The 72089-nt window shown below is 32.9% G+C and overlaps 1 long non-coding RNA gene across 1 annotated transcript; it reads right to left on the bottom strand.

Moving 5' to 3' along the window:
* Positions 1-23820: 23820 nt before the first annotated feature.
* On the bottom strand, positions 23821-62903 carry LOC143054182 (uncharacterized). Its single transcript, XR_012971588.1, has 8 exons — positions 62772-62903; positions 61038-61131; positions 46381-46719; positions 39637-39703; positions 36594-36697; positions 35844-35891; positions 35104-35151; positions 23821-25802 (listed from the first exon to the last, which is right to left on the bottom strand). It is a non-coding gene; the product is annotated as an uncharacterized LOC143054182 (long non-coding RNA).
* Positions 62904-72089: the final 9186 nt, after the last annotated feature.

The following is a 72089-nucleotide window of genomic DNA, read 5'->3' as shown; positions in this document are numbered from 1 at the left end:
CCTGACTAGGAACAGGCACATACAGAATGTGGTTGGTTAAAACTTTTTCGAAGGCGCCAACCCTCCTTTACACAAGTATTCCACATTCTAAACTAAGAGACAAATTGAAAGAGTTGGTATTGCTTTGTTTCATAACTAAGAATGGCCAACGTAGATACAAGTATCTTGTCTTAGGAAGGGATAAATCCTACTTTGTTACTTTGGATCACTCTGATTCAAACAAAAAATTCTCTGAAACTGATATTATCAAGATGCTTGATTTCTTGATTGACAACATAATTGTTACGTTCGGAGGACGTGTTTTTCAACAGACTGTCCGCATTCCAAAATGGGAGCATACTGTGCCCCTCTACTTGCCGACTTGTTTCTTTATTATTATGAGGCTGACTTCATACAGGAACTTCTTAGGAAGAAAGATAAGAAGTAAGTAATATCCTTTAACTTTACTTTCCGCTTTATAGATGATGTTATTTCACTAAATAATTCAAAATTTGGTGACTATGTGGAACGCATCTACCCCATTGAGCTAGAGATAAAGGATACTACAGATACAGTTAAGTCGGCCTCATATCTTGACTTTAGAAATTGACAATCAGGGTCAGCCTTCCAATTGTGAACTTTCCATTTCTAAGTAGCAACATTCCAGTAGCACCTGCATACGGGGTATATATCTCCCAATTAATACGATATTCCCGTGCTTGCATTTTCTATCATGATTTTCTTGATAGAGGGTTGCTGCTTACAGGGAAGCTATTAAACCAAGAGTTCCAAATGCTGAAGTTGAAATCATATTTTCGTAAATTTTATGGACGCCATCACGAGTTGGTTAACCGTTATGGAATAACCGTTTCACAAATGATATCGGATATGTTCCTGACGTCGTAACTACAATCCCCTTCCCTTTCATGAATGTGACCTACTGAATTAGACTATTTACCGGATTTGGTATCACATAAGCAACACGACGGGTGCCATGTGGAGCAGGATCTGCCTACCCTTCCAGAGAGCACCTGAGATCGTCCCTAGTTTTTTGGTGGGGTTCGTGTTGTTTATTCTTTCGTTTTCTATGTGTTGTGTCATGTGTGCTGGTTTGTTTGTCTTTTTCATTTTTAGTCATGGCGTTGTCAGTTTGTGTTAGATTTATGAGTTTGACTGTCCCTTTATTATCTTTCGTAACTCTTTTATCTAGAGTAATTTCCCCAAAAATTATATATCTAAAATTTCTTAATACTTCACGCTACAGTTATTGATTTTTTTAATCATACTTTTCAGACTTGAAAGTGATAATTGAAAATTCAAAAAATCACTTTCCAGAAATTCTACTAATTTTCGAATTTTCGAATGTCAAAAGCAAACTTAAGTATTACATCTGACGCTAAAACCAAAGACGTTCGAATGCCAATTTTGTGCCTTACAAATGGGCCAATTATGCATCAAGTATTTTGAATCTTATTATCTTAACAATTTCTTAATACACCAACGAAGAAGTCTTGCAAAACAAATATGTTATACAGCAGACCACTGACTCCTGCAAGTATGATACTATTGGGGACTAGCGGTCGACCTGCCTTGATTTTGTTATTGAATATACCACTAAATAGAAAAAAGGTCATTTTTTAAATAAAACAAACAGCCATTTTAAATACGTTGGTGCTCAATAACAATTAATGAGGAGTGGAGCATTGAGATCGCACAAATCGTTTTAAAACTTTGCCTTTTCTGCACCTGTCCGAAGTCAATCTTGTGTGCGTGGTTGTTTTTTTATTGGTTCATATTAGTGTTGTCAACGGTTAACCGGTTTTTTTAACAGTAACTTTAAATCAGTAATGAGATTTAATTTAACTAATTACTTCATTATTTCGTTTTAGATCTAATATTGTGTAAATCTACATTTAAATGTGCAACCTCCGTAGTGCCAGGGTTAGTCTTACTTTAAATTCAAAAATTGCGAAATGCAAACCACTGTGAATGTACTCAATGTATACGTGAAAGTACGAGTAACATGCTGAAAGAAAAAAGCAAACACAGTGAAGAAACAGGTCACACAGCATGTACAATGACCTATAGTTGTTAATTTCTGTGTCATTTTTGTCTCATTGGCAATCATACCGCATATTCTTTTTTATCGGTTTAATCATTTCAAATTGAAACACATCCCATTATTTTCGAAGACAACAAGACAAAAGGAAAGAATAACCGGTTTCAGACATGTGACATATTCAATTCTACGAGATTAAAATTTTTTTGGATTTTTTAATCTGAAGTTGGTACAAACGCTATAGTTGATACGGTGTATTTGATTATTAAAAGTCAAACTTCGCCAGGAAACCTCACAGACAAGCCTTAAAGGAAACACTTCAATTCTTAAAGCGTATTTATGACTTTGATGAAAGGTTGTCAAATGGACACCCATACCACATCTTATATCTATGTGTAGGGTTCTATTGATAAGGCTTTCAAACACCAACTTCAATTACCGGTTAGCCGGTTAATCGGTCGAACGATTATCCGAGTAACCGGTTAGGCAAAAGTGTACGATTTGACAACACCAGTTCATATGTATGCTTCGGAGTACAATAGGCCGTCCATTTTGCCGAATGTGTAAAAATTATTATCATTGGGACAGCTGAAACCCACTTCCGGATTGCCTTTACTTTCGTACAACGTTAAACACCCATTGGTGGTCTTGAGCTGTGCTCTAGTCTACAAGAGGTTATATGAAAGTAAAAGAAGAAAAAATTTTGTACATGTATGTCTTAAAATATTCGATATAAAGTTACCATATGTCTCATTATACTTGCTTAAGTAGCTTTAAATATCTGTCTAGTAATATTACAATCTAATAGATTAATTTGTTCACGTTTTATTTTATCTGTTTACATATCAAATTTCGCTGTATCTACGATTAAAATCTCCCTTTATCGATTTAGAAATATATGCATACATGACTGTTCCTTGACAAAGAAAAATGCAGCCTTTATCTTACGAAGAACAGTATTCTGTACCATGGTTTTCGATATTTATTTGACAAAGAAAGGTACTCTTGTATCAGGGAAGTGGTTGACAAATAAATCACGTCCAAATAAACTAGAGGCTCTCAAGAGCCTGTGTCGCTCACCTTGGTATATGTGCATATTAACAATTGACACAGATAAATTCATGACAAAATGGTGTTTTGGTGATGGTAATGTGTTTGTAGATCTTTCTTAACTGAACATTCGTGTTGCTACAATTATCTCTATCTATAATGAACTTGGCCCAGTAATAACAGTGGAAAATATTTCCTAAAAATTTCCAAAAATTAACAAAAAATTATGAAAATTGTTAACAATTGACTATAAAGAGAAATAACTCCATAAGGGGTCAATTGACAATTTTGGTCATTTGACTTATTTGTAGATCTTATTTTGCTGAACATTAATGCTGTTTACAGTTTATCTCTATCTATAATAATATTCAAGATAATAATCAAAATCTGCAAAATTTCCTTAAAATTACTAATTCGGGGGCAGCAACCAAACAACAGGTTGTCTGATTTGTCTGAAAATTTCAAGGCAGATAGATCTTGACCTGATAAACAATTAAATCCCATGTCAGATTTGCTCTAAATGCTTTGGTTTCAGAGATATAAGCCAAAATCTACATTTCACCCCTATGTTCTATTTTTAGCAATGGCGGCCATCTTGGTTGGTCGGTTGGCCGGGTCACGCCACACATTTTTTAAACTAAATACCCCAATAATGATTATGGCCAAGTTTGGTTAAATTTGGCCCAGTAGTTTCAGAGGAGAAGATTTTTGTAAAAGATTGCAAAAATTTACGAAAAATTGGTCAAAATTGACTATAAAGGGCAATAACTCCTTGAGGGGTCAACTGATAGTTTTGGTCATGTTGACTTATTTGTAGATCTTACTTTGCTGAACATTATTTCTGTTTACAGTTTATCTCTTTCGATAATAACATTCAAGATAATAACCAAACTCTGCAAAATTTCCTTCAAATTACTTATTTCGAGGCAGCAACCCAACAACCGATTTTTAAACTAGCTACCCCCATGATGATTGTGGCCAAGTTTGGATTAATTTGGCCCAATAGTGTCAGAGGAGAAGATTTTTGTAAAAGATTACTAAGATTTACGAAAAATGGTTAAAAACTGACTATAAAGGGCAATAACTCCTAAAGAGGTCAACTGACCATTTAGGTAATGTTGACTTATTTTTAATCTTACTTTGCTGAACATTATTGCTGTTTACAGTTTATCTCTATCTATAATAATATTCAAGATAATAATCACAAACAGTGAAATTTCCTTAAAATTACCAATTAAGGGCTAGCAACCCAACAACGGGTTGTCCGAATCATCTGAAAATTTCAGGGCAGATATATCTTGACCTAAAAAACAATTTTACCCCTGTTAGATTTGCTCTAAACGCTTTGGTTTTTGAGTTATACGCCAAAAGCTGCATTTTACCCCATTGTTTTATTTTTAGCCATGGCGGCCATCTTGGTCGGTTGGCGGGGTCATGCCAGACATTTTTTAAACTAGATACACAATGATGATTATGGCCAAGTTTGGTTAAATTTGGCCCAGTAGTTTCAGAGCAGAAGATTTTTGTGAAAGTTAACGACGACGGACAACGACGACGGACGACGACGACGACGACGGACGACGCCGGACGCCGGACGCCAAGTGATGGGAAAAGCTCACTTGGCCCTGTGGGCCAGGTGAGCTAAAAAGAAATTTAGGGACGAAAAATCGTTCATTTTGTATTACTTCTATGTCTACAAAATGATCTAGGAACAAAAATTTTATTGCTGTCATTATTTTGTTTATCGAAGTATGTTCCTAGATCTAGATTTTGAGAGTATGTTTTGAGAATTCTTGAATACTTGGTTTTAACTCCAAAGTACAAATTATTGATCTTTTATACCGATATCATGTTTTACTGTACTGTAAGTGACTTGGAAGCTCAGCGACCAGGGTTGCGGAATACACAATGCCATCATAATGAAATTATCTTGTACTTTCTTTTTGGTAAATGAAATTAAGGAATAATTTGTCAAATCTGAAAAAACAAAATAAAAAGATGTATAAACAGTAATAAACAGTTTTTGGATCTTATCTTATAAGACGCAACAATCTTAAATGCTATGTTAGCTTTGACGGAATCACATCATAAGATCTAATCAAAGTCAAGTATTAAATTGTTTTTTTGTAACAGTTATATATCATGTATAAATATAAAGAAAATATTGAATGTTGTGAACTTTAATTGTTAAAGTGCGTTCAATTATTTTGGAAAGCATAGATGTTTTTCACTAATTGATTTATTATAATAAAATTGAGAATGGAAATGGCGAATGTGCCAAAGAAACAACAACCCGACCATAGAGCAGACAACAGCAGAAGGTCACCAACAGGTCTTCAATGCAACGAGAAATTCTCGCACCCGGAGGCGTCCTTCAGCTGGCCCCTAAACACATATATACTGGTTCAGTGAAAATGAACACCATACTAAACTCCAAATTGTACACAAGAAACTAAAAGTTAAAAATAATACAAGACTAACAAAGGCCAGAGGCTCCTGACTTTGGACAGTAGCAAAAATGCGGCGGGGTTAAACATGTTTGTAAGATCTCAACCCTCCCTATACCTCTAGCCAATGCAGAAAAGTAAACGCATAACAATACGCACATTAAAATTCAGTTCAAGAGAAGTTCGAGTCTGATGTATAAACATTCTTAATATAGTGATACACACATTCAAACTACAACACCATACAATATAACCATTACTATTCATTTTATCTAGACCTGATAATGCACTATACATATCAGAAACAAATAAACAAAATATGGTTTATCTTAAGCAGACACTGTTTTAGTGCGGAGATAATAACTAAGATAAAGAGTTTAAGCTTTTGCAGAGGACAAGTACATACTATTGATGGTAGTGGTAAGTAACATCTAAAGGTATCAGTTTATAAAAACAACTTGTATACACCTAAGTTGATTTCTATTTGTACAAATTATATCATAATAAAATCATTCAATAAATTGATTGTTTGTTGGTGTTTAATGTCACTTTCAACATATTTGGCTTAATCATTACAGTCATTTATTACGGATGAAGCAAGAAGTTTACACAGAGAACACTCGAACAGTAGACACATTTCCTTTGTTTTGAGTTGTTCACCTTACTAGAGTTAGACCCAAAACATATGTTGTGAGTGTATAATGTGATTTGAAAGCAACCATAACAGTAATTTATAAGTCCTTCGCGATCAACAGATGTTTAAAAAAAAACATAACAGTACAGCAGTACCTATTAAATGAATTTGTCTTTTAAAATACAACTGACATATACGAACCTAAATGATGCTATGTGGTTACATTAATTTGTTTTTTTAAAAGCTAAAGTTACAGCATGTAATTCTACAACTACTTCAATAGCATCCAATTTTTACTATTTCCAATTGTTTGATGTTGACAGTTACATGTATATGAAGTAAGATAATTGCATATCTTATTGAATAAACGTAAAGCCATTCAATGCATAGACTTACAAACTGACATTAAGCTTTTGAACAGACATCAATCCCTCGTTTACTTTATTCATAATTTACAATTTTTATTCAAAATATTGATTTGTTAACAAATATCAGAAGTTTTCATACCTCAGGCTGACTCATATACAAAAATTATTTGTTCGTCAAACAAAACTGACCATATTTGCACTTTAAAATGAAAATCTTTATAACGGCATAGTAAATCAGTTACATTTTTAGTTTGTTACCCCGATTTTGTTATTTGTCCATGGATTTATGAGTTTTGAACAGCGGTATACTACTGTTGCCTTTATTTATATCAGGATGGGTTGTATAAAAAAAATAACATCAAGATTGGAAAACAATGACTAAAAAATTATGTGTGCATCACGTTAAGTGCCAGTATGTCCTATTTTTATTCAAATTATTGATTCGTAAACAAGTATCAGCAATGTCTTTACCTCAGACTGACTCGTACAACAAAATTGTTTGTCCGTGTGAACCAAAACTTACCATATTTGAACTTTATAATGAATTTTTTTAAACCAGCATGGTAAATCAGTTATATTTGTATATAAGGATGGGTTGTATAATAAAAATTGCAGCAATATTGGAAAAGAAAATATTTTTTTTTATTCAAAATATTGAATCGTAAACAAATATCAAAAGTTTTCATACATCAGAGTGACTCGTAAAACAAAATAATTTATCGGCTTCAACCAAAACTGACCATATTTGCAATGGGTCAATGACTGACATGACTGATTCACGAAATTTATAATGAAAAGTTTTAGAAGTTTTCTTCTTGGAATAATGTACTGTTAATTTAGTATGTCTGTTTATTGATTTCGTGTGTAGCTTATCGTTCAGGGGCAAATTTTATATTCATGTTCAGAACGAGTATATTTTTCGTACATCCCCGATATCATTCATGATCGTTACAAATAAGTCTGTCTAAATTGACGATATGGTACTATTGTACATACTTAAACAACACCTTATCAATATCGTCATTTTTACACTGATATTAAAACAATCTTTCTCCGAGCATTGTTTCCGTTTAGCCAGCTTTATTGTTTCATTGACTGATTCATAGGTCAAAGGTTTTCGTCGTCGGTTATCGAAATAAATGACGAATTATGAATTTTTTGTTTCACTTCAACAAATTCAATAAGAAGAAATGGGTAGCGATGATAAAGAGTTACAATTTACAACGTATTTACCTTAAAATGTATGCAAAATCCACCTTTCCATTGTAATTTCCATGTGCCGACTTCTTTGACAAGGTGCTCAACAGCTGATGATAATGAGTGTGACGTGACAAGCTAAACATTGACGTTGATGAATCTTAGTTTTTGGCGATTTTCTTACTCAAAACTGTAAGTGTTCAAGGGAACAACGGTCATGTTTGAAGATATTGTTAATGTCGCAATGGTGTTGTCGAAAAACAACAAGTTGATAAATCTTTGATCTCGGTGTAGCCAAAAAATCACCACTCCATAACAAATTCTCCCAACGTCCGATTTAGCCAATAAAAATTCGTACAGTTTCGAAAATGACGTAATAGATGAGATTTCGATGCAATCACCAAAAATCTTCAAAAATGATTTGAAACAGCATTAACCTACCCGCGTGTGCAATGTTCGATTGGACATTTTGGAAAAAACAGAATCGTAAATCATGTAAATCCAATGCAAACAAGGTGAAGAGACAGTTAAAAATGGGAAACGAAGCTGCAAAAACCATGATGTTTATATCCCATGATACAAAAATATTTTTCCAATGTGTTGGATAACCTTTCTATCCACCTCGATTTTTTGTATATGTACCTTTTTAAAAGAAAAAACTGCAAATCTGCTACTCAGTAAAGTTACTGGAACCGATTTTTTGTAATTGATAAAGGTTATTATTACGAATTAAAAGTGATTTTGAATGTTTCTGGTTTGAAACACATATACGTAAAATATTAAGATAAAAGTCGTTTTAATAAAACAAATGTACAAATAAACACGAAGTTTATTTCTTAATGTACTATAAGTTAACGCGAAAAGTTAACACGCGTTTACTTTTAAGTGCACGTAAAAATCAACCTGACTAAACGGAAACAGAGTGAACGCGCGTTTACTCGGGTATACGTTAGAAATTTTAATTATAATAAAGTTAAGGTAATTATAGTTAACGCGCGTTTACTAGTAAACGCAAAAATTAAAGTGAACTAACGGAATATGTGCACGCGGCGTTAATAGACGTTTACATTATGTAATACTTGCTCTGCATTCAACTGTAACTGCAGAGTCAGACATTAGTCATTTCAACTACATGTTAGTGTCATATGCTTTAATGCTAAAGTCACAAATTATGCTTATAACAAATGAGAACTATGAGAATTTAAGTTTCTTTTACCTGGATTAAAAGATTTTCATTGAAAATAGTCTGTATGTGCGCTGACTACAAATTAATTGCTTTTGTTGACAACATTTTCGATTTAACGATCTTAAAATACTAGGGGCGTCACCGTGTATATTTTCAAACAATAAAAACAATGAGTATACAAATGTATCTCGACAAAGGTTTAAACTTGTTTTTTTTCAAAACGATTTATGTATTTCGAAAAGCGGTATACTACTGTTGCATTTATGCATATCATAATCGTAATATAGACAACGAAAAACGAATTCATGATTTTGTTTATTATTCTCCCAATCATCAATGGTTAAGCATTAAACATTAAAACAATACGATGACCAGATTTCAAATTGTTCACACGGAAATGATTAAAATGACATATTGATTTTAAAACAAATATTATGTAGTCAAATTCTCGGAAAATCCGTTATTTAAAGTACATAAGTAACAAATAAACACGATAACACGATGTAATAAGTTCCTTAGTGACCCACTTCAAAGTATATTGTCCACTCATGGTTTCTGATAAAGTAATAGAGACTACTTGTTTATGTTCGTTAAACATATTTTTCGGAAAATATTTATATTGAAATGTGTCACTTGAAACGGAAAGTGACCCAGACATTTGAAAATCGTTGATGGTACGAGATAGTAGTTCATACACTCAAAGTACCATTGTTGTTTACATTATATTTTCCTCAACCGCAACTGTGATTAAATTCCTTCCATCTAAATACATACAGCTCTAAGCTTGATGAAAATCTTGTTGATTTTGATGTAAATCTTCTTGATTTTGATGTAAATCTTCTTGATTTTGATGTAAATCTTCTTGATTTTGATGTAAATCTTATTTCCAATTAAAATAAGTATTGTTCTAATTCACAAGAGAAGAATGGTTGTCTTATGAGTACTTCGATAAACATTTTCTTAGTTAAAATCACCGATGTCAGTGCGGTATATTCTATAACAGTACTAGTTAGATTGCTAACGTAAAAGCATTATTTTCTTTTATGAATTATATAGTTTGATCTGTAATGTATCAATACTTACTCATTAGGTCGTTTCGGGCAAATGCAATGCATAATCCCAGTCATGACTGGATATTTTCGACATATCTGAATATTATTATATCATCATTCAAACTTTTGAGTTGATGATAAGTCATTATAATTTTCATTTGATGATTGTGTTTGTTCTATAGTATCAATACGATAGAGAGAATGACACTTTTAAAAGATTCGTTTCTCTGCCTGAAAAATAATGAGATAGTCTCTCTGTGTATTTGTTTTTGTATGTTGTGTTGATGGCCCCTTATCAGGTATCTAAGATATGATGTACATGTATGTCATACTTATGATGTAAATAGAAATTAGTATAAGAACAGAACAGAACAATGGCGCCAACCATCTCCGTTTCAAGTAAAAATATGTCATCATGATCCTGTCGACAAATTCAAACCCGTTATTGCTTCTTTTAGAGATCATGGAATTTGTTTGTCCCCTTGATTTGTTTTCCGAAAAGGCTTCCGGTACTTAAACATCCTTAAATTAATGTTGCCTTTATTAAGAAAATGCGAGTAGGAAGTCGATCAAGTACAATAGTACCGACTTATTATATGTTTGACGATTGGTAACACGCGCTATTTTTGGTGACGAAATAAAACCAATTTGTAATAGTCAATAAATACATTATTAAATTCTACTTTTGCATTTTTCTTCACACAAAACAATGTAGATAAGAATGATCACATGTTTAAATAATCTCGTCAACGAAAAAAATCTTACCTTCAACTGAAAATAGTTTTTGTATAGAATTACAAAAGAAAAAACTGACCTTTGAACAACCTGTAAGTATTTTTCTTTTTTTTTCTTTTCACTGTTTTTTAAATTTTTATTTTTTTCAAAAAAACTGCTTTTTAGGCATTGCTTATACATGTATGATCATATCAATTAATCAAGTGGTTATCAACGCTTGTTATGTTTTTAGAATCAGCTTTTCTTAAGTGATTGTTTGCAAATCAATATTTGTCTGAAAGCTTTAATTAATATATATTTATATCAATTTACTGAGGCGCATTTATATTTATACCGCAGCAAATCTTTTATTACCAGCCTCTTCTCGTTGTTCATTTCATGTATCTCATTGGTGTATATATCGGATTATACCAGGGTTTTTTTTACATATTCGATTGTATCAGCACTGTTACTTATCTATAGCCTTTGTTTTTTTTGAGATATTAAAGTAAAATACATTTTCAGATCAGTAATAATAATGTGGTCCAGTTTGAAAAGTGTTAAAAGCGGAAAGTCGAGAAAGTAAAATGGCATCGTATGGTACCAAAAACATTGAATAATTGATCATTTGATAGAACTCGGTCTATGTTGAAATAGCTATAATTTAAGTATAAAAGAAAAATAGATATTCCAAATTGACTTTTTTTAAATGAATTCTTTATCAAATACTACCTCCATATGTTCCTTTACAAAAACGTGTTGATAAGATTGAACTCATGCTAAGTTTTATCGCTTCAACGAGACATTCTTCCCTTCAAGTGATAGTAGGTTATGTAAAGAAGTTGATGAATAAGGTATGAACTATTGAACTATTTTTACGTTGTGAACAAATAAATTTTCTTCTCGTATTGGACTTTTATTATTTGATTTAAATCAAATGCGTTTTATACAATATATAGTCATATCGTTCAGTCATCTAGTTGTCAAAATCATGTTTTGTAATTGCATAAACCAATTGGAATTTCAGTCAAACATTTTGATGAGCAGGGTCAATAAAGTTCTTTATATTTTTTTGTATTAAGTATGAAAATTATTGCGGTTCTTATATTGGTCTGTATAAGAATGTTTGGAACGCCTAAGTATCCAGTTAAAAAAGAGGTGAATACCGTAGTTCATTTAATGTGAAAAACAAATGGGACTGTCTATGTAATACCAAAAGGAGATACAATATCGATATCTTTGCTTAACAATGCTTAAAAGTGATTTGAGCCTAAATAAACAAATATTCTCAAAATATGAGAAGCTTTTAAATAGATTAACCTTTTTCATGGTATTCATATATTGAATTTTACAACCAAAAGTGTTTTTGGCATCTATTATTTATAACATTTTCCATAACAAAAGTAAAAGGTTGCTGCTATCAGTCACCTTTTCTTTCCTTCTGTAATACCTCAATTTGTAGACATATAAGGTACCGATTATCAGTTTGTCTGCATGTTAATATTAAGAAATATCATTTTCGAGTCACAATATGAAGCTCGCAATAACGAGCAGCTGATATTTCAGAATATAAATATGCAGATAACCTGTTTTATCGGGCTGTTGTGTCTTTTGGAAGAGTTTTCGTAGTTTCACAAATAACTGACATATTACGCGATAAGTTCGGGTCAAACTTATTAACATTATGAGGTCTTTGATATTTCCGGATCAAAGAAATTACGGCCGGGTCGATGTATTTGACGTCACGTAGCCGTGATATGCAATTTTGTTTAGAGCTGAGCAGAGTGATTTAGTGGGAGGACCGATTGTACTGTTTTTTTAACAATATTTGTAACGTATTTACTCATGTCATGTCATTATAATGATTATAGAATTGTTCAATTCTCTCAGCTCCACAATCTATATTTAAACATATAAATATCTGGAACTTTATTAAATGCAGGGTTTTATAAGGTGTTTTATTAAAAGATGGAATTATCTTTCACTTTTTATGTTTTCATACAGAAGTTGAAATCTTTTCAAGTGAAGCTTGTTCTGTTAAGACAAAATTTAAGAAAAAACCTACTTTTTTAATATGCTCTATCACACTTATCTTTTGAAATACCTATTATACATGTTGTATTTATTTTGAATATTATCTTTATTGTTGCTTGCGCGTAAATTTTGTTCGCAAGATGTTGTGTTTGGTATTTCATATTGCACAGTGTACGTGCCTTTGAAATGACCCTTCCTCGTCAAATACTTTTTTGACGTAAACACTGTCCCTGATGGGTGCATCTCCTACCATACCATAAAAAAGTTATTTTACGAAATTGCTTGATATATTTTGAAGATGTTAAGTCAAGATAAGAATTATTTCCCCTACTGTTATTGCAGGGTATTTGATAAAGAACCAAAATATTTAAACAATTTTCAAGGAAAATACATGTGTTTCTTCCTTTGCTATCATATGGTACAAGAACTGACAATTTTAACATGAAGTTGGCAACTTTCTCCCTTATTTCAGAAAAAAGTTCTAAAGGAAACTGATGCATCAAATTCACCACTATTTCAGAAAAAAGTATATAAAACCATTATATATATATCAAATCCGTATAAATTGAATTATGATTGAACGTATATAGAAAATTTGAGAAACCGGAAATATTTTTTTCAATCATTGAGAAAATTGATGTGGAAAGGTCTCTCATTGTTTTTTGAACTATTTGTTTTAATTTCTTTGACAATGTAAGAGGTAATCTTATATCTTCATTTAGTTGATTCGCTTTATGATGTAATATTTCAGGAACAAACAAGGACTGCCTACATACAGTTGGTTTTGGAAGTGCTAAATTTAAGCTTGAGATTTATGCAGTATTTTTAGTGACCAAACCCGTACCTGTAATGTATACAATAAAGACGGCAAAACTGATCTAAAACATGTCGAAAGATTTCCTCGTTATTAATTTTTAAAATGGTGGAGTATAAATCAATTCTGGTGAAGAACAACACCCAGGACTGCGAAGCCGCAATATATTTTTATCATAGATATGACCCAGTTTGTTTCCTATCGTCATCGTCAAAGTTTGTGTCAGCCGGTTCATCTTCATTTCAAGTTCAAGATCCAAACAATTCACCAAACGAGTAAGAACGTAGTTGTTGATACTAGAAAATGAATACAGGACACTCACTTTAATATTTCCGAAAATACAACGGTGATTAAAAGTAATTGAGACGACCATACATTAGAAAAGACAATGTGCATAAGAAAAATTAATGTTTCAAAAGAAACATTATCAGATGAAAGCAGAAACCTCTACGAAATACTTAAGTTAGATTTGTTGAATTTAAAAAGAAAGGAGGTGAAGTTATGAAAAAAACAACTGAAAATGGGACTGCTATTGAAGTACCAATGAATGCAAAAGATGTAAAGGTTTACTTCCAAGTAATGCGATTTTTCAAAATGTGGTATGACGTACAAAAGTGGAATAGATTTGAAAACAAATGGTATGACGAGCCTCATATATTTAGGTAAGAAACGCCTTCGGAACAAAGAGTTTTCACTCTTGGTGGTTCATGTTTTTATGAAGGTGTCATTCACGTTACAGATGAACGGCATGATGACGTTACTGACATGTAAACACTTTAAAGTGAATAGAATTCCCTAAACAGAGTGTGACTGTAGAATGTCAATATTTGTGAATTTAATGAAAAGTATTATTGACAGATTTGTTTAATAATAAAAAAGAAATATGGCATATCAACATCTTAAATAGACCTATTAAAAAAATGAAATATATATCATGGGACATGTAGAACCTTGGGTCATGTCTAGATGATAATGACAATATAGCAATAATATAGTAATGTAACTCTTTTTTGGCAGTTGTGTGACCAAAACGTTTGTAGCTCTAGATCTGTCACAACCATGCATGGAAGACAAATTCAAACATATGTCGTACTTTTTAATTAACGATATGATATGTCAAATAGTTAAAATTTGTGTATAAAAAATCTGGACCATTACCCACATAAAACGTGTATGATAATTAGAGATATATCAAATGAAGATGTTCACTATATAATGAGTAGCAGTACATGTATCTGTATCTTAATGAATATCATTGTTTGAAAAATTTTCATACAAAGTCCTCTTGCTCTTTAGTTTTTAGACCGTGTATGATCAAACATTTAATTACAAACTAACATTTGTACTTTAGAGACCAGAATATTTCTTATTTTACAATTCATACAAGTTTTAATTCGTACATAATGCAGTCATACATTGTGAATCATCTTTATATTTTTGTATCTATATACATGTAACTTTTGCTGTATAATAAACAGAATACAATATCAAGACATAATCAGAACCAATGTATAAATGTGTGTATTTTTTATTTACTGCATGTACCAAAAGTGTGTTTTCTTTTTACTTTTAACTAAGCATTATTTAATGTATAACTATATAAATGTTTTTTGTATACTTAAATACTGTGCGAAAGGTGCCCTGTATTTCAATGATTAACTGGAAGTGGTTTCGATCCCAATATCACGAACAAATGAAATATGAATTGAAATGACTAAATAACAAGAACACAGATTTAGCTATTATAGTTGTCGTTAGTTTTTAAATAACATTTTCATTGTTATATCATTGTACAGACGCTGATATACCCTTAACAGAATTATATATGCATTGATTTTTCTTATTTGTGTGCAAGAACGGATGTTTTTTTTTCTATCCAAAGGTTGATTTTACTAAAGCCGTATTTGGCAAATTTTTCAGAGGTAAAAATATAATCACAATTGATATTGGTTTTCTAAACAAATTATATAAGTATGACAACAGTTGATATGTATGTCCTAAACAAATTGGCTTCTCTGTATATAATGAATTTAAACATTGAATCTTTGTTAAATACAGCTTGTATTACAGTTAACTATAATGTAACAGAACATCGGATATATGGGTGTGCATTCGAAACATCAATCAAACCATATCAACTTGATATTGTTTTGTTAAAACAGTTTAAGACTTATACATCGTTATACGGATAATTTTCAATATATTAATATAAAAAAGAGCCTACCCCAAACAAATAAAATTTGTTTCAAAAACTTACTTATTTTGGCCGATACAAAAGTACTGTTCGCAACCGTAAAAATGAAATTCAACTTCATAACTTCATATTTTGCCAATTTTTCGGTCATCAAAATGTAAAAAAAAGGTTGACAAAGTTGAAATTAAACACTGAGATGTGAATAGTCACTGTTTAGCAAGTGACTATTCACATCTCAGTGTTTAATTTCAACGATCAACTATGCATGCGATAAAAAGTTTTTCTCAGTTGCAAAACCATTTTCTTATTTATAAGGAGGATTCAGAAAGTAATATTATCAAAATTGACAGAAAAGGAAGCTCAATCCAAATTATTGCAAAGTCAAGTACTACTAAATGTAAGAAACTATTGAACTAAAAGAGCAATGAAGAAATTGGATACATTCTTGTATATTTTCAACTGTTCCATCGAACATCGTTTCAGTAGCCTAGAATTGAACATAGTTCAATCATGTGTCACTAGCCTTGTACTACTGAGGATTTGGGGTCGAATCTTGCATGTTTTAGCTTCATTCGCCTCCAATCTTTCTTGACTGATATTGTCAGTTTTTCAACCGATAGTCGGAGGTTTCCTCTAAGCATCCCGGCTAACATTACAATATAGACAATGGTGCTTAAAAGCAAATTTATTGCAATATCATTAAATTAAAGTATACCGCTGTTCGAACGTAAAAAAATAGATTGAGAACCAAACAAAATCCGGGTTATAACATAAAACTGTGGGGAACACATAAATTACAAGAGGAAAACCAACGAAACAACAGAAACACTCAAGTGCAAAAAAAAACGACAATGCAACATACACAGAAACGAACTATAAGATAACAATTGTCATTCGCCTGACTTGGTACAGGACATTTTAAGAAAACAAATGGAGGGTCGGACAAACCTTCTGCTTTTATGTAATGTTAAATATAACACTTAAATGACAATTTCACACAACAGGACTACAATACCAAAAAAAAATGGAAGAACAAACAGTACAGAGAAATACCCAATAAACAATTAAATAGAACCTTACGACATGCTTACAGTTATTTAATGTACCAGCTTATGATTAAATATGCCAGACGCGTACTTCGTCGACATAAGACTCATCAGTTATCAAAATATTAAAGAATGCCAAACGAAGATGAACAACATTGATGACCCGAAATTCCATAAAGTTGTATCACAAACGGCTAATGTTATCTGCCTGGGATAAGGAAATGCTTTATATTTAGAAAACATATACTTTTGCAAATAGTAAATTTATAAAAATAACCATATGATCAAAATACATGTCAATACCGTAGAATAACTACAGAATACAACAAAAATGTGCAACAACCTAGGTGAGTACATACAAACAGCACAGCCAAACCAAGCATAGTATGACTAGATCGACGCACAAAAGTGAAGTTACAGGAAAATTACTGAAAATTTCAAAATAAAAAAAAAGATACAGATCTATAGCACATTATTTAGTGTGTGCGGCTGAAGCTCATTTCTTTTGGTAATTCCATCACAGGAACTCTTGATCCGTAACACTAGCAATTAGTGATTTTAAAATCCGCAAACATTCTAGCACTTGTAATATCAACAATTCCGATGAAAAATACTTGAACTGTATTGTAACATCTGAATTCTTTCCTCAAGCAAAATAGATTCCAATCGAAAATGTGATAGATATCACTTCCTAGCTTACCTGGTCAAGTGAGCTTTTCTCATCACTTGGCGTCAGTCGTCCGTCGTCGTCATTAACTTACAAAAATCTTCTCCTCTGAAACAACTGGGCAAAACTACAAAACTTGTCACAATCATCATTGGGGTATCTAGTTTCATAAATGTGTCCGGTAACACCGCTTAGCAACCAAGATGGCCTCCATGGCTAAAATAGAACATGGGGGTAAATTGTCTCTGAAACCAAAGCATTTAGAGCAAATCTGACATGATGTTAAATTGTTTATCAGGTCAAGATCTATTTGCCTTGAAATTCTCAGATGAATCGGACAACTCGTTGATGGGTTGCTGCCCCTGAATTGGTATTGTTAGGAAATTTTGCTGTTTTGAGATGTTATCCTGAATATTATTTTAGATAGAGATAAATTGTAAACAGAAAAGTAAGACCTACTACAAAGTCGAATGACCAAAATGGTCAGTTGACCCCTAAAGGAGTAATTGGCCTTTATAGTCAATTTAAACAGTTTTCGTAAATTTTTGTTATCTTTTTTAAAAATCTTCTTCTCTGAAACTTCTAGAACAAATTTAACCAATCTTGTCCACAATTATCATTCGGGTATCAAGTTCGGGTAAAAATGTGTCCGATGACCCCGCTTGCGAACCAAAATGACAAAAAACAGAACATAGGGGTTAAACGTAGATTTTGGCTTAAACTGCTGAAACCAAAGTATTTAGAGCAAATCTGACATGGGGTAAATTGTTTATTAGATCAAGATCTGCCGTGAAATTCTCAGATGAATCGGACTACCCGTTGTTGAGTTGCTGCCCTGAATTGGTGATTTTAAGGGCATTTTGCTGTTTTTGGTTGTTATCCTGAAACTTCTAGGACAAATATAACCTAACTTGTCCACAATTATCATTAGAGTATAAGTTGATCAGACGGAACATGACGTGTTTGAACTGGGGTGTCCTTTTGTGCACTTGACGCCCAATAGTGTCCCGTATATGCTTGATATGGTTCAAATTCGGGCTACGATCGGACCAACGAATATCAACCGAATTCCATTGGAACAATGGATCTTCCTCCACGATTCTAATTTCCAACTTTTGCGAGCTCTGCACTTTATTGCATACGGGAAACTGTGTGTCTGTTCGTAGGCAAAGGTTCTCGAAATGGTCTTATCGCACGATAACCAGTAGCGATAAGCCGATCTCGAACAGTTCTTGTTTAAAGGCTCCTGTATGGTCATCACTCTCTTTTTGGGATTGTATTATTTGCAATGGGTTTCCTTCTGACCAACCTTCATTATGCTTGATTTTCCCTAGCAGATGTTATTAGGGGGGTGGGTCTTCCTGATTCCGGAAGGTCTTTAATATCGTTTGTTGCCTGATTTTTATTCTCAAAACAACTTATGGTGGAATGGTGATGACCAACAATACGTGCAATTTTTACAACGACAAACCTGCCTCTCTCATGCTGATTATCTGCCATCTTTCTGTATTTATGAGTTGTGGATGACAAATTACAAGTTGTCAATCACATAACTTTATAAACTTGGTTATTTAAAGTGTTGAAAACAATGAGGATAAAGACATATGTGTCATTGTTCACGAGTACAGTAGCTGCATGTGCATATAAGAACTTACCGAGTCGATATTTATTGATTAAACTCAAGAGTTATTTAAATAATGTTTAACAAGTTCTATTTCAACAAATTATATCACAAAACAATAAAGAGTGTTTTTTAATTTGAATTTCAATTTAGTGTTGCAATACTTTTTCCTATGTGTATATTTAGAGATAATTGTAAGCAGCAAGTAAGTTCTACAAACATATCAACATCACCAAACACAATTTTGTCCTGAATCCATCTATATTCTACGTTTATGATATGCACATCGACCAAGGTGAGTGAAACAGGCTCTTTAGAGCCTCTAGTTTAAATGTATTATATTTATAGGTACATACACATAGATACTAAAACCCTAACGGGAAGGATTGTGTCTGATATTCATATGATGAAATCATAATCTTTCAATCAGTTTAATTGAAGTCTGAAGCTGGCATGTCAGTTAACTGCTATTAGTCTGTTGTTATTTATGTATAATTGTCATTTTGTTGATTTTCTTTGGTTACATCTTCTGACATCAGACTCGGACTTCTTTTGAATTATATTTTAAATGTACGTATATTTTATGCGTTTACTTTTCTACATTGGCTAGAGGTATAGGGGGAGGGTTGAGATCTCATAAACATGTTTAACCCCGCCGCATTTTTGCGCCTGTCCCAAGTCAGGAGCCTCTGGTCTTTGTTAACTTAGTCTTGTATTATTTTAATTTTAGCTTATTGTGTACAATTTGGAAATTAGTATGGCGTTCATTATCACTGAACTAGTATATATTTGTTTAGAGGCCAGCTGAAGGACGCCTCCGGGTGCAGGAATTTCTCGTTACATTGAAGACCTGCTGGTGACCTTCTGCTGTTGTTTTTTCTATGGTCGGGTTGTTGTCTTTTTTTTATACATTCCCCATTTCCATTCTCAATTTTACATATAAAACAAAGATGTGGTATTTTGTATGATTGCCAATGAGACATATTTCTAAACATCAGACGAAATGACAACAATAGGATCTCATTTGACATTGTCTATATCTGTGCCTGTCACAAGAAAGGATGATATAATTCAGTGGTTGTTGTTTGTTGCTGTTGATTGAAATGAATATTTAAATAATTTAAAGCCTGCCATATTGAACTATAAGCTTGTTATTTTTGATAGCTATTTATTTTATCGGTATTCAGGTTAAATTTCTACGATTAAAATATTCCTTCATCGATTAAAAGATATATAAATGACTGTTCCTCGACAAAGAAAAAATGGTATCTTTTATATTACGAAGAACATTTTTCTGTACAATGTTCTACGATATTTATTTTACAAAGAAAGGTATCCTTGTATCTTGCGATCAAGTTAATGACAAGGAACTCACGTCTAAAAAGTGGAAATGCTTGCACCTGTCAGGAATATGATGTACAGTAGTTATTGTTTGTTTATGTAATTTTTGTTGGTTTCTCGTTTCCCTTTTTTATATAGATTATACCGTTGGATTTCCCATTTAAATTAGTTTACCCTAGTAATTTGTGGGGCTCTTTATAGCTTGTTGTTCGGTATGAGCCAAGGCTCCGTGTTAAAGGCATACCTTGACCTACAATTGTTTACTTTTATAAATTGTTATTTGGAAAGAGAGTTGTCTCATTGACATTCATTCCACATCTTCCTATATCTATATAGGGATCGATAAACAATCCCATATTTATTACATCTTTGAGTAGAATTGCCAATATCAAACGCTAGGAAAATAGGATTATAATTTAATACGCCAGACGCAAAAACTGATTTTGCTGTTGATATATTGTTTATTGAAGGTATGTTCCTTGATCTAGATTTTGACAATTTGTTTTGAAAATTCTTGAATGATTGTTTTTAAATGCAGTGTACAAAATATTAGTCTTTGAGAAATATGCTTTTTTTTTATGTTTTTGGCACTATTAATGACTTAGAAGCCCAGACACTGTTGTTGCAGAATACAAAATGCCATTATACACAAAACGGAATTGAGATGAAGTTTTATAATAATATATGATTCCCAGGCAGTCGGTCGAGTGTGAATATCTTATCTATATAAAAAAAAAAGTAAAATCACAATAATACTGAACACCGAGAATAATCTATGGGTTAAAAATCCTTGTATGAAATGTCAATAATTGGTATATCCACTTCTAATTTGTAGTCTTTGTTGAAGATGTTTAATTATTCTTTTTGCAGTAAAATATATAAAATCTGCTTTTACAGTAGCTACGGATTTATAGGTTGAATTATTTTATAAAAATAATGAGAACAAATTTTTAATAAAATAAAAAAACTCAAAAAACGAGCGTTAATGCGAGGTTCACACATTGCCGATTATTGTTCCCGCTTGAGGTCAGACAGCGATACGACACGAAAAATGATAACTATCCTCTATTATCTGGAATGTCAAATCATTGTCTGAACGCAGTCGTTTAAGTTCGTAACAGATTCCTACGGGTCGGGAAGGTTCCCGATAGTTCGGCGAAGCACTCCGACAGTTAGGTGCGTCCCGTAACATTCGGGGAAACTCAGCCGATTTTGTCTAGTCGGATTACAATTGTGTCTATCTCGTGACAGATTCTGCTGTATCGGATCAAAATCCTAACAATGTTGTGTGTATTCTAGACTGTGGAACGGGAATGATCTGGAGAAATTTTTCATTGCTGTTTTTTTGCCGATTGAGTCCAGATTGCATCCAGATTTTGTCGATTGCGAAACGTTTTTGACGAAACCGTTCTGGAACAGTCCCGTTATTAATACAAAATTCGTCAATGATACCCACGTCAGAGTCCCGACAATTACAGAAAGCAATACGACTGAGACCATACAAAGCCGTTTGCAATGCGATAGAGCGGACCGTGTTAGGATTACGTTCCGACAGTACCTGCTCATCCCGATTATGTCGACAGTTTTCGAACGGATAACTTCCGTCAGCGTCGGTTCCTTGCCTGGTCACTGTCTGATCTCTGTCGGATTACATTCTGTAGAATCGGGACGCAGTCGTAACAGACTCGGTCATGTTTTAACCTGGCGAAAGATACCAATTGGATTAGAAGCAGATTGAGAACGGGATTATCCTTACAATTTTGCTTGGAATCGGTTGAATATCGACGCTTCCTGAACAATAACTGATTATTGTCGTGATTAAATTATTTGTTTTACAAATTTTAATTATTAAAAGTTTGAATTTCACTCCACGATTCACAGGATCTTGATCAGACTTTTGACAAATTTTATTCGAGAATGGTCCTGTCAGGTACGGCAGTAAAAATCGTGAATGTGTGACCCCAGCTTAATCGCTTGGATTTTTGTTAAAGTTCGTGATGCTCATACATACTGAAGAGACATGTATTGTCGAAATGCGCATCTGGTGCAACAAACTTGGTACCGTTGATTTTATTACTACCACTGGGTCGATGCCTCTGCTGGTGGACTATTAGTCCCCGAGGGTATCACCAGCCCAGTAGCCAGTACTTCGGTACTGGCATGAAAATACGGATTTTTTGTGTTATTAATATTTGCTGTTACAAAATATTAGAAATTATTATAAATTAAGGAATGTATCTCCCTCATGCAAAGCTCTGATTCCTTTCACGAATTTGGCTATACTTTTTGGACCTTTTGGATTATTGCTCTTCATCTTTTATATAAGCTTTGGATTTCAAATATTTTGGCCACGAGCATCACTGAAGAGACATGTATTGTCGAAATGCGCATCTGGTGCAACAAACTTGGTACCGTTGATTTTATTATGTTTCTCTGACGTGATTCGTTTGCAGTTGTTTGCATTTTAGTCGTTTTAAGATTTTGCAACGGTATTGTTTGCCTAACTTTTATGTCAAAAATTAATATATCTCGTGTTAGCAAATAGAAAATTTGGAGCTTCAATCATCTCATCACAGATCCAATAAGTATACCTGGTATATTAACATTGTTTTCATTGGAGAGAACACTTAACATGATAGGAAACACATTCGTTTTGGATTATAACACCTACCGCAGGATATATATTCCATATAGATACATGACTATTAGCTTGGAGATCATATCTGACAAAAACATGATAAGGAAGGGCATAGTTCAATCAACTGGTTCCTGTGAAAACCTTAATTTTCAAAATTAGTAAAATGTTTGGGTAATTATGGGTTGATAATGAAAGCTTATAGACATTAGATTCCTTTTAATTTTTTTGTTGCCGTTTGTTTAAAGATAAATTTTCAAACAGGAAGCTTTAAGTCACTTAACAGTTGTCAAACTTCTAAACTAAAGCACATCAAACAAATGGAAAACAACTGTAGTATTCCTGATTTGGTACAGGCATTTTCTTATATAGAAATAGTGGCTTAAACCTGGTTTTGAAGATTGATAAACCTTTAACTAACTTCTATAAAAGTCGTTTGAATTTCATCATATTTACAATTTACAACAATGAACAAAACAAACAAATATGAATGGTCAAAATGTCTCTCCTTATCTTCATCACTATAAAACAATCAATATTTCGATAAACAGAACAATATGGCATTTAAACCAAGCACATACACAACAATTACTAGAGGAAAACACATTAGAACACAAACAAAATACTATGATGTAGCACAATAGCCCAATAACTACATAGAGAAGATTACTAATTTACAGAGACAAATACAAGAATGATGTATCACGCAGCTACGATGATCTGTTAAAATACATTGTACTATGAAGGTTTAGGTACTGATTTTATTTATCATCGACTGACAGTGAACATTGTAACACAGGTGCTATGCAAGATTTACATGCTAATGTTATCAAAATAATAGTTTAGACGTAATGAATAATCTTTTATAACCGATCAAATATTCCAATGTATGTCGCATGGTAAGCATATTGTTAACAAATCTCAACGAACAGGTTATCAAAAATTACAAAATAACTAAATATCTGCTCCTTTGTCAGGTTTTGTTGTCTAAATGCAATGAACCATAATAACTTTGTTTTGATTTTGTTTGTTTAAAACGGCGGTATCACTTCTCTATAATATCTATTGTAATAGCGTATTAGTCATCTGATTATTTTTTATTCTTACATGTAAAGAGTTTATTTAAAATGTTGTTTAATGTTTTGAATGGTAGTTACAGTTAGTTAGATTCAACAAACGAATGAAGGTAGGTGTACATGGTATTCCAGTTCTAAATATGGTTCGAAATCCTTTTCTTCAAGGACTTGTTCTGATTCAGTATTTTCAGAGATTTGGATTAGCTTTTCCTTCACGTGTGGGCAATACGGATAATGTTTCTTATGTGCCTTGCATATGTTTGTACTATACTGCATTGTTGCAAAGCCGATGTCGCACGCATAACAAGCTATATCTTCGGCTATTCCACAATAATAAAAACCATCATCTGCTAATCGGCTTATATCATCTTGCGTTATGTTTTTTTGTGCCGGATATTGTTGATTGAATTGTTTAAAAGAATCAGTTCTGCCTTCAAATGTTTCCATTTCGCCGTTACACAAACCGTTAATGTCTGATTCAGAAACATTTTCTGGACAAATCTTCTTTATAAAATGACAATTTCTAAAATAAGCTTTGTGTCTTTTTTCTGGTTTGTGTGTTTTACTCCATTTATAGAGACATCCTCCGCAACTAAAGCACTGTACGTAATCGGCAACATTGAAATAGAAAAACCCAGCGTGTGCCATATTTTCTTTGAATGATTGATTTCCAACTGGATATTCACTAAATGTGGCAAGACGAGATTCATATGTTTTGAATTTCTGAAAAACTATTACTGGTTCACCATCCTGGAAAACCTGTTTCATTAATCGGAAAGTGTCCTCATTGGAGCCGACTGGTCTCAATGCGTTACGTCTGTAGTGATACCACCAATATGTTTCCTCATTAAGCTTGTTTATAAGTTTATAAAAAACACCAGTGACATGTTTTTCCATTTGCGAATGCAGTTTCAATTCCTTAATATCGAAATGCTCAACACCATACAACCGCAAAAAATCAATACGTTTTATATATCTTATACGACTAGCAAACATGTCTCCTAAACAAAATTGCCTGTTTTGACTATATTTTTGTATTTTATCCATACGAATTGTTAATCGTTCGTTTACTATATGCACACCCCAGTCATCCAATATTCCAATTACCAATTGTTTTTCATGTTCAAAACATTTTAACTTATCTGGTTTAATATAGATTTCGGTGATGTGTTGTGGTAGAGCAGAAAATTTCTTATTGTTGTCTATTAAAGACACTTCAAAACTTCCGATACTTTGTATAATTGGACACTGTAATAAACCATCGAACAATTTTGAGTAAGAATCTGTAACTACAGAAAAGGAAGTTCTATTGGAAAGGCATCTTGGTATTTCTACTCTCTCTGATCTAAGAATAGGAATGATATCAGCAAATTTGTGTTCGTTACTAAATTTATTTACAATTATGTCAACGACCTCTGAAAAGTGTCCATCCAATTCGTATTCATTCGAAATAATGATGATCAACTTTAACACACCATTTAAGCTTTCTGGCGGAATTTTATAAAATAGTTTCCCTGGTAAAAAATCAACGTTTGATTTGATGTTTTTCGACTTGAAGCCAAAATTCGTCAGCTTTCTTCTCAGTTCACGTGCATAAGCTTTATCAGAATTGCTGTTGCTGCATAAACAGAATATTTTGACTACGTCTTTCGGTAAAGTCTTCCCATGGTATTTGCCGTAATTTTTTTCTATAGACAGATATAAAAGATATAAGAAGATATGGTATGAGTGTCTTTTAGAAAACTCTCTATCAAAGTCACAGTTTGTTAAAGGCAAATCATTATAGGTAAAAAAAAAAAAAGACAACAGTAATATACCCCTGTTCGAAATTCATGAATCGATTGAGATAAAAACAGATCCGGGTAACAAACTAAAAATGAAAACGGCCCTCAGCACGCACAGAGTCTTGGTTTACATATAAAGGACCAGTGTAAAACAATTTAGATAGGAAAACCAAAAGTTTTATCTATATACAAATCCAGAAACGAAAAATACGTATGAACTTCATCAACACGCTACAACCGCTTGAGAACAGATTCCTGACTAAAGACAGATGCAAAAAAACAAACGCAGTTGGTTTTTAAATTACAACAAGCGCCGACGTTAACCAGTAGTAGAACATCACAAGATAGAAATATTCACTATAAGATATCAATTGAAATCTCTATCAAAAAGTTATATCAAATAAATCAGTAAATATGCAAATATGCAAAACAATTGTGGTTTATGACACACTATAAAAACAATATGTAATCAATATAAAAAAAAAAGACGTCTTCAATGACAGCTAAAAAATAGTGTAAAAAATAATGCACATACGTAATTTTACTTATGATACTTTTGTCGTTGTGAGTAATATGTTATTCATAGTACGATATCAGAGGTGAAAAATAAATCGTAGTTCTTAACGCTTAAAAGGTGGTTCAAAAAAAAGTTAGAAAACATTTAACATAAATAACAAGCAAATATTGAATATTATAAATGCATTAATAATTATGTAAAACGTCAATAGTTATAATTTGATACACCAGACGTACGTTTCCTCTATATCACAGGAGTCATTCGGTTTAACGAGAGAAACGATCGTGAAAGAATATCTAACGGTGGTCAAGTACTGCAAGACGATCGTGAAAGCTCTGATACCGGATCGTGAAAGAAATTTATTTGAGAAGACATATGAAAGGTCAATAAATAAATATAATTCATCTAATTACCCAGACAAATTTACCAATAAATAAAACGGTCTGTCAAAATGGTTCAACATTATGATCAGTATGTGAGAAAATCAAGTTTGAAAAGTACATAGGTTTTACAAAACAACAAAAGGCAGATTGCTTCTCGACATTTCAATGACATAAGAAATGTAAAGAAACATTATTTGTTTCACAAATTCGAATAAAATGAACCACTTTTATCCGAATAAGCTTTAGGGAATTCTATTTGAATGAATCAAAATGTTCTCATAGGTTTTTTTGTATTAACATAATCTGAAACTTGACTTGGTAAAAAAAGGAAATATTTAAAAATAGATTTTTCGGATCGTGAAAGATCACGTACCGCTTTTTGAAGATCGTGAAAAGGAGCGTGAAAGATCTGTTGCTTCGAAGACGTTCACATTATTCTTCAATTATATGAAAAATAATATCTGTTATTGGTATTTAGAAAAACTAGATTGGCCAAGATCCTCAATAAATTTAAGTATTTTCATAATAAAAAGAAATAACTACGGCAATAAGAAAAGACAATTGTCAATAAAACGCCGAAAAAAGCAAAAACCAGTATATATGAGCCAATGATACAAGTTGAAGATGCAGATAACATTGCAGAAACTACACACGAATATTGTGAAGATGATTTGGAAATGAATGAGATTGTGAAGTAATTGCAAATTGTAATCAAAGAAATAACAAGGTTTTGATTCCTACAGTATCGTTTGATGTTGTTCAAGCTAATAGCAAATAAGAAATTTGACTTTTTAAATATTTGCTTTTTATTGTTTTGCGACATTTCAAGGTTTTGGAGTACACCCACATCATTATCAATGCGTTATCCGTTAAAAAAACCAAGCAGTTCTGGTACATTGGCAAAATTCTTTTTCATGGACGTCAGTGTTTATATACGTTCGACCTTATGTTCCGAATTAATTGGCCAAACATAACTTTTACGTTTGTCTGTTTCTAAGGTACTGTATGGATCGGAAAACCTATATTTGGTGTACGGATGTTTGTAGAGATTTGTATGGCATGGTTCATCTGACCTTGACCTCTTTGTTTTTAATCATTGACAATCTTAAGCGTATTTGTTACTTCTAGTAAAACCCTTAATACTACAGACATTCAACAAATATAATATCATAAATAAAGCAGACGAGACATTTCAGTATTTTCGGTCTGGTATTCTTTAGTCTGTAGTATATAGTTATCTAATTGGAAATCAATCAACATCTACTATGTTGTATATAAAGATACATAGAACTTAAGAAGGTACTGTTGCACAACAAGCTGGATATTGCTCAATCTCAAATTGTTCATAAAAGATGCTGGTTTTGCTATAAGTTTTTGGTTAATGTTAACATTTTGGTCTAAACGTTGCATATCCTTATAATTGGCTAAATAGTGGCGGTTTGCCTGAATAGTACTAGACCGATTCTCGAAGCTGAATTTGTCACACTCATTTAGTCTTTCGAGATAAAGTGTTGAATTAAAAAAGAATAGCTATACAAATGTAAATTAATGTTCATTCTTATCAAAATAGTTACAGGATTTAACCAGTTGCAGGTTTATCAAATGGTAAAAGAAATATTGATAACTGATTACTAGTATTGAGTCTGATCACGCATTAACTTTCACGATCAAAATAATCCGGTGCATGATCTTTCACGATCAAGTTTGATGAATATTCAACAAAATTCATTGTTTTCATAAACAAATTAACGCTTTTAAGGGAAGAGCATACTTTTATTTTACTGTACTTTCAGATACACCAAAGATTACACTTCAAATATATCATCATGATCATTATAAATTGTAATATGACCATAAAGGTACAATTTGCGTGTTCTTTTTAATCAATTCCATAGATATGCATTGCGCCTTTTGTGTTTTTTTTTTTTTTATAAATTACTGCATATTTTCTTTATCTTATTGCACAGTAATGTTGAGGAAGTTGAACCATTTTGACAGATATATATTTTTGTTCGAATTTGTTCCGCGCTTTGAAAATTAAGCATTTTTTTCACAGATTCTGAACTAAAATTTACATTAAATGTCTTTCACGATCCTGTACCAGAGTTTTCACGATCGTCTAACAATACTTGACCACCGTTAGATATTCTTTCACGATCATTTCTCTCGTTAAACCGAATGACACCCGTGTATATAAGACTCGTCAGTGACGATCATGTCAAAATAGAAAGAAAGCCAAACAAGTACAAAATGAAGAGCATTGAGACCCAAAATTCTAAAACTTTGTGCCAAATACTGCTACGTTAATTAATGCCTGGGATAAGAAAATCCTTAGTAGTTCGAATAATTCATACTTTTACAAACAGTTAATTTATTAAAAAGGACTCATGTCAACATGGAAGTGCTGACTGCGAGGGTGTTGATACCCCCGGGGACAAAACGTCCATCAGTAGCGGTTATATATTTGTTTAAAATGTTGTTAAAGGTAAATGAACACGAAAGTACGATTTGAGAGGACTCGCAGTAAACAAATCTAGGTAAACGACAATGCCGCACACACAGAAACACACGACAATGCCGAACACACAGAAACAAACAACGATGCCGAACACACAGAAACAAACGACGATGCCGCACACACAGAAACAAACGACAATGCCGCACACACAGAAACAAACGACAATGCCGAACACACAGAAACAAACGACAATGCCGCACACACAGAAACAAACGACAATGCCGCACACACAGAAACAAACGACAATGCCACACACACAGAAACAAACGACAATGCCGAACACACAGAAACAAACGACAATGCCACACACACAGAAACAAACGACAATGCCGAACACACAGAAACAAACGACAATGCCGCACAAACAGAAACAAACGACAATGCCGCACACACAGAAACAAACGACAATGCCGCACACACAGAAACAAACGACAATACCGCACACACAGAAACAAACAACAATGCCGAACACACAGAAACAAACGACAATGCCGAGCATACAGAAACAAACTAAAATATAACAGCTGCCATTTACCTGACACGGTACAGGACATTTTAAGACAAATAGTTGGGTGAATCTGTTTTATTCGGCTAGTTAAACCTCGCGCTTATACAGGAATACTGAACAAATAAATACAAGAACAGTCAGGACAAAGAAATACACAAATAAACAATACAAATAGTAAATTTTGAAATGCAACCACAGAATCAAAACAAACACGTGACACATCATAAGAAGGCACAGATAGCAAAACAGAACGTTTACCACGAACTGTCCGTCAAACGACTGGATCAACATCACAAAAAATACGTCACAGCTAAATTTCTAAAAAAAAAAGGATTACGCTTGTAATTAAGTAATTTGATGTCTTTTTATAACAACTACAAGAATGATAATATAGAATTGTGTTAGTAATTACATAACTAATTGTATTAACTAGCTGTGTCGGTATTTCTTTTAGATAAAACTGTAAAACAAATAAATCGTGTACATATAGTCATATGTCATAATCATATAATTTCACCACTTTACTTTAGCCAGTTTGATTAAATTACCTTCCTTAGTTTAAGATTGAAAACATAAATAATATCAAATATGCGTATCATCCAGTCCTTTTTCGACATGGATTTAAAACGTATGTGCTTTAAAAACTTCCTTTTGCGGATATTTTTAAAATTTTTTGTAATTCTACGGAAAATTGCTAATGATATGACTTTTTACGAAATGGGACGATTAAAAACATTATGATTTTAAAAGAAATTTGGCCGATAAATGTAGAAAGTAGGTGAGTAAAAATTCTTTTAATTAAAAATTCAACCTACAAGGTTTTTCCCCTATATGCGGACAAATCATTAACAATATTTTTTGTTTTTAACCTTGCTTTTACGATTTTTCGATACAGAAACTACGGTTTCTCTACCAATTTTCAGCATATAACAGCCGAAAGATTCCAAAGTAGACAATGTTTATTTGTACACGCACGGAAGCCAAAAAAAAAATCAAACAAGACATATCACAATATCCGATCAGAATAACAAATAAAACATCATAACTAAAGACATATACCTGAATTCTTTTTGAACAAATATCGTTATACAAATACAAAATCGATATGTGTGCCAGTGTTTACAATATCAAAGATTTTATAACAACCTTAATAAGTAAATCGTTACTAATAAGTGTGTTAGATGGTTCGATAAGTTTACACGGATCAAATAGTGATTTGCGCGCTTTAAGTACAATATAACCGTAAAAGGTTGGATGTGAAATACCGTTTTTTACAGAATCAGTGAATTGACTAATTAAATCTTTGTATCGATGAAAGAATTTATTTAAAGTATTAAGTAACGCAATCCCTGATTTGATAACTAATCAGAGGCGCGTTTATAAAGTTATGTAAAATCTATCACATTTCTACACAGATGGAAATAACAAATTAGTTTGGATAAAAAAAGCAAAATAACAAAAGATGCCGAACTCGAAAGAAAATTATAAACGGAGAGTCCTTAGGCAAATGTCAAATTAAAAGCTGAAAAACATGAAACGAATTTTTAAAAACTGTCTTATTACATTTGTTGACGTAGAAAATGGTTGGACAAACCTCGTTGTATTTCTAACCATACCTGTCACCCGTATGACAGTCGCATACAATTCTTTTATGATGATAAATGTTCAGCCACTTTACCAAAACACTTTACAAAAATGTGTACATAAAAATTGACGTAGCAACTATACCTGGTACCTTTGATAATTATTTCCGTCTTGTCATTTGTTCCTTAGCTTATGTGTAAGTGTTTTAATTTCCTGACACTTCATCAATGTGTCAGGTAAACTTAATTAGTTGTGTAAATCAATTGTATGCTATGTCATTGCTATTCTTTTATGTGTAATATTCAATTTATTATGTTGTAACCCCGGTATATTCTATGAAGACCTCTACATATTATGATCAACCACCTTAACGTTATTACACATTGTTTTATGTTGTGTCTTTTCTTCCTTTAGGTATTTTTTTTTTAAAGTCTAAAAATCGATATACTATGTGACGTCATCTTAAAAGTTAAAAGTTTTTTTTAAAAAGTGTATATATATGATCGATTATTTGAATAAAATTGTTCAAAAACATAAAAGAGTCATTAAAATAACTAGTTATGTGTGGTTCTTGTCGAAGAGACAACATAATATTTTTAAATTTTAACAAATATGATAATCGAAAAAAGAAATTAAGATATACTGATGATTTTGATACAAGTATGTGGGAAATAAATAATATCACAATTGTACATTCTGTATGAGGTAAATACAGAATATATCGACCCAAAGAAGTTTATTCACCTCGGACTTCGTCCTCAGTCAATATATTTTTTTCAGGTCCATATATCCTTGTATCGACCTCATACAAAAGCTGTAATTGTATATTATCACAAGGTTTACACAGAAAAAAAATGTATCAAAACAAAATGTTCAACACAATTAAACAACAACAATTACATTTGAGACAGTTATATTAACTGATGTAATTAAAGAAAGAATAGACACACCATAGATGAAATGAAATAAACGTGAAGATCACAACCGGCTTTGTTTGAGTTCTGGTTGCTCCACGGGTGTCATTCGGTTTATCGAGAGAAATGGGCGTGAAAGAATATCTAACGGCGGTCAAGTATTGAGAGACGATCGTGAAAGTTCTGGTAACGGATCGTGAAAGTAATTTAATCGAGAAGACATATGAAAGGTCAGTAAATATTCTAATTTAATTAATTACACAGACACATTTACGACAAAATAAAACTGTCTGTCAAAATGGTTCAACATTATGATCAGTATGTCAGAATATCCAGTTTCAAAAGTACACAGTTATTACAAAACGACAAAAGGCAGATTGCTTCTCGACATTTCAATGACATAAAAAATGTAAACAAACACGATTTTTTCACAAATTCGACTAGATAAACTACCTTTATCAAAATAAGGGCATTGTATTTGAATTAATTAAACGGTTCTCATAGTTATTTCGTATAAATATAATCTGAAACTTGGTTAATAAAGAACTATTCACACAAAATTGATTTTTTGGATCGTGAAAGATCACATACCGCATTTTTGAAGATCGTGAAAAGGATCGTGAAAGATCTGATGCTAGTTTTATAAATTGTCCATAAACCCACTTTTTCATGGTATGGTATCAATATTTCTGACCTGACACTACGTACTTTTTATTGCTTAATTCATTAGAATTTAATATGCAATGTTTCGGGTTTTTTCGGGAATAATCCCAGGTAAACCCTCATCAGAGGTCGACCTTTATATATTTATTTCGTATCTAGTATCATAGATAGATGTGTGACTGTTTCATAACAGTTTTTTTTATTTATTAACTACACGTGCATATATGTCTACGTTGTAGCTAGTCTTTTTACAGACTCTAGATACGAAATAAATATATAAAGGTCGACCTCTGATGAGGAACATTTTAGTGGTCAAGTCCGTATCGAAGATTCGTTAAGTTTAGGATAACTGTCTGTTGTTATGATTGTGAGTTGTATATTTTCGAATTGTGCAAGGTTTCAACTAACATTGAACTCATTATCATGCATCATTCGGCAATGTTTGTTTTATGTTGTTTGGCCTTTTGAATATATACATGTATGCAATAGCGACAATATGTTTCGTGTATGGTGTACATGTCTGTCTTCATGTTTCTTATATGACCATGATGACTTCAATTTTGTTTGATTTATTAAATGATAGAAAGATGTCTATGTCTGGCTGTCGGACAGGGTTCATATACTTTTGACCTTATGTTTCGAATTAATTGGCTAAGCACAACTTTTACATTTGTCAGTTTCTAAGGCACTGTAAAGATCGGAACACATTAATTTGGTGTACGGGATATTTGTAGAGATCTGTATGGCATGGTTCATCTGACCTTGACCTTTTTTATGAAACATTGATAATCTTAAGCGCATTTGACACTTCTAGTAAAACCCTTTATATTATAGACGTTCAACAAATATACTATCATAAGTAAAGCAATCAAGACATTACAGCATTTGCGCTTTGGTATTCTATAATATGTACTATAAAGTTAAATCAATCCTTATCTGCGTTGTTTATAAAGAACTTAAAAAGTTCTGTTGCACAAAATGTTGGTTATCGTTCAATCCAATATTACACATGAAATGTGCTGTTTTTGCTATGATTTTTTGTTTGATGGATAACATTTTGGTTTAAACGTTGCATATCCATATTATTGGCTAACTAGTGTTTGTGTGCTTGAAGTGCACTAGACCGATTCAAAGAGAATCGTTCACACTTATTTAGACACGTTATTAGTTGGAGGTTAAGTGTTGAATAGAAAAAAAAGATAATAGCTTTAATGTTCATCCTTATCAAAATAGTTCCAGGCTTCAACCACTTGCAGATTCATTAAATGGTAAAAGAAATACTGATTTCTGATTACTAGTATAAAGTCTGGTCACGCATTTTCTTTCACGATCGAAAAAATACGTTGCCTGATCTTTCACGATCAAGTTTGATGGAAATTCAAGAAATTCAAGGTTTTCATAAACAAATTAACGCTTTTAATGGAAGAGCATACTTTAATTTTACTGTACTATCAGATAGACCAAAGATTAAATTTCAAATATATCATGATATTCTGAAATATGACCATTATAGGTACACAAAGCGTGTTATTTGTAATTAATTTCATAGACACGCATTGCGCCTTTTGTGTTTTTTTAAAAAGTACTTCATATTTTCTTTTTCTTCTTTCACAGTTATGTTGAGGAAGATATACCATTTTGACAGACATATTTTTTTGTTCGGATTTGTTCCGCGTTTTGAAAATTTAGCGATTTTTTTCAAAGATTCTGAACTAAAATGTACATTAAATGCCTTTCACGATCCGTTGCCAGAACTTTCACGATCGTCTCTCAATACTTGACCGCCGTTAGATATTCTTTCACGCCCATTTCTCTCGATAAACCGAATGACACCCGTGTGCTCAGTCTTAAGTAATGTATATTGTGTTTTATAAAAATGTAATATGGGTTGTCTTTTGGTCGTGAATTGTTAAAGCATGTCAGGTTTGTTTTGTAAATAACTATATCATAACGATTGGTCTCATTAAGGCAAGTGAACTGGATGATGTTTACCACTTTCATATGTATAACCACCAAATTTATTAAGCTTATGATATTTCTTAAATTACTTGTTAAGAATTTATACATTGGCTTTTTGTTTTGTATTTGATAAGTGAAATGTATATCTATTTATATTACCAGTTTCATTTGTCAGACTTTCTATTTCTTCATCGTGTTCTATTTGATCTAAAACAAAACAGATAAAACCCTGATTTAAATAGTTAAAAATAAATATTGTTTTCAACGTAGGCGTTTTAGTGCCATCTTTTCTATGGTTTTGTTATTCAAATTGTCGACTTTAATATTTTAGATAATTGACCGTAGTCGTTAAATTTTCAATTTTTACCTTGGACTTTCTACTTAAATCTTGGAAGTGTTAATGTCAAGCATGGAACAGCAACTTAAACTTAGAGGTATCAACATTAAACTTGGACATGACTGACAGTTGACTTCTAAGTTACACACCATAGATGAAATGAAATTAACTTGAGGCTCACCACCGGCTTTGTTTGAGTTCTGGTTGCTCAGTCTTAGGTTTTGTATATTGTGTTTTATGAACATGTAATATGGGTTGTCTTTATGTCGTGAATTGTAAAAGCATGTCAGGTTTGTTTTGTAAATAACTATATCATAACGGTTGGTCTCATTTGAAAAATGTGTATAATTAGCAGTCAATCTACATCTTGTTATCTTATATTGTATGATCATATATGCACGCTTGCTTTAAGGCAAGTGAACTGGTTGATGTTTACCACTTTCATATGTGTAACCACCAAATTTATCAAGCTTATAATATTTCTTAAATTACTTGTTAAGAATTTATACATTGGCTTTTTGTTTTGTACTTGATAAGTGAAAAGTATATCTATTTATATTACCGGGTTCATTTGTCAGACTTTCTATTTCTTCATTATTTTCTATTTGATCTAAAACAAAACAGATAAAACCCTGATTTAAATAGTTAAAAACAAATATTGTAAGCGTTTTCGTGCCATCTTCTCTATGGTTTTGTTATTCAAATTGTCGACTTTAATATTTTAGATAACCTTAGTCGTTAAATTTTCAATTTTTATCTTGGACTTTCTACTTAAATATTGGAAATGTTAATTTCAAGCATGGAACAGCAACCTTAAACTTAGAATTGTCAACATTAAAATTGAACATGACTGACAGTTTACCTCTTAGTTACAGAATGCTTTTTTTTAAATAAAATAATACTACTTACATAACTTGTAATAAATTGAAGTCAAATCCGAATACATCATTATAAAGTTTTAAATAGCAGAACTTGAACAATCAAATCATAAAATATAATATAATGACAGATGGACCGCAGATAGATTTGACGTGTTTATTCATGCAGCAGTAGTTATCTGGTGTTACAAATCAATTGAGGAGAGACAAACAAACAGAATAAAAAAACAAAGGTTTTGCTCGAAAAATATCAGAACGGGTTCTATGTGCTGTGCATAAATTTTATAGAACAATCTAAAAAATCTCCTTACTCAAACTTTTTGAAATTTTGACTTATGATTAAAAAAAAATTGTTCAAAATGTTTCAACATTTTTTGGAAATGGTCTCAATACAAATTTCATCATTCAAATTGTGAACAACAAAAAAACCTTACCTGGCTCTTTGAGCGTTGTCCTGCTTTTTCTGCGACATCTGCGATACCAACAAAACAATATGGACACCACTATTACTAATATTACCATTATTGCAACGACTACACTAAAAAGGCAGTAAATTAAGGTTATAGTATTTTACCGATATTCAAATGATACATATATATATGAAAGACACAAACTGAGATAACACACGAAAACTAATTGAATGTGTTCAAAATTGAGTGAGACAGGATGCAAGGGTAGCGTCTCTTGTTTATAAATGTATTCACTGTCGTGCGAATTTACAAGCAGTCATATGCATTAAATGTCAAAATATTTAGAATTATTCATCAGACGATTAATCTGTTATTTGAAGATCTTAGACCTAGATGACAGCAGTTTAATGTCATAAGAAACGAGTGACTGGTGAAAAATATTTGTTTTCCTATTCCTGAACCGATGCATGTATATATCATAAACTTTTATCATTTTTTAAACAATCATTTCGTGCATTGTCATTTGTTTTCTCATTGTCTATTATGAAGTTAAGTATGGCTGCTAATTATTTGTCTGTATTTTTATTTTGTAAACTTTTATGATATCGAATATGATTTAATATTACTGATTAAGTGATATAAAGGTTCAATTGGCCGGGTGTAAATATCAAATTGCTATGTATATAATTGTATAAATGTATGTTATGATACACATGTCACTATAATAAATGAGTACTTACTTACTTACATACTTGTCGTGTTTTTAAGCCAAAGTTAACCGATTAAAGAAGCATGGATATTGTGCACGTGTAAATCATATACAACCAGAAAAAGCTTATTTCAATGACAAATCCATGCGTATCGCGATCACCGAATTTCTACGAGAACGGTGATTTTAAGGTTACTTGCATACGGAAAATATAATATACTGGAAGCAAGCAATTATAAAAAATAAACTTCTTCTTAATGTAGACAAATCAAAATATTTTCTGCAGAAAAAAGGTATATGTACATAAGTTTTACAATGAAAACTATCCATTAAGTTATAAAAAAACATATGCATCATTATTTTCAAATTTGAGGTTTCATATGACTTTAATTGAGACATTGCATTAGTGAAATGTAGAACCAACTGTAAAAAAAATAAACTCATGTGAAGAAGCTTATATAAACATGATAAAAACTTATGCATTCCTGAATTTATTGTATTTTTGGTATGTAAATTATAAGGGGTTATGTTTAACAAGATATATGTTAAGAACTAATAACCATTATTTCATATCGGTTGAGAATAAGATTCTCTTATTTGATTAAAAGGGGTCACATGACATTCATTATTCTTCAGTAATAAATTCCATCGGTCATTAACAGAAACAAACGGACCAGAAAACCGGTCGTTAACGAACTTTTACATGATAATGACCGGTGGGGCGTGGTTTCCGTCTGATAATGACCGTTGGGGCGTGATTTCTCTGTTAATGACCGGTGGGTCGTGGTTTCTCTGTTTAGAGAGATGTATCTTTTATAAAACATGTTCCTGTTTTTAACATTATATTGAAGTTGTTGAATTGTTTATTATGTGTTTCGTTTATTATGAAATTAAAGATAACTTGATTAAGTATTTATGTACTGAAAAATTGCACTAAAATAAATGGCAGTATTACTACGACTGGTCTTTACTCTTTGCCATAGAAATCGTACAACTACTCGAGTTCGCTGTAGGCATTTTGAATTTATGAGAATTTCCAAAACATGGTTCTTCAATGAAATAACATAATAGTTCTTGAAAAACTGGTCATTATCGTGATACATGGACTGCCCGTAGGCCAGTGGTATTGACTGCGACAGCGATAATAACCTCGCCTTCGGCTCAGGCTTTATCACTATCTTAGTCAATACCACTGTCCCGTGGGCAGTCCATATATCACGATTATGACCAGTTTTTTTTAAGAACTATTATATAATTATCGACCGTGGGAAGGCTGTATAGCCAGTTCATGTCGTTAAAAATTCTATCATAACTATTATCGCATTGTACAAATGTTGTAAGGAGAATTTATATGATATACGTGAACAGGGGTAAGTTTATTAAGCCAGAACATGACAACCTAAAAAATATGAGATATTTAACAGAGCATGCGCAAAAGAAATCAGTAAATTATGTGCATACAATTTGAAAAAAAGAGACAACAACAAATAACAATGAGGAAAAACGGAAGAACGTTAAAAAATACTATGACCTATAGTTGGTAATTTTGTGTTATTTTGGTCTCTTGTGGAGAGTTGTCTCAATCACATCAAATCTTCTTTTTTATATTACATGTATTATAAAGACAAATTTCTAGACTTCTTAATGTAATTTTCTTTAAGCAAACATATGTGGTTTGGAAATTTAGCTGTTTCCTAAAATTCTTACAAAAACGGTATATATAACTCGTCTTATTTTTACGAAGTTTTAAGAATATAGCCCGTACATTTAGAAAGAATTAATGTGAACCTTTCATTTACAACCAATGCAATAACTGCGTTGAGAGTGTCAGTATTATAAAAGACTTATCTTTATATGCATTTCATTACTATTATGAATACTCTTGCCCCTACATTTCATCGACCTATCTTAATGAACTACATATTCAAATTAAATCCGCTGTAGGTATATGAATGTGTGCTTACGTTTGGGGTTTGAGCTGTAATTAGCGTTGTACTGGGCTTGGGTTTCTGAGAGTGCTCTTAAATCAGTACTTTGTGTCATATATTCTAATGTAAGTGGGTTTCAAAGTATGGCTTTACTATGTTACTCACCAAAATTTAACGGTTTATTCTCTTGAATTGCTTTCCTCTTAAATGTATTTGTATGTATGTTTGTTTGAATATGTATAGTCAATGTGTGGTTTTTTTTTGTAATTTCTTTTAGTTTCTTTTTATAAATTTTGTTGATTGTTTTTTTTTTTTTTTTTTTGCAAGTGTTTTTGAATATTCAACCAGTTGAGTTTTTTCCCAATGATATTGTTTTACATTTAACAGTTTTCACTGGCTACAAACAACCCATTAAGTATAAACTAGTTACCTGATTCCTAGACGTACTCCGTTGTCATTAATGGGGTTTCTTGTCGTTTCAGATGTATATGATTCCTCTGGAATAGTAAAAATAACGAATAACACTATGGAGACAAACGTTTGGAATATGCAATCTAATGAAAAAAATAATTAAGAGCATTCAAAGGGACCTGATACAGTCACAAGGGAGTAAACTATTGGCGAAACGTAAATCGTTCAATTTTCTTCAAAACGTTACTCATAACTCTGAACACTTCTCGCTCGTATATTAGAGATTTCTCAACATCTTACGAACTCTACGAATGTATCGATCAGTGTGTCTGTGAGGTAACACATTTCTATCGATATTGCAGTGTGTTTAAAGACAACAGAAAACAATTTGATGTTGTTTTTTTCAACCTTGCATTTAAAAATGGTTAAACATAAGTGTTCCAGTTAGAGGTATAGTGTTGAAAGTTGAGTATTCTTACGTTAAGGTTTGTTTATTTACCTGTCTTAAATGATCACCCTTGTTCATTTAAAACAGCACATTGTTTTTGTAATGTCGTTGTTAAAAGATGCCGACCCGAAGTTAGTTTTGACTACGTTTTGACCTGAATTTGATATGATTTGAAAAGAAATGTTGACATTTAAAAAAAATTAAGAAAATAGATTGAAATTTCATGAAACAAGTTTCTTGAATTTTTTTTAATAGTTTCTTATATTATGCCTCACGGCTGATAGCTTGATATATCAAAGTGCTTACTATATACAGAATGTGGTCATAAGTATTCGTAACATGAGATTTTTCCCTATATATTGTATATACAAACACATTTTTCAAAAAAATATTTTGGGGTCATTTTTTGGTTTGATTTTTTTATCCTAATAGAAGCAGAATTGTCACAGGTTTATTTGCTTATATGGTTATGTTTTTTGTGGATCATTTTCATTTTTTCACAAGATAAACACAAATATTTTTTTCTGTTTGGAAATTCGCTATATATTCCACCAAATGAAATTATAATTGTTTATTGTGTGTGTTCCCATCAAGAGAAAACAAAAACACCCATAGAGACAAAACTATAACCAAATAAACAAACATACTTTAGACAATTCTGAGTCTTTTAAGGCCTTGTTGATCAAAATCCAACCATAAATGCCCTAAAAATATTTTTTAAAAACATGCGTTTTTATATGAAATTAGTACCAGGATTATAATTTAGTACGCCTGACGCGCGTTTCGTCTCCATAAGACTTATCAGTGACGCACACATCAAAATATTTCTAAAGCCTAACAAGTACAAACTTGAAGAGCATTGAGGATCCAAAATTCCAAAAAGTTGTTCCAAATACAGCTTACCTTTCATTTACAACCAATGCAATAACTGCGTTGAGAGTGTCAGTGGTATTAAAAACTTATCTTTATATGCATTTCGTTACTATTATGAATACTCTTATATACAGCAACAAAATGCAGGTGACGAATACTTTTGGCCAGGTACTGTAGCTAAGGTACTGAACCTTGTTTTTTTCATACACATAAAGAGTTGTGTTTTTTAAGGCAAGCAATGGAGATGTAAAGTCTAGCCTTGTAGATTTTAAGTGCATTTTACATCGCTTGTGCTGGCCTTTAAGTCTCTAGTCCTTGATTTTACATCCCGTGCGTTTGACTTTTAAAAATCTACAGTAGAGGACTTCACATCCTCACCGGGCATAACTTTAAAAATACAACTCTATATCTGAGTGAGATAAAGACTAAGTAAACTGTCAAATAACAAACATTTCATAGTATTGAAGATCATCGGAAGTAATTTTATGCTGGTATTAATTTCGAATTTGAGTAAAATTTAAGCCACGACTGAACATGTGAATTTAAAGATGTTCCGTTTTAACGTTTCAAGGTGGTTACTCATATATATTCATATCTCCTTAAGGAGGATAATAAATATATATATATATATATATATATATATACAACTCGTCTAAACATCAACCCAACAATGTTAGATCTGTAAATTTGCTTTCGCAAATTTTTGGTTCTTCCCTCGCCGGGATTCGAACCCATGCTACTGTGATATCGTGACACCAAATCGCCTGCACTGCAGCCGTCCCGCTAGACCACACGACCACCTGGGCTCTCAAAAAAAGAGCTTTCGGTGGGCATGTGTTACCTTTCCACGTCAGTTTTAATCTAGCGGCGTACTACAGTACATGATATATAAGGCATGAAGATGTTATTGTTACAGATCAGCTAAATTACCTATAGTAAAGGATCCTACAAATTAATGTAATATACAGTCACAGAAAATAATTATATTCATAAGTACGTCTGAGTCAGTGACAACTCTACAACAGATGTATCCATCGGATCGCCATCAATGATGGTGATACATGGCTGTGTACATAATGTATATACAACTCGTCTAAACATCAACCCAACAATGTTAGATCTGTAAATTTGCTTTCGCAAATTTTTGGTTCTTCCCTCGCCGGGATTCGAACCCATGCTACTGTGATATCGTGACACCAAATCGCCTGCACTGCAGCCGTCCCGCTAGACCACACGACCACCTGGGCTCTCAAAAAAAGAGCTTTCGGTGGGCATGTGTTACCTTTCCACGTCAGTTTTAATCTAGCGGCGTACTACAGTACATGATATATAAGGCATGAAGATGTTATTGTTACAGATCAGCTAAATTACCTATAGTAAAGGATCCTACAAATTAATGTAATATACAGTCACAGAAAATAATTATATTCATAAGTACGTCTGAGTCAGTGACAACTCTACAACAGATGTATCCATCGGATCGCCATCAATGATGGTGATACATGGCTGTGTACATAATGTATATACAACTCGTCTAAACATCAACCCAACAATGTTAGATCTGTAAATTTGCTTTCGCAAATTTTTGGTTCTTCCATCGCCGGGATTCGAACCCATGCTACTGTGATATCGTGACACCAAATCGCCTGCACTGCAGCCGTCCCGCTAGACCACACGACCACCTGGGCTCTCAAAAAAAGAGCTTTCGGTGGGCATGTGTTACCTTTCCACGTCAGTTTTAATCTAGCGGCGTACTACAGTACATGATATATAAGGCATGAAGATGTTATTGTTACAGATCAGCTAATTTACCTATAGTAAAGGATCCTACAAATTAATGTAATATACAGTCACAGAAAATAATTATATTCATTAGTACGTCTGAGTCTTTTTTTGAGAGCCCAGGTGGTCGTGTGGTCTAGCGGGACGGCTGCAGTGCAGGCGATTTGGTGTCACGATATCACAGTAGCATGGGTTCGAATCCCGGCGAGGGAAGAACCAAAAATTTGCGAAAGCAAATTTACAGATCTAACATTGTTGGGTTGATGTTTAGACGAGTTGTATATACATTATGTACACAGCCATGTATCACCATCATTGATGGCGATCCGATGGATACATCTGTTGTAGAGTTGACACTGACTCAGACGTACTTATATATATATATATATATATATATATCAGTCTAAAGATTTGCACAACGGTACTGATATAAGGTGTTATTAAACGAAAATGTTGTTATAAAATCGTGTTGACAAATATTTCGTATTGTTAAAACTTGTGACACAAGAAGAAGGCCATTTGTTGAGCCGAAATATTTGTCAACACGATTTTATAACAACATTTTCGTTTAATAACACCTTATATCAGTACCGTTGTGCAAATCTTTAGACTGATATAATGTTTTCCTTATCTGCATAGTATCGCCTATTCTAGACGATCCGGTACATAGTAAATTTGCTGGTTGGTCCTTTTTATAGACTTTTATATATATATATATATATATATAACTCGTCTAAACATCAACCCAACAATGTTAGATCTGTAAATTTGCTTTCGCAAATTTTTGGTTCTTCCCTCGCCGGGATTATATGGCAAGCTGTGTAAGAATAACAATAATTGATTTGTAAAAGGCACAGAGAAATGAAATTTTGTCACTTTATAAATAAAGGTAGTAAGGAAGGTCTCATACAACATCTCGGTAATAATAACAATTTTTTTATTCAGTCATTCAAGTTAATACATTTTTTTTACATTAACTAATTCTTTATTGTATTATTATCTAATTGGTAACAACTGCCTCTATAGTACAACTATTATATATAGGTTTATCCATGTGTGTTAATTTTAAGTGAACCTGGGAATTGACTCGACAAAATTGTATATTCTTCACTGTTAGGATAATGTACATTGGCATTTTACATTTATTTTTTGCGGATATCTGTTTTCTCCGTTTACGGTTTGTTATTCACAGTGATTTATTTATACACCGTTCAACACGTATGACTTCCTGATTGATTCGAATTTTTCAATACATGTATTAGTGTTACAGAAATATAAAGATGCAATCGACTCTAGTTCTTATAAGTTCTAGTTGAACATCACCACTAAAACTGAAAGACATATACTTATTGAAAGGTACAATTTTTTTCATTGCATGCCTTAAATATAAAAGAAATATATAGAAAACATAAAATCCCGTAAAAGCTAAAAACAGTAAGTGACAATTTGGGTTTTAGAGGTTGAAGACAAAAAAAAATTATCCGACGATATTCTTTCTTTTAAACTAAAATCTTAAATTTGAGAGAGGCATTTAATCCTATATTTGAGTTACTTCTTTTTTTTTTTGCGTCGGACTTTTTCCCGTTGACCTGATTCAAGATAAGTTATGATGAAGATTCATATCCCCTCCTATTACATAGTTGTACACTAGTCCGTTTTCACATGTATGTATTAAAAAATTTGAAAAGATGTCATGTTTATCAAAATACTTACTGTTCTCGGTCTAAAATGCTTTATATTCCTCGCAAAAATTGATTAATAAATTAGATTTACTTCTGTCTTGATTGAATTGATATGTGTATATAGTTAGCAAAGGTACCTGGATGAAACTTTATTTCGTCTACATAAGTCTCATCAGTGACGCTCAAATTCCAAAAAAGTTGTGCCGAATACGGCTAAGGTTATCTATTCCTGGGATAAGAAAATCCCTAGCTTTTATCAAATATTTATAGTTTTGTAACAGGAAATTTATAAAATGACCATATAATTGATATTTATGTCAACACAAAAAGGCTGACAACTGGGCTGGTGTTACACTCGGGGACGAAACGTCCACCAGCAGTGGCATCGACCCAGTGGTGCAAATAGTTATCAAAGGTACCAGGATTATAATTCAATACGCATCTCGTCTACATAAGTATATCATATCTCATGTTTTATATATATCTGGTTCAAATGATATGTCTATATCCGGTCAACATTATATGTCTATATCGGGTCAATATAATATGTCTATATTGGGTCAATATTATATGTCAGCAACTCAAATTGGTTTCAGACAAACCTGCACATGAAGCACCTCCGGTCGCGGGATTTTCTAAATGCGTTGGTGACCCATTGACAGCCTTCGGCAGTTTTCTGCTCTTTGACCAAGTTGCTGTTTCTTGTACATATTCCATTTCTATTCTCAATTTTATGTTTATTTTGTATGTGAAAAAAATTTCTTATTGAAGTAAACAGCCGATAGTTCAATATTGTTGAAGAAAACGAATACTCTCTCTTTTCTCGTTACGGTAAGTAACGTGCAGTATTGCAGTTTTTATCGGTCGTAAGATGTTAAGAAATCTCTATTAGCCGAATACTTTTCGGATATATTGCTTAGACATGATAACTTTGAGTCAACTGATAAATTAATCAGAAATTGTTACTTTTAAAGATAAATGGACATTAAGGAAGATGTGGAATAAGATAGTGTCGATATGATTATTTTATACATTTGATACGATATGCCAGGGCTTGTTCTTCCTTTTATACATTCATTGATAAAGCATTCCACAAGGAAGCTATAAGACTAAGAGTGTCAATCTGTGCGGGTGAAATCTCCGTAAATTTAAAGACACCATCACCAGTTTGTTGACCCTATCATATAGTCGTTTTACGAAAGACAATGTATATGTTCTTATTTTCGTAACTAAATGCTTCCGTCAAAAATGTCATTATAATGGAATACTCATTTTCAAATTCTTAAAACTTGAAACATAGGTGTGGTATCAAATTTACTGTTAAAAGAAAGTTAATGTATACGCAGTGTCAAAGATCAAATTTATTCGATCAAGTGTTTGCTTGTTTTTTGTGTGAATGGCTTTCAATCGAGTGAAGCCTGGTTTTTTTTTACTGATATTCAAAGTTCTAATGTAAGGCTGTCAGGCTATAGTGAAGGTTGTAGCCAACAAGTCAATTTAACATGATCAACACGAAAGTACGAACATAATGGGAGCCAGTTAAAAGGCAAACACCATTTGCAATAAAGTATCATGCATTATAAGCTGAAATCATACAAACTACATCCAAGAGATTGAGTGTTATACGACATGGCCAATTGAAGAAACTATGTCTTGTGCAATGCCAAATTAAAAGTATCTACATTGAGTATTTGCTTATATTCGCTCTTGAGATTTTTCAACAGCAGTGGAAAGTTCTGTTCAACTCTGAATATACCAAGATAACGACTTTATTGAAGCGTTTCGTTACGATAATAACAAATGTGCAATGCTATACTGTAACATACGTTATCGTAATGAAATAAAGTACGTTTAACGGACGATTCAAAATGGAGATATACTGTTTTGTATCCAGTCGTATCAAAATCAATGACTAGTTATTCTATATAAGACCAAAAGCAGATGATTCACGTAAGCGAACATTAGATTTAATAACTACTGTGGAAAACATCGTCTTCAAGCAACAACTTCTTATCGCTTCGATAAGAACCATAAGTACACGTGTAATTCATATTTAAGTCAGCCTTCGATAGATTCCGAATAACAAGAGTATAACCGTCTGGACGAATACTTCCATCATATTTTGATGCGTTAGACGAACGGAGATTAGTAATGTCTGTAAATATAGGCCTAAAGTTATCATCAGATCCTTTTTCCCACACCTCCCATGCAGCATACGTCGAACAACAACCCTCAAATTTACATAATAAAGTCACACTTCCACCATAACCAGACGCTCTACTTATTACATCTAAAGTAGATTTCAATTTAAAGCCTCCTGAAATTAAAATAATAAAATTTTAAATACGTAGAACATTTTTTTTACCTAAAGCATTTCATTTAAAAAAAATGATTATGTAAAATTAATTTCATTTTAGTTATGATACGTATATACTTAAAAGATTATTGTTACTGGTGCTCAATTCAAGTAAGAATTTCCTACATCATCGTTTTTTGTCATCAAAACATTGTGAGTTATGCAAAAAGTCATGTAAGAGGGTGGTAATGCCCTTAACCGTTAGACGTCAAACGGTCAGTTTTGGCTACCGTTAGCATCAAATTGGTTAAAATTATCGTAATTATTATTTTTGGAAAAAAATTGCGTGATTGGTCAAATTCAGCTGATTTTTTATCGTCTAAAGGAAAGAGTATATTTTGTCTACATGCACTACAAAATTACCATGAACGTCATTTGGCAATAATTTTTACCATTATGCGTCAGGAAGGTATTCCCATTACTACCCTCATGTTACTATCATAGGTCTTTTGAGTCTTAGACTTATGATAGGTGAAATCCCAATGGGCGTAAATCGTTTCTAAACCTATAAAAGGAAATTATTAATACATGGTGGGGATCCCGCTAACCTGTTACCCCCTCCCTTTATTCTGTATGTTTTTGTCTGTCAAAAGTCAGGAGCCTGAAATTCAGTGGTTGTCCTTTGTTTATATGTTACATATTTGTTTTTTTCGCTGTTTGTGCATAAATAAGGCCGTTAGTTTCTTGTTTGAATTGTTTTTCATTGTCATTTCGAGGCCTTTTATAGCTGATTGTGCAGTATAGGATTTGCTCATTGTTGAAGGTCGTACGATGACCTACATATTTTAATTTCTGTGTCATTTGTTCTCATTGATAATAATAGCACATCGTCTGGTATGAATATAGCAAAAAACACAGTTAAAAGTTTTTATCGATGACACACGACAACACACATGGATGAACCAAAAAGGTTATTTGCTCCCTCCAGTTAACATTTTTATCATGATTATTAATTCAAATAAAGTAAGTCATGTATTTTGGCATTTTAAAGAACATGTTGAGTTCGTCGACTATTTATGAACAAGACTATACCTTCTTAACTAAACATGTATCAGTGGAGATGGGTATGCCTTATATAAGTTAAATCTTGAAACGGTTGCGTCTTGTCCATAAGATTGACATAAAATATTTTCCCAGTGTGAGAGGAATGTTGTGAATTAGTTATAGTTTCAGTTTAGTATTTTATACTCTTTTATTTGCTTAACGTTTTACCGACATTTTGACGTAACAATAGGCCCGCAACGTCGTCACTTGCCGACGGCTCTCTTGTATATTTTAGACTCTAGTAAAGTATACGAAACATTGAAGACGCTTTTGTGTTTACTTGCCTTTATTATCGATACGTCCAAAACATTGGTGCCGTGACAAAAAGATTTATGAGTTCTAAACTCAAAGCTATTCGAGCTGGACATCGTGGTGCAGTCACGATATTACTAAAACGATTGAGCGGAAATTTTGAATAGATACTACAGGAATACGATGTGAATGAAATTATGTCAATCAGAGAAATAATACGGAAGAAAGAAACAGTCATCTCGGAACTCAACGACAAAATAATGGAAGGAATTTCCGAAGAGGATATTCAGGAAGAAGAAGCCGACAGGTATGAATTTGATATTCAAATTACGTAAACTAAATTAGCAAAAGTAATCCGGGAAGCAGAAAACCCAACGTCTACGAAACATTCACAATTAAACCCGCACGCCACAGAATTTGCAATTTTAAACAACCAGATAAACCCGACTCCAGTAAGTTTGACGCCAGCAAATAATTCTGCATCTACATTTATAAATTCCAGTATGAACCATAAGTTACCACCTAAGCTTACCTTTCCCACGTTCGGAGGAAATATACTGGAGTGGCAGCCATTTTGGGATTCATTTTCTGCAGCAGTACATGAATATTTGTCCTTAAATGACGTTCAGAACTTTAACTATTTAAGGTTTCAATTATACGGAGAAGCAAGCATGTGCATCTCAGGACTACAAATTACAAACACAAATTACGCTCAAGCCCTACATGTATTGAAACAGAGATTCGGTCAACCGCATAAGATAGTACAAACATACATGCAGAATTTAAACAGCATTCCTAGTCCAACGTCAAATATTACACATTTGAAAAAATTCTACGACAGCATGGACTACTACATCCGTGGCTTTGAAAGTCTAGCCTGAGGGGAGTCTCACGAGTCGTTCGGCGGCCTTTTAGTGCCCATCTATACCTTAAACGAGAAGACCTCATGTTGTGTGTCGCTTCTCTTCTTTCCACAATAAATTAATCAACACGCCTCTGTGTCCTATTGGTACAATGCATAGTCGCATTTGTCATCCATTCATATGATTATTCAGATTGAGTTATTTTAGGAGATAAACGAGAAAAAAGGCATCCGGATATTAGCCCGTCATTGGACGAAATTTTAAGTCAGACTAGACTTCCTGTTTGCGTTTTTCTGTATACTTTGAACATACATATACTACGAATAAAGTGTATTTTCAGAATTTTATCTGCTATCATTTTCAAGTTTACTATCCACGGCGGTCACAGAGTTTATTAAATAGAGCGGGTCTGTATACTATATCAATGATCACCATGGATGGATAAGTAAACTTAGAATTGAAAGTAAATACGCTTTTTTATAAAGTAATGAATGTTTATAATATACAGATAAGCGCCAAAAAGCCCCGAAATGACAATGTAAAACAATGCAAACGAGAAAACTAGCGGCCTTATTTATATACAAAAAATGAACGAAAAACAAATATGTAACACATAAACAAACGCCAACCACTGAATTACAGGCTCCTTACTTAAATGTTCATAACATACTAAATGTATGTTCATATTGAAATTGATAGAAAACCAAAAATTGGTAACTTTGGAAATAAAGGTGGAGGTAAAAAAAATAAATTTTCCTGTCCCTAATAACCAATGACTTGTGATACTTTTGCTGAAATTCTCCAGTCATTCTGTATTTTACAAAATTCTTCAAACAACACTTTACATACTTTAAACTACGCTCTGAATGCCCGCAATTTCGCGGGTGTGTTCTAGTGATATTGAATAAACAACCTGAAAATATACGGGAAAACATGATACGTGCCCACGGAGGCGACCATTGGAACTTGCCGTCGTTACGATTAAGGAAGCAGGTCAGTCGGTAAACGGACACGATATAGAGCCTAATTTCACACCCTCATCAGCATTCTTTACGGGTACAAATCGCAACTACGCAAATCAGAAAAAGAAAAGAGACATATCCAAGAAGCCGTGCATCTTTTGTCAAGGAGTTCACGCTCCATTAGCTTGTATAAATGTTATGGAAATTGAAGATCGAAAACGCATTGTTAAAGAGAAACAGGCATGTTTCAATTGCCTAGGAAATCACAGAGTTGCCGATTGCAAACCATACTAGTATTTGTTCAAAGAATGAAACACACCTGTATACCAAGTCTAAAGATAGCAGTACATCAAAAACAGATACCGATGCCGCAGTCACAAGCATGCATTCATCCACATCATCAGTTAGATCGCAGGTATTGTGGAAAACCGCAATATCACCTATCACGTATGACAAGACACATTTTAACACCGCCAATATACTCTTCGACGAAGGAGCCCAGCGTAGCTTTATTACTCAAGAGATGGCCGAGTTATTGAACCTGACACCACATAAGAAAGAAACGATTACGATATCCGGTTTCGGTGAATCCACAAGAAGGTTAGAAATTTACAAATTGCTACTTTCTATATAAAAGGTCTGACGAATACACTTATCCCTATTGGTGTTCTTATTGTACCACATATTGCTTAACCGATACATACATAAATACGCAAGGAACAAGTCGAGTTTTCTGCATTTAAATGGATTGAAGTTAGCTGACACAGCTTTACATGACGAGGATTTTGAGATATCAGTCGATTATTATTGGGATATAGTTGGAGACAGAGTAATTAAAGGTTCCGGACCAACCGCTGTAGAGTCTAAAGTTGGATACTTGTTATCAGGACCTATACAATTAAACACTAACAGTTATAATCAATAAACGTCATCGATCATGAATATTTTGGCCCCGGACAGACTAGAAGAATATGAAATACATAAATTTTGGGAAATCGAATCCATAGAAACAGAAAAGGACAGTGAAGAGAAAGCGAAAACGGACTTACAAGAAATGACTACTTACCAAGAAAATAACATTCATTTGAAAGACAATAGGTATATCGCCAAGTTTTAATGGAAACAGGAATATCCGGAGTTTCCTAGCAACGAGATGATAGCCAAAAACAGAACATACAACGTAATAAACCGACTTGCTAAAGAACCGGAGATGCTTAAGATATACTGTAACATTATCAACGACCAAGAAAATCGAGGTTTTATAGAGAAGATTGAGACCCCCGATGAGACTACTAATAGAGTACATTACATTTCGCACCACCTACATGTAGTGAAAAAGGATACATCGACTACACCGATACGTATAGTATATGATTGCAGTTGTCGTCAAGATTCAGAATCACCCAGCTTAAATGATTGCCTTTCTTCTACAGCGCCGCAGCTTAATAGTCTAACAGATATACTTACAAGATTCCGCTACGGGAAATACGCCTTTACAACTGATATTGAGAAAGCATTCCTCCAGATTGGACTAGACGAAGAAGACCGCGATTCCACCCGATTTTTCTGGCTTAGGGATTTAAACAACCCCAAGAGTGGACTTGAGACTTACAGATTCAAGGTAATTCTATTCGGAGCGACATGTTCACCATTTATTCTTAACGCTACATTATTGAAACATTTATCAACGGTTAAAAGTGCTACTGCTGAAATACTAAAGCGTGATTTTTATGTAAACAACGTACTTACGAGTGTTAATACGGAAGAAGTCGCATTAAATATCTTTCAAAAATCTAGAGAACTCATGACAAATGCAGGATTTAATTTGAGAACACGGAAGTCAAATAGCAATCAACTTAGCAACGAAGCTACAAAGGCAAACGTACTCGATAAGGATAGCCAGATGAAAATTATTGGGATGCGTTGGGATGCGAAGTCAGACATATTGAAATTTGCGAAACTAAACGAAGATCGTTTAGATATTGACAATTCAAAAGCGACAAAGAGAGAAGTATTGCGTAAATCATCGTCAATTTACGACCCACTCGGAATTCTTGGACCAGTGACTGTAAGAGCTAAGCTACTGATACAGACATTATGGAAAGAGGGATACGATTGGGACCAGGTGTTACCTACCAACATAGTCAAATCATGGTATGAAATTCTAGATGACATCCGAGATGTGACTGTTAATACGAAAATCGCACGACATCATTTTAATTATCAAAATGAGAACAAAAGCAACGAGAAAATAACATTGCATGTTGTTGTTGATGCCAGCCAACGCGCTTATGGAGCCAGTGCCTACTTATGTAAAGCTAGGTTCACACTGCAGATCATATCAACTCGATGATCCCGATTGTCCAAATTTCCACGACCAAGCTCAACCAAATTCTTAATCGGGCCTGTTTACGACTTCTATCCGACCGCCATCCGACTGTACACGACCTTAACTCGACCATTCACGACTCCTTAAAGACTCCATCACGACTCCATCCCGACAACAAAATGAATACTTATTCGATAATTCCGATCAAATCACGATCTTTACACGATCTTTACACGATCTTCACTCGACTAGCTAGACCAAATCAACTATTCACGATCTCAGCCTGATCTCGACCAGACCAGATCGACCTGATCGTAGGGATAATCGGGAATTGGTCGGATATACACATTTTTAGTATAAAAACGTCCGATTTTTTTTATTCCCCGCCGCTTCGGAATGGGCATTGAGTGTTAACCTTGTCCATCCGTACGCACGTACGTCCCAACATGATCCTTTATAATGTTATATATGCTAGCTCGGGCATTATCAGTGTCCCATGGACACATTCTCTCTTATTTTTGGTTATATTCAGTAGAAGGTCTGAGTAAAATTATACATTTGAAATATCTACATAGAAATAAAGCAATTGGATTTGTGGACAAGGTTCATCTTCGCTAATCAAGGGTTACAATCCACTTCCCTCCTCTCGTGGAAAGGAGTGACGTGGATACTAAACCTTGGCTAATGAAGATGGGGCAAGGTGATAAGAGCTCAGAGAGACAGGTTAATAGCTGTGACGGAGCTTGAAGAGTGCACAGAAGGCGAATAAGATGGTGTAGACAGCAACGGGCGCCGAGAAATGTAGGTGAGGCAGTGGCTGAAACGACGACCACTATGTGGGCAGTATGAGAGACTTGCACTAACTCAACAAAGAGGAACCCAATGCTTATAAAAACCTCCTAATAATGGACACTGATATGTAATGGTAGTTTTATAGCTCTTGTTTGGAAATGACCCCACAAAATGAGATTTGTCACTGGATTATATTTAGCACTTATGTTAGATAGCAACATACATAAACTTTACTGTCCCCATTTCCTTGCTTTCTTACAAATAAAGCGTACTGTAAATGTCCAATATAGGAGCATAAGTATGTAATCATTGTTTTTCATAGATTTGATATCCAGTAGTTGAATGGTTAAAGATATTTATTTTCTTTTTGCTGTATGGCAACAACCTGTATGTATTTGTAAAAAAATATTGCAAAAAGAGGGCATAGATGGCAGATATTTTGCAAAAATTTGACTCATAGTAAAATTGCGATCCCCTGGAGTGATCCCTTTTTTGAAACAGTTTACCACTTTACATATATCTATCAAGAGAGCAAGAGTGCATTTCTTTCTAACCAAAGTTTGGTAAGCGTTGTGTGCCGTTTGTTATAGTTTGTTAAACGTTACAGAAGTAGAAACAAATGCATCGTTTGGTTAGAGGGGATTGAAATTTTGGGACATTTTAGACAAGTTTTTGAGTTATGACAAGCAAGAACACCTTTAGATAATTGATTTAATGTTAAAGTTAGAAAGAAATGCATCGTTTGAATTAGCAAACGACGAACGCCAAACTGTAGACGCATTTGCAGCAAGTATATAGTTTTTGAAAGTTTATGCAAACTTGCAAAAGTATGTTAGAAACAAAAAATCAAAACGTGTGCTCGCTGAACAGTTTGTATCGTAACTGTTAGAAAGAAATTCGCACCAATTGAAAAGAATATTTGTCTTTCTTCTCATTTTTGTGTGAAATTATGTCAAAAGTTCGAATGAAAAAAAATGACTGTAAGGTGAACTATAGTTGTTATTGAAAATTTATGTGTCATTTGGTGTTCTATGAAGAGCTGTCTAATTGTCAATTGTACCACATCTTTTTTTTATGCTACAAACATTTCTGGACAAACGGAAAATACTTTGAAAGATAACTTAGTCATCAGCAGTCTAACAATGAATATTATTGCACAATTACTTTAATATTTGAAAAATCCGCCGGTGCCAAAATTGCAGGATTTCCTCCCCTTTCGGAACTTCTGAGATCATCCCAGGTTTTGTTGGATTACGTGTTGCAAAGTTTTTAGTTTTCTACATTATGGTTGACTGCTGTTTGTTATCTCGTCGGTTACCGTTTTTCGCTATGCCTGTATCGGTTTTTTTTCGACCTTTGAGTTTGATTGTTCCTTTGGTGTCTTTTGCCTCTCTTTCAAAATGTTACCTCTCCTTGCAAAAGTAAAGACACGTACTGTATATGGAGGAATTTTTGTACAGTTAAAAATATATATTTGCAGAAGCAGAGTTATGAGAGTTAATCAGATCTGCACACACTTTTAGAGAATCGTGTAGCAGTCATGTGTTCTCGTATATGGCCGAGAAGAGATCGAAGAGTGGTCGAAGGTGGTCGCGAAGGGATCGGGAATTGGTCGAGTTGGACTGGAATACAATAATTATACAAGTCGCAGTGATCTGGAAGCGATCGGGCAATGGGTGAGTTAATCTGGAAATGATCATTCATCAATCGAGCAAAGGTCGAAATGATCGAGTACTGACGGTAAAATTTTTGTATTCCGACCAAACTCGATCACTACACGAGCTTTTCCCGATCAATTCGACCGCTACTCGACGAATTCTCGATCTCTTCTCGAATGAATTGCTTCTCGATCCTTACTCGAATGTTTTTGACATGTCAAAAACTCTCGGGTAGAAAGTCAGATCGATGACGAGCAATGTAGACTATCCCGAACATTTTTGTCGATTGAGTCAGACCAGTCTCCCGATCACGTAATTTGGCTAGATCGGGCTTGATCGAGTTGATCTGATCGGCAGTGTGAACCTAGCTTCTTCTCTCGTAATTGCAAAATACCGGATCGCTCCGCTCGCCAAAATGACATTACCAAAGCTAGAATTGATGGCTGCAGTAATAGGAGCTCGAATGGCTTAATACTTCACGAAAATCCTAGAACCACAACGCACAGTATTATGGAGTGACAGTCAGATCGTTCTGCACTGGATTTCGTCTTTAAAATCATTTGGAAGATTTGTTTAGAATCGTGTGCAACAAATTAAAGAAGAGACATAAAAATACGACTGGAAATACGTACCAACAGAATCAGATCCAGCCGACCTTCAAAATCGAGGAATATCATCAACGCAATTCAAGGAATCGACCTCGTCGATGCAAGGACCGTCATGGATATCGGATGAGAACAGTTGGCCTACATGGACCCCACAAGTTAAACTAGAGACTATTTTGTTAAGCTAGGTTCACACTGCCGATCATATCAACTCGATCAAGCCCGATCTAGCCAAATTACGTGATCGGGAGACTGGTCTGACTCAATCGCCAAGCATGTTCGGGATAGTCTACCTTGCTCGTCATCGATCTGACTTTCTACCCGAGAGTTTTTGACATGTCAAAAACCTTCGAGTAAGGATCGGGAAGCAATTAACTCGAGAAGAGATCGTGAACTCGTCGAGTAGCGGTCGAATTGATCGGGAAAGGATCGTGTAGAGATCGAGTTTGGTCGGAATACAAAAAAAATTACCGATCAGTACTCGATCATTTCGACCTTTGCTCGAGTAATGTCCGATCATTTCCAGATTAACTCGACCATTGACCGATCTCTTCCAGATCACTGCAACTTGTATAATTACTTCATCCCAGTCCAACTCGACCAATACCCGATCCCTTCGCGACCACATTCGACCACTCTTCGATCTCTTCTCGGCCATATACGAGAACTCATGACTGCTACACGATTCTCTAAAAGTGTGTGCATATCTGATTAACTCTCATAACTCTGCTTTTGCAAATATATATTAGCAACATTATTTTTAACTGCACAAATATTCCTCTATGTACAGTACGTGGGTTTACTTTTGCAAGGAGAGGTAACATTTTGAAAGTGAGGCAAAAGACACCAAAAGAACAATCAAACACAGAGGTGGAAAACAAACCGACACAGCCATAGCAAAAAACGGTAACCGACGAGAAGAAAACAGTACACATAATATAGAAAACTAAAAATTTTGCAACACGTAACCCAACAAAACCTGGAATGATCTCGGATGTTCCGGAAGGGATTTTTCAAATATTTGTAATTGTGCAATAATATTCATTATTAGACTGCTGATGACTAAGTTATCTTTCAAAGTATTTTCCGTTTGTCAAGAAATATTTTTAGCATAACAAAAAGATGTGGTACAATTACCAATGAGACAGCTCTTCACAGAACACCAAATGACACATAAATTATCAATAACAACTATAGTTCACCATACAGTCATTTTTTTTCATTTTTACTTTTGACATAATTTCACACAAAAATGAGAAACAAGACAAATTAATATTGTTTTATTTGCTGCAAATTTCTTTCAAACAGTAACGATACAAACTATTCAGCGAGCACACGTTTTGATTTTTTGTTTCTAACATACTTTTGCAAGTTTGCATAAACTTTCAAAAACTATATACTTGCTGCAAATGCGTCTACAGTTTGGCGTTCGTCGTTTGTTAGTTCAAACGATGCATTTCTTTCTAACTTTAACATTAAATCAATTATCTAAAGGTGTTCTTGCTTGTCATAACTCAAAAAATTGTCTAAAATTTCTTAAAATGTCAATCCCCTCTAACCAAACGATGCATTTGTTTCTACTTCTGTAACGTTTAACAAACTATAACAAACGGCATACAACGCTTACCAAACTTTGGTTAGCAAGAAATGCACTCTTGATCTCTTGATAGATATATGTCAAGTTGTAAACTGTTTCAGAAAAGGTTGTAAACTATTTGAAAAAAAATCAAAAAGTTTTAAACTGTTAAAAAAAAAAATTCAAAAAGTTATTAACTGTTTCAAAAAATCCAGGGGATTGCAATTTTACTTTGAGTAATATTTTGGGGAAATATGTGCCATCTTTGCCCTCTTTTTGCATTATTTTTTGGCAAATACATACAGGTTGTTGCCATACAGCAAAACGAAAATAAATATCTTTAACCATTCAACTACTGGATATGAAATCTATGAAAAATACTGATTACAAACTTATGCTCCTATATTTGACAAACAGTACGCTTTATTTGTAAGAAAGCAAGGAAATGGGGACGGTTAAGTTTATGTATATTGCTATCTAACATAAGTACTAATCCAGTGACAAATCTTATTTTGTGGTGTCATATCCAAAAAAGAGCAATAAAAGTACTTTTACATATCAGTGTCCACTATGAGGAAGTTTTTATAACCATTGGGTTCCTCTTTGTTGAGTTAGTGCAAGTCTCTCATACTGCCCATACAGTGGTCATCGTGTCAAGAATCTACCTCTAGTAAGACAATTGCGCTTGTTCATAAATACAAAAGGTGTCAGTCGATGCGCCGGCCGCACACACAATACACAGTTAGACGACAATGTGAAGTTTCCAGTGTTACTAATGAAGAAAAATCGATTTACGGACTTAATTATATTGAACGAGGATTTACGAACTTAATTATATTGAACGCGCACCTGTAGACGTTGCATTCAGGAGCTGGACAGACAATAACGCAAATCTGCCAATCATATTGGATACCTTCCATTAGACAATGCGTAAACCATATCGTACAGAAATATGTAAAGTGCTGAAAAGTGACCGGAAAAGATTCAGAGGACAATAATTTAAGGGAGTAGGTCCGGTAATTAGGACCGATTTTGGCCTCAAAGGAGTAGGTCCGGTAAGGGCCGATTTTGGCCTCAAATTTCAGGTTCATCTAACGAAAGTTTTGACACTTTACAAACACTTAGGTTTCTATTTCAATTGATTCGATTAGTTTATGTGAAATATTTTAACTAATTTAGTCGATAAAAACGCTCTGATTGAAGCTTAGACATGAAAAATCTATCAAATACGCCAAAAAGCGACACTTTTCAGATGGTTTTTGTCAAAAATGAAAGTGGCCGCATCCGTGTTTATCCTCAACCTTTATATATGTCTTGTAGTATCATCAAATACAACTTACATTTCAATATTATGAATGAACACGAATGCGGTCACTTTCGTTTTACACGAAAGCCGTCTAAAATTTAACTAAAATGCTAGAATTGTGAAAATTTCAGTAATTTAGCATGACTTAATGGTGCTAGTACCCGATTTATGTGCATTGTATTGTCAAACACAGCCCATATTTATGTAGCAGAAGCATTCTACTGTCCAATATATAAATAACTAAAAGTGTACATTTTAACAATTTTGTTAAACTGCTTTTTTTGGGGCCAAAAAGGTATCTTACTGGACCTACTCCTTTATATTTTATAGAAGCAAACACACGTTTTACTCATAAAGTAACTTTGATTGAACACTTTGCAAAACGATGGAGAATGGAATACCTCACCGGATTAAGAGAATTTCATAGCGTCGCTGGAGACCAAGCGCACATGTGAAAGTCGGTTCCGTCGTACAAATTATGGACAATTCACCGAGAATGATGTGGAAACTAGCAGTTATAGAAGATTTATTCACCGGTAATGATGGAGTAGTGAGAACAGTCAAACTGCATACATCAAATGGACTGATTACAACTAGACCAATTGTGAAACTGGTGCCATTAGAAATATGAACTTTAATTGTTAAAAGTGTTTTTTCAATACCCTTTTAATAAACAATACATGAACAGTAATTGCATTTTGCAGCCCCCAGAATGTTGTGAATCAGTTATAGTTTCAGTTTAGTATTTTATACTCTTTTATTTGCTTAACGTTTTACCGCCAATTTGACGTAACAATAGCCCCACAACGTCGTCACGGCTCTCTTGTATATTGTAGACTCTAGTAAAGCATACGAAACATTGAAGACGCTTTTGTGTTTACTCGCCTTTTTTATCGATACGTCCAAAACAAGGGTAATACTGCGATATTGTTTAATCGCGTCGTGTTATTTGCGAAAGTGGATTATAGAAAACTCTTAAGAACGTCTTGATAATTTTAAACCTCGATCTTTCTCTGAAATTATTCTCGTCATAACTTTCGATTTCATTATACTAGTAGTTCGTTTCTGTGTGTGCTTCATTTTAGTGTTATGTTTCTGTTGTGTCGTTGTTCTTCTCTTATATATTTGATGCGTTTTCCTCAGAATTAGTTTGTAACTCTGATCATTTTTCTTCTTAATCGATTGATGAATTTTGAACAGCGACATACTACTGTTATCTTTATTTACCACCATTATCCATGAGAAATTCAAAAGTCTAAAACATATGCATATATATTTTTCAGTATAAAATGGTAGCATATGCTATATTTTGTTTTTTTTTCTTTTAGAGATCATAAGGCATATTTTTTTCTATAGAAAAAAGTTAACAAAGGGTATCAGTATGCTGGAAATTCCTACTCTTTACACCATATTTATGTAAAAGAAAACGGAAAAAGAAGATCATAGAATAGGATCATTTGATTTCACATCTACTAATGATGGACTTCCCATTACCAATCTCATCTTTTCTGACTGGGTTCCATTTATATATCCACCAGAACTAGAAATTAACGGGGGAAAACATGGCTTCTAATGCCTCATTTATACCTCGAATTTGACATAAGCGGTCATATATATAAGTACCAGAATCTATGACAAACGAGATGATTTTGATTGTTAATAATGTCAGTAAAAACACCTGTGTTTGGGATTTGCATTTTCTAGCTTATTCGGTTTCAAGAGTTTGTAGCTGCTACTCAGTCTTTAAAAAAACGTCACCTGCGTTTTTGGCAAAAGGCTGATAAACCAGCGTTATCTTACATAATGGATTTTTTTTCTAAAAAAAAAAGTTATTTGGAGCCTTTCAATATCTTGTTGGTTAATATCCCGATACAATTTCAAAGACAATACATGATGGTCTTGAAGTAACGGTTCTAAGCACTGACATTGTTTGTTATCTTTATAATGTGTTAATGTTTTCCTTAATTTGCTGAGGTAAGTATTTATCTTTATTTTTTATAATATCACATTAGGCTTGGCTCTGTCCTTCTTTTACGGATGCACTTTCTATTAAACACAAATTTGCTTTTATCACATATGTTTGCTACACGTGTTAGACGCTTCGAATGGTAGTTGGTATGTTATTTCATATAACATAGAGGAAAATGCAAGGTATTTCGTTACACAGTTGTGACCGGAGCGAATAGTAACGATTGAAAGGAAGAAACATCTATCGGAAGCTCGCAAAAAGTGGTGTGTTAGCCTGTTAACATGCATAGGCGCTGAGATTTCCATGCAAATGGGAAACGGTAGGTTATAACCTCGAGAGGAATATAGTACTTCATTTGCTCAAATAAATGAAAGAACATAAACACATGCATTTTGTTATACTAGGGTTGCCAGGCACGTTTCTGCATGTGATTCCTCACCCCCAAATTATACATAGTATGGGTAAAGTTTTCTTAATTAATAGTGTTTCAGACAATGTCCATTTGAAATAAATATTACAAAAAAAGGAAAAGACGTGCATTTGTGAATAAAGAAAACATGCAGTAAGCGTGACTATTCTTCTATTTACCGTAATATTGGATAGCACATTTTTATCAATATTTTATGTTTAAATTCTAGTTCCACATATTCACACAGTTTCCAAAGCAATTATGGTCATTTAAGTCGTTCGTCGGCAAATGTCCGATATTTCTGTTCATACTTAGATTTGTAATTAGAACAAAGTCAACCTCTGCAACCGAGTCGATCTTAACAAATTAACACCGATTTACAGAAATAGGCGTTTACATTTTATGTGTAATAATCGTCTTTTGTCCTCTCACTTTTTGATATAACTTCCCTGAATCAGAATTAAGCCTAAATTATAGCGAATCGTGGTGTATAGTCTAGAAACTAAGATATTACCTTCAATTGTCCAATCATATTTCAAACTACTCAAAATTAATAGTATTATATATGTTTCCATCTTAAGTGCCATTCAGTGAAATTTATCAATTTTCTGAAAAAAGAAAATAAATCAAATTAAAATTGTGTACGTCATTTGTTTTTTCTTTTGAACAAGGGACTTTTATAACTGACTATGCGGAAGGGTCTTTGTTCATTATTGATGTCCGTATGGTGACATATACTCGTTAATTTATGTGTCCTTTTTTGAAGATTTGTCTCTTTAGCAGGAAAACTAAATCTTCTTTCTTTTATTATCTTAATGCACGTGCTATTTAAGTTTTAAATAGGTAGAAAATGCCTTCATCACAAGTTTACACTTTATAGTAAAAACTGGTGAAATAGGATCCAATCAGACAAACTAACAATCTACTTTATATAAAAAACGAGAGACACTTATGAACCACATCAAAATACGACAACAACTGAACATCATGCTCATAATTTAGGATAGGTTTATGAAATTGAAGCGGGTGTTAACGTTTTGATAGGCACAAGCCGTCACCCTAACCTGAGATAGTAGTGAGACAAAAAAACACTTCAAAATAAAATATCAATTGAAAAGACTTACTTCGAACAAAAAGACATTTGAACAAAAACGAGTAAATATACACTGATAAGGTCTTTGCATCGGAACTAAACACATTTATTCTAAAATACAGTTGTTGGCATGACACGGGTTATGTTCTTCTCATATATGTTATGATGGTATGATACTAAACCCCTAACGGGAAGGATTGTGCCTGATGTTCATATGATGAAATCATAATCTTTCAGTCAGTTTAATTGAAGTCTGGAGCTGGCATGTCAGTTAACTGCTAGTAGTCTGTTGTTATTTATGTATTATTGTCATTTTGTTTATTTTCTTTGGTTACATCTTCTGACATCAGACTCTGATTTCTCTTGAACTGAATTTTAATGTGCGTATTGTTATGCGTTTACTTTACTACATTGGTTAGAGGTATAGGGAGAGGGTTGAGGGAGAGGGTTGAGATCTCACAAACATGTTTAACCCCGCCGCATTTTTGCGCCTGTCCCAAGTCAGGAGCCTCTGGCCTTTGTTAGTCTTGTATTATTTTAATTTTAGTTTCTTGTGTACAATTTGGAAATTAGTATGGCGTTCATTATCACTGGACTAGTATATATTTGTTTAGGGGCCAGCTGAAGGACGCCTCCGGGTGCGGGAATTTCTCGCTACATTGAAGACCTGTTGGTGACCCTCTGCTGTTGTTTTTTATTTGGTAGGGTTGTTGTCTCTTTGACACATTCCCCATTTCCATTCTCAATTTTACTTAACGAATAAGTTTATCTGTAACACAATATGAATACAATATTTTATATGTAGATGTCTATATACCATAGACGTTACAGGTAGTAATTACACAAATGTAGGACAGTGTCAAAAAGATAACTTTTACATGGATCACAATGGCGTTCTTCAAAACAACGCACACAGCTACAATTAAATATGCTTATTTTGTTGTCGGAATCTGTATGTCAGCATTTTTTAAAAATCAATAAAGTGAAAGTGTATCGTCATGCTTAATACTTACTAAAGGTGGTACTTATAAAGTAAACCTTGAAGAGCTGATTAAACTAAAAATATCAATCTTATCTGAACATTGAGGTGATACAAAATCTTTTATTTTTGATCCTTTAGCAAAAGAATAATTTCAAGATTTGAAAAGTTCTTACCTGCTGTCAATTCATTTATTAATACTTTACTGATTCCAAAGTAAAGAACAAAAACACTAAACTTTAAGAAAATATCAAAACTGAGAGCCCTTAAACATGTTAAAAACCGTATGATCTCATAGTAATAAATAGATATCTATTTTTAATGTCTTATAATCTAAAGGTAGTTGTCATACAGCCTATCATTGAAAAGGTTGTTTATTTTTACTTTGGCGTGTATCTTCAAACTATCATATTGTTACCCTAAATAAATTTATGTTTACACTTCAATTCTTGGGTTTTTTTTATAAAATACCGACATACAACCGAAATACATTTATAAAATACCTTGTAAATCGAAAGTAACCTATACAATTAAATGTGGCCCTTTACAAAGATAGAAAATTATTTGATTGGTGTAATACAATGTTTATAGTGTAAAGCAAATTAAAACGTGATCGTAATTTCTTGAGAGTCTTAAAGGCAGTGTTTATATCAAGTTATCTCCCTCATGTGTCGTTGATGTCCCGAACACTTAATCGTAACTCTATAACTGTTAACCATATTTTATTATGAATAATAAAAATTAGAATATATATATTTTTTTTCATATTTACAAATATGATTTATATTTGGAATTAGTTATCATACAGTTGTTTCCTATTTGTAACCAATCTTATTCAATCCTTTATATGCATTTGTATGGCGTTCATTATCACTGAGCTAGTATATATTTGTTTAGGGGCCAGCTGAAGGACGACTCCGGGTGCGGGAATTTCTTGCTACATTGAAGACCTGTTGGTGACCTTCTGCTGTTGTTTTTTCAATGGTCGGGTTGTTGTCTTTTTGGCACATTCCCCATTTCCATTCTCAATTTTATTTGTATGAATATGTATGTAAAAAAAACTGTTCTCCATCCCAACTGCACAGGATAATCTTTCCAAGTTATAATAATATCCTCGGGATATTGAGTACAGTTTTGGCATCATGTAGTGAAATTGAAATCAATCAAATTAGATGTTTTGTAAAGACGTCATTCTGTTATAGATAATGCATATATAAGGTTTTCTTGTTGTAGAATACACGGAGGGTGTCAGGATTGATCAAATGAAAGACCAACCATAGCGAGGTGTGTTCTACGAGAAAACTCTTAAAACATGCATTCTCTGACTTATATACAGATTTTTTTTTTAAAGATTTGCAAAATTTGGTATCCTATTTTACCGACCCCACTAAAGTTGGATATTCCTTTCCAATGCGTTCGGCTTTTAATACGCCCTACGGATCATTTAGAATGTGAAATAAAACTCACTAGTTAATCTAGATATAAACCTTTTAAAAATTATTATCCACACACAATAAAAAAACATATACTGCACGTATAGGTTTGATCTGTAACACAGTATGAATACAGTATCGTAACGTCGATGCCTATATAAAATAGACGTTACAAATTTGTTCCCAGCTTACAAGTTTAAAATATTTCATTTCTCAAAACTTTTTTAAGTCCAAAGTATCAAAATAACAAAAATACTAACCTTCAAGGAAAATGAAAAACGGAAAATCCTCAAAAACATTGTATGACTCGAAGTGCTATAATCAGAGATATAATTTTGATATCTTTTAAGGTCAATGAAAAAGTTATTTATATTTAAAGACACATTTTCAGAAACTCATTCATTTTGGTTTTAAATCTTATGTTCCGTTCTCTTTATCCCAAAAAGCTGAGAAGAATTATATTTATAATAATAATGCTGTGTATTCGTCTATCTGTTTGATTTGTTTGAAGGTTTATTTAGTTTTCTATAACTTTCATCTACGAACTATCATATATTTCTTACTACAAATGTAACTGAAATTTTCACACCTAACCTATTTATCTATGATGTCCAGATAAAATTTGATTAACAAATAATACAACCGAATTATAAGGGATAGGCACTAATTTTAAAATTAAAAAAAAATCTTACATGTTAAATAATGCCGTTACAAATTTATTTTCTTATTCTGTGGATTTTCAGATTACAAAAATGGCAGCAAGCGAGCGATTTGAAAATTTATATAAAAAATATTTAATTTGCAAATTTTTGAAATTTTGAAAGACGAGCGATTATATATATTTTTTTGTAAACATAAAATAATAGGTTTTGACTTTATCTTTTTGACTTTGAAATTTCTTGAATGTATGTAGTGTTTTTTTTTGCTATTCACCAAGAAATGATTGAATAATTAGATGTGGTACATGTATGTGTGACATTGAGACAATTCTCCATTCAAGTCATAGTCAGGTGGGAACAACCCCTCAATCATGTTATTGTTATGAATATCCGTTTAGTGAGTGGTCAATTTAAGTTATAAATTTATATGCAAAATGGCTCATTTTTCCCAAAGAACTATATATCTTTCTGATATTAAACACAACACATATCAAAGAATTTTGTAATAACCCTTGTCTTCAACATATATGATTTCCTTTGATATTATTCAAAATAAATAAGTGGATCCCTCTTTTAGAAATGTTGTTTAAAATATAATGCATTTCTCCTCCTTTATAGTTAAAAATTCTACGGTTTTTTGTCTTCTTTTCTACAGCAGTAAAATGATCCCTAATGGTTTTACACGTCTCGCATTTTTGGTGTCCTTTATAGCTTATTGTTCGGTGTGAGCCAAGGCTACGTGTCGAAGGATGTTCATTGGCCTATAATGGTTTACACTTATTAATTGTTATTTGAATAGAGAATTGTCTCATTGGCACTCACACCACATCTTCCTATACATGTATGTAATAGTAATAAATACAGGTTATAGTACGGACTTTTACACAGCGCTTTGACCTAGACCAAACAACAAGCTATATGGTACCAAGAAATTATTAGTATAAACAACTTAAACGATCTTATCTATATCTACAACACGAGAGATACATGTAAACTACATCAACAAACGATAACTACTGAATAACAGGCTTCTGAATCAGAACAGGTGCATAGACATGCATCGGGTATGGACAATTTTGTTCTACCGGCATACAATATTATTGCAGTTGAAGCCAACTCCTCTCCTTCATAAGTTCTGCGTACTTTATTCTAACAACGAAAATCAACATGAGTTTGATTAGGCATGTAAGTAATGTGTAGAAAAGGTAAGTTTTTATCTGTACAGGTAATATATAGGAGCACTTAGTCTTACACTTGGGATATCTGGGTTAAATGCTCTATCAAACATTTACACATATATATACAGAGTGTGCTATAGGTAAGACTGTGAGTTTTAAAATCAAGTGTTAATATCTTTTTTTTATAATATTTACAAAAAAACGGTAAGGGAAATAGACATGATTTCATATCCGGAAGCGGGAAGCGGGACTATTTCAAAAAATCTGTTTAGAAAAGAATATGTGGGGGTTGGTCCGTCGAACAAGAAATTAAATTAATGTGGCCTTAAAGTGAAACATTATTATTTTAAGCAAATAGAAACAGGATCGTAACTTACTAAAAATTTGAATTGTAGTGTTTATATGCAGTTTACCTGAATGTGTCGTTGGTGTCCTAAGCAAGTAACAAGTTATGTAACTGTATAAGTTCGTGTATCATGCAAATTACAATGTTATCAGTTACATAGTGTGTTAGTTATCTAATACGGTATAAATGGGTTAGTAAATTAGAAGTTATCTTCAAGGTCAAACGCGAATATCACAAATTTTAATCTATAACATCTTCGTATAATCCTATAATGAATATTGCCCAAACTTAATACATTGTGGCAAGTTTTCCCACATGGAAGGTCTTTTTTAAAATATGTATACGAATGATTCTGAATGGCAATTAATAATATAGCTTTAAACAGGTTCATGTTGGTTTTTTTTTATAAAAATGATTATTGATACTTGTTGTCGTGCTACATGTACATGTATCCCAATTTCGTGCTCCCTTCGTGTCACTTCTGAACTTCTTTAAATGTATGTATATCTTTTACTTTATCAAATGATAAATTTATAAGATACTCTTATTTCATGCCCTTCATTATAACCAGAAATTTGATTTTTTACAAAATTTTCAATCTAAGATTGTTCATAGGATTCTACCATGTAATTCCTTTTATTTAAATGTAAATTAAAAAAAAACTGAACTATGTACATTTTGCTAAGAAATTAGACAAAATATTTTTCACATTTTTTGGGAATGTAATGTAACACAAAACTTCTGGCTTTCCATTATAGATTGGATTAGAAATTATGACATCATCTTGCCTTTCAGTGCAAAAGAGGTCATTTTAGGTGTGTCGGAGGATTTTGTCAACAGTAAAACAGTTAATGATGTCTTTTTGTTACTTTTACTATATATACAAAAGTAGATGTAACAGCATATTGCCCAAAACATATGGTGGGTAAGAATATTTTAAGTATTATATCAAAATAGAAATATACTCTGTATGTTTCTTAACCCCTACATAATAAAATAAAAATGGATCAGAAGTGGCAATTGTTAGTAGCAGCAGTTAATTAACAAAATCAATTGTAATATTTATATCTATTATACCATTATGATTCAATCGATCTTTCAAGTGTTGATTAACTTTTTATACTTTGTGTCTAATACCGTATTATGTGAATTCACATGTTTCATCTTATACATTGTTTTCTATTGAATAACAATCATGTACTCAGAATGGGGGATGGTATATAATTATATCCTGATTGTCCTGATTATCTGTTAGAAAAATGTATTGCTATTCAAAAGAAAATCATTTTTAGATGGTTAAAACTCATGTGTGTCCTACCTCATGCAGTTACAGTATAATTTTCATTGTGTATGAAGAATTATTTCTAAGGTTTATATCTATATTAATTAGTGGAGTTAATTTCACAGTCTATTTGAGCCATAGTGCGTATTAAAACCTTGACGCATTAAAATGGTATATCACACTTTAGTGTGAATCATTTTGTCAAAATGAGTGTCATTTATATACAAATATAAGATGTGAGCTGGAAAAAGAGGATGTAAAATTAAAACAAATCAAGTGGCAGTTATGCCATGCACATACAGTACGGAAAACCATGACATCACAACACATCCTATAATCACCAAAAATCATTAATTTCCTATTTCTGTATTCAACAATGAGACTACCGATCAAATTATGAAAGTAAGTGTAATACTTATTTATCGGTTATGCTATATTTATTATTCACTGCATTCAGATATTTCAGATGTTAGACTAATGATATTAAGCACAGAGTTCCAGTGGTTAGGTCGATTTGAACTTTTGCTCTATTAAAAAGATCTAGCTGTCACTTTGAACCAGTACTTGTGGAAAATGAACCATACGGTTTTCTAAGAAATATTATATAGTAACATTAGAGATCATTAAAGTTTTCATTGAGCAATTTGTTATTTTTTTGAATGTCGGAGCACCTCTTGACAGTCTCCCGAATGACCGAAACATTATAAAACCGTACGGGTTCGTTCCCACACTGTGGTAGAGAGCATTTATCATTATCTTTACGCTAAAACTAAGGTCTCATTTCTGGCAAGCACATATTTATCTTAGGTTATTTTTGCTATTGATTTAGTAAGTTTTCTTGTGTAAGATTATTCAATGATTCTTTTATGTTATATTTAACCTGGTAAAGGTTATTTGAAAGTTTTTTGTCATGTCATTGGAAATCGATTTAATATTGTTTGTGTGCATTGGTGTACTACCAATATTTGTATAGGAACAATGTTACTTATCTTATGTATTGAACTTGATATGTGTTTACCCTTTTAACGTTGTATATCATAAATTCAAAATGGAGAAATGTTAACTTAAGTAAGTAACATTAATTTTTGTTTATAGAAACGATTAAAAACAACTGAGATAATATGTTTATACACCTGATGGATAAAAGTAAAATGCAAGTAGGGATATGGATAATTTCTTATGACTCAAGTCCTTAGACTCATCTGAATATATTTCGAGAATATTTTTGTGAAATGTAAATTCCAATAAAATTTAGGATGTGAGCTGGGGTTATCTTTAAAAAGATTCTGAAAACTTCATATTTTGATAACGAAAGTATATTATCGCTATTTCATGAAGTTTCCTTTTTATCTTATTGACTGATAATTTCCTTTCTTAGCACAGTAGAGTCATATAAAAAATTATTGTTAGAAACTTAGGGCAAGTGCCCGTTGTCAATGAAATCAACAACATCGTCATAGATAAAATAGCAATAAACAGATTATAATTGGTTATAACAACTCGATTGATTTTCTCACTTTCGTCGTACCGGTTCAAACGAGAAACTTAATCTCGTTGAGATGATCAACGATAATCTATAATTACACATCAACCCTCTTTCATTTCAATCCCCTCTTTATAACAATTATGTTTTAGCAGAACACTAAATAAGTTATTATTTTATGAAACAGCATATAGATTATTTTCCAAAACTGACAATAGATTTGAATTTAGGTAGTGTATTGAAAATGTGGTTGTTACTATCCTACGCATAATTAAAGTTAAAAGATTTCAGCTATGCCTTTATGGCATGTTGGTCAAAATGCTCAATGTGAATATGGAATTTGTGTTCAAAAATGTCATGTATTTTACATTACCGCATACTCTTGTACAAACACACCCTTGAGGCTCCGTCCAAATGAGACGTGGATTGTATGCAAAAAGTACAAAACATTTAAGAATAACACTCCTTATGATCCTGACTTCTTAAAAATGCATGATACTATGGGTTGGGTAAACTTTAACAATTAAAATCTACCAGCGAATGATTGAAATTAACGTTATCTCATTGTATTGTCTCATACAGTTATTGCAAGTGTAATCACATGTCCACTGATTGTGAGAAAAGAATTTTAGATTCTTACAACTGTTAGAATAGAATGGAAAATGTCCCACTGATGCATTCATGCATGCCATCAAATCTACATTAAATGTAAAAAGCTTATCAAGTATCATCAAATCCTTCAAATATCTAAATTTCATATACCAGTAAATTATAAGCTAGCGGATTTGCTTACAGTTTAAAAGTTGTTTCGATCGTCTGTTAATCAAACATCTTAACACCTAAAACATTTTGCTTTTTTGTTAAAAAGACAAAACTAATTTAAAGCAAAACAACATGAACAAAGTGATTGTCAGATAGTTCAGAAATTTTTAAACAAAACGTGACAGCAAATTTTATTTACATAATAATGTTGTGTTTAACAATGACTATGCAAAAATAGGGTGAGAGACAATAGTACACGACCTGAAGGGAAGTGCATAGTTGTCTCTCACCCTGGCTACTATTTTCCATAGTCAATGTTAAACACAACATTAATATCATTATTATACTGACTGTTTCAAATAGTGCTAATTATGTATTTCTATGTAAAAATTACTTTATAGTATGAAAAGAAGCCCTTTATGTAACTCCTTATATATATATGCTGTCTTAAAGAAAGTTGATTATGCTACTTGACTGTTAGAAAGAGTTACACATAAATAGATCAAAAAGTATTTGTTTTGAGGTGAAATGTTTGATTTTAACTCTATCTGAATATAAATCATTATTAACTAGTTAAACAAGTAGAATTCTGCTTAAGTTGGTGCTGAAGGCTGTGTTAAAATTGCTAAGAGTCACCTTTATTTTGCTTATTGTTGAAGGCATGAAGTCATGTTGACTTCAATGTGTCATAGCTTTGATTGCCCGGTACTATTTTGGATTTTGTCTAAACAAGGTTTATTTCACACCCCTTCCATTTCATTCTCAATAACATTTTCCATAGAACTCATACCTTACACACAGTGATGTGGTCATAACTATTTATTTGTAACAAATAAAATTAGTGTTCAATTGTAATAGCTAATAAATTCAACCCACTTGTTTGTTTAAACAACTAAGCTTCGCCTTTGCACGTGAAATTGACAATGATTGACGTGACAATCAATAGTCTATTGGAACAGCAAGGCATACTATTTTCGCATAGTGTATTTAACGCTACATATTTCTTTTGAAAACTATGCAAAAATTGAGCAATTTTACTATATCGAAGAACATCCTTACAGGAAGTATAATAATCATTCATACATCCGGTTTCCTTCCTGATCGTGACATATTGTATTACAAGAATCACAGATCTTCAAATAAAATGCTACTTCAGAAACCGAATGATCATATTATGTACAGAGTGATGTGATTTAATTGAATAATACACAGCGAGCACCTAAATTTATGAACAGTTATAAAACATGGAAGTCAAAATAACTTTTTTCTCCTCTCTGTTGCTGTATTGACTATTTTGTATTACTTACATGAAACAAGATACATATAGAATATAATGAGTTTTTTTTCGCTTTTGTATCAGCTTTATCAGCAAGCGATGCCACTAGGGGGAGCTGATATTTCAGCTGATGAAATCACTTTAAACAAAATGCCATAATTCTGTTTATCGGCATTAAGTCTTCTTTGTTTATCTTTTTTCGATTAAGAATATTAATAAAATTAAAAGTTAAACTACTTTTACACGTACAAAACGTTGGAAAGTTTTTCGGTTATATGAATGAAGTATCTGGTATTTCGTAGATAAAATGACGCAGATGGATAAAAGTACGTGACGTTGCTGCACGCATATAAATCGTCATTGTCTAAATTTTTCAGGTATCAAGTCCTATCCATTATTTATATGGGGACGAAGTCCCCAATAACAGTAGAAAAATCAATAAAATTTAAATTAAAAAAAATCGGGAAAATTTTCCCGAAATTTTCATTGTACTAATGAACTCAAACTCGTTCAAACTTTTTTTTGTCGTGTTTTGAATTCCCCAACTACGCAGAAATCTACAATGTACCTCTTTTTTCCGGTCTCGTTTGTATGAAACTTTGAGTAAAATATATATTTAGCAGTCTAGTAAAATAGGAAAGAACGCAATACCAATTTCATTTTTAATAATTCCTTGATATGAAAAAACGATACCTGATGATAGCGTTTCTTTGTTAACATTGCATATGACGTCATAAATTAAATAATGTCACAACTAAAATCCCTATCAACAGAACCAAAATCGGAAACGTTACGGTATTTTCTTTTCTTTTTTTTAACAAATATTTTAGTAACAAAAATATAATTCATACAGACTTCGTCCCCATTCACAGGTAATGCCTGCAGCCTCATATTATGGGGACGAAGTCCCCAAAACAGTAGAAAAGTCAATAATTTTTTTTTTTTAAATCGGGAAAATTGTACTAATGAACTCAAATAGTTCAAACGTTTTTTTTTCGCTTTTTAAAATTCCCGCATTTGCGCAGAACGCAGAAATCTACTTCCGTCTTTCGATCTCGTTGTCATGAGACTTTGA

Source organism: Mytilus galloprovincialis, chromosome 12 (assembly GCF_965363235.1).
Source record: "Mytilus galloprovincialis chromosome 12, xbMytGall1.hap1.1, whole genome shotgun sequence".
Taxonomy (NCBI): domain Eukaryota; kingdom Metazoa; phylum Mollusca; class Bivalvia; order Mytilida; family Mytilidae; genus Mytilus; species Mytilus galloprovincialis.
This window is presented reverse-complemented; position numbering and strand designations above follow the sequence as displayed.